The sequence below is a fragment of the Sturnira hondurensis genome, unplaced genomic scaffold, assembly GCF_014824575.4.
Source record: "Sturnira hondurensis isolate 20B ecotype Veracruz unplaced genomic scaffold, ASM1482457v3 Scaffold0008729, whole genome shotgun sequence".
NCBI lineage: Eukaryota > Metazoa > Chordata > Mammalia > Chiroptera > Phyllostomidae > Sturnira > Sturnira hondurensis.
This window is the reverse complement of record NW_028081360.1, coordinates 752,984-825,072: the sequence shown is the minus strand read 5'-3', so window position 1 is coordinate 825,072 and position 72,089 is coordinate 752,984. Positions and strand designations below refer to the sequence as shown.

Genomic DNA, 72,089 nt, shown 5'->3' with positions numbered 1-72,089 from the left:
TGTTGACACGTTTTCAGGTTGGATTGAGGCCTATCCCATGACAAGAGAAACAGCGGATATGGTAGCTGACTTCCTCCTCAACCACATCATCCCACAATTTGGGCTGCCCTCCTCTATCCAGTCAGACAACGGCCCAGGCTTCATCTCCCAAATCATCCAGCAGGTCTCCTCCTCCCTTGGCATCACCTGGAAGTTGCACATCCCTTATCATCCCCAGTCTTCCGGTAAAGTAGAACGGGCTAATAGTATCCTGAGAACCCACCTAACCAAACTTACCAACAGGACTTAGCCCTTTTGAACTACTGTACGGCCGCCCTTTCCTTATTAACCATAACTTGCCAATATATGCTCCTCCTCTGGCCTACTATCTGCCCTATCTCTCTCACCTCCGGCATCTTCTCCGTGAACATGCAGACAGAGTTCTTCCTTCTGTGGGGGGTGTCTGGAGACAGGCCCAGTCACTCTCCTACAGCCTGGAGACCAGGTATTACTCAAAGAGCTCCAACCTGAACCACTCCAGCCCAAGTGGATGGGGCCTCATACTGTTATTCTAACCACCCCCACAGCAGCGAAACTGGTAGGTCAGCCAGTGTGTGTCCACCTTTCCCACCTTAAGCCAGCCCCTGCCTCAGGAAAGTGGTCAGCGCAGCCCATAGGAGATACCCGAGTCCGCTTTACTAAATCACCAAGTTCTGCCAATAAAGTCTCTACAAAATCCTTCTTCTCCTTCTTGCTTACCCATCCCTGCAAAAAACCCCTCCTAACCTACAAACCAAGTACATCTAGAGATTCTTCGTACATGAAGTATATTGCAGAAATGGACAGGTAAATTCTCACTCTGTCACTTTTGTGGACTGCCCTCCCACTGGTTGCTCTACATCCATCCGACTCTCTGCTCCCAAAGTAGCTTTACAGGGCTAGACAGCTGGACTGCCTGGCATGGATTGCACATTCTCTGCTTCCTCTATGACCAGATAAAAAGTAAGTGCAAACTCTGGCCAGACACATATAGAGGCTGCCCCTTCCACTATTGCAGATACCATACATGGAATACTCTCCAGTAGTGGCATTTTACCATTTAGGATCCATGGGACTCCAGATGGGAACAAGGAGTGAAGGGAAAACTATATCAAAGCCTACCCACTCCCCTCAAGGTCACAAACTCCCTGACACCTTTTTCCCTAAAGGATGCACTTCTCTTTCAAAACTTAATGAACGGTCCCAAAGTATGTTACACTACTGCAGGCACTTCCTCATGCAACCAGGCTGTGCAGATATTGGGAACCACTACCAGCCCCCCAGGTACATTTTTCTGGTGCAGTGGAACACTGCTGCAGACCATTAACTCCTCCTCAGCCTTCCCCTGCTTCCCGACTGTGCTGACCCCACAGTTTACGCCAAGACCCCACCACTCTTGAAATAACCCTGTGGTGGCGTTCCCTATTTTTTACCACCCTGGCCCCAGTCCTAGGGCCAATCATAATAATCTGCATACCATTAAGGCTTGGCCCCTGTTTCCTGAGATTCCTCCAGGGAAGAATTTGTGAAGTTTCCAGGGTTACTTTTCACCAGATGTCGCTTCAGACACAAACCTACTTGCCCCTCCCTGGCCAACTAGAAAAAGCTGACCCCCAGGCCCTCCCCTCTATGCCCCTCCTGTCAGCAAGAAGCAGCCAGATGGAACACGATGCCCCTTATCCTATCAAAGAGGTTGGAATGTTAGGGTGGGCAGGGATAGGAGGAAGCTCCAGCTGGACTTTGCCAAAACCGATATCTTCACAGTACCCTGAGTCTGAGGGAAGAGACCATCAATGCTGTACTGCTGCTTTGTTCAGAGGGCACCAATCCCCAGCTCCCACGGGGAGCCAACAAAAAAAAACCCCACGACATTCCCTGCTTGGGTGCGACTTCTCCAACCTCATCCTGCAGACTGGGGAATCTTGCCCAGGTGCACAAACCCCAATAAAGCTCTTTATTGCCTACTTTATAGCTGATTGGCATTTCTTTCTCAGTGGAGCCTAAGAAAACCTCTCAAAAACCGTGTGTCTAGTCATTATCAATGGTGGAATTTCAAGTTAGTTATTTTTTCTTCCATTTTTTGGCCTTCTTTCTTTTTCTTTAGGGGAATGGAGGAAGTGAGAGAGAACACTGCTCCAATCACATATTGAGCTCTGAGTCTTTGTTGGGGCTTCTGTCTTAGTTTTCCCAATACCAATGATGTTGACTCTGCCTCCCAGGACCTCCAAGGATGAACAACTCTACTTCTGAACCCAGTGCTGATACCAACTGGGTGAGAATAATAACTGCCCTGGTTAGGGCAGATACCAACTCTTCCCTTTGGTAAAATGGGGACCTATAACCACGCATCACCCTCTTTATTTGAAGCTAATATTTGAGTACTTACTATGTGCTACTCACCACTCCAATCACTTCACACACATTGACTCATTTTACCCTCTTAACATCCCAATGAAGTAGGTATTAATATTTCTTCATTTACAGTTGACAAAACCGAGGCACAGCCAGGTATATAACTCACTCAAGCTTATAAAACTAGTAAATGGTAGGGCAGAGGTTTGAACCAGGCAGCACTTCAACCATGTCCCTCACTTGCCAGGACTTTCCATCATCACTGTCCCACAGGGGTCATCCCTGGCTGGGGTCACCACAGACTTTCAGACTCAGTCATCCCTTTTAAGGAAGCCTGAGAACTGGTGGTCATGTAAGTACATGAAGACCTTCTCAAAGTGCAAGCCCTGCACTCTAGCCTGTGCTGCAAAAGAGAGAGAGAGATCTGAAATGGAAAGGAAAGGCAGGATTGGAGTTCTGTAACCACAATTCAGAGGTCCAGCATATCCCCAGAGCCCAGGCCCAGCAGGCTGGTCTAGCCACCAGCTAGAGTGCTCAGAGGAGCCTCAATTTGATTTTGCAGTGGTCTCATCTTCAGAGTGATAGAAACATGAGATTAGATTCTGATCTCACTGGATGGATCCAAGTGACCAAATTTCAGTACCATGCTATTTTTAAGTGCAGGATGCATACAAAAAATAGAATGATTTGGGGGGTCCTTCACTGTCCCACTACTAAATAATGATGTGGACAATGGCCCACAGTGTCCGCATCATTATGGATGAAATGAGACATTCACACAGACTCCTGAGTCCTGTGGAGGAAAAGGACAGGCGTGGATTTTCTCTCAAGGGGAGCAAAACAGCTAAGGTTCTTGCTCAGCCTTTACTGGGGGCACTTTACATGATGGGTCCTCATTTACTATGCACAGGTTCGCTTTAGGTGGCTAACTTTTACAGAAAACAAAGGAGCCAATGCCGCCAATCACAGAAGAGGGATATTTGCAAATGAAAAGGGCAAAAGTGCTTGAACTGGTTACACTGGTCCTAGGAAGGTTTAGCATGGTTTTTAGGGAGTTACTTTGCAGTAAATGTTTGCTACAAATCCACGTGAGGGAATTTTTAGCAAAAAGCAAGACTCAAAGTTGCCTACGTACAAGGCAGGCCTGATCCCCCACAGGAGAACCTATCCATGGACGTGGGTCCTGTGCATCTCCCAGTGGGAGCTGGGCCCATGCCATGCAGAACAGTCTCCTAAAAATAACATTGAATCTTAGTAAAACAAAACAAGCTAAAGGATCTCATGAGTCAAGTGCAAATTCTGTCCATCTTTTCTACATCAAGGATACTAGCTGCTAATGTTTTTAATGCTGTGTAATTGTTAATTTTTCTTTTACAATGATAGAGCACAGACCTCAGGCTAAGTGTCTGTGGCATACATGATATCTGGGTGGATTTTTAAAAACATTTTTATGGAAATATTATAAAATGTTGCATTCGAAACCGCGAGAACAAATGTCGGAGACTTTCAGGGTTTCAAAGGTGTTACTTTATTGGCCAAGTTTAATCTGCGCAGGGGCGAACTCTCAAAGTGTCCAAGGACACGGTGCCTGCGAGGGCTGCAAACGGGAGTCGAGCCAAACGCTTACAGGCTTAGGGTTTTATGGAGGCGCGGAAGCAAGCTGGATACAGAAGCAGATGTGGTGGTTAGCGGTTGGCTCAGGGGCACAATAGGGTTACTTATTATTGGTGAGTTAACTCGTGCACTGGCTCGTGCTCCTTTACTTGATTGGTCAGTTGAGCTCGTGCACAGGGGTAAAATTTTTCCCCCTAGTGACTGTCCAGATGGCTATCTGCCTGACTGACCATTGCTCTGGCACACCCTGTTCTTTGGGTGTGTCCCGGAGCCTCTTTGCATTAGTTAGCAAAACAACTTTTACTTCCTTATAGCTACGCTCTGGCTAGTTCCCCCTTGCCCTCAACAAAAACTGTTGGGATTTAACAACTTTTTTCTTTGTGTTTATTTTTACTGTCACTTTCTACATAAAATACATGTTACTTGCTATACATAGGTGTAGTAATGATCATTAACAACCCAAGTTTACTTAGAAGAAGAAAGATTTAATCAATTTGAAGAAAAACAAGTGAATAATAAAAATCACAGTATAGATAGTACTTGGATAAAGCAAAATTATAAAGTTGATATGTAGTAACTTAAATCATGACTGAAGTTTGGGAACTATTATCTACTTCAATCATTGTGTATATAGGGAGGAGGCTTGAAGATGGTCAGGGTCTTGCTCACTATCCTGAGCTGATCAGGGGAGTGCTGGGCTCAAGAAACCACAGGCTGGTCACCAGTCCTGTGTTACATTCTGCAGTAATATGACAGGTAGCCTTTGGCCAACAGGTGACATTAGGAGTTTAAGAGAGAAGGCTGGGGGTGAGGTGAAGCTCTGGGAGTTTGTGGTCAACTAAGTGGAGATTCTGGAAGCCCAGAGAGCTTCTTGCTGGTTTTAATATATATTACTGAACTGGCACTTATGTATCTCCTATATCATCCACACACACACCTCAGCTTACACACAGGAATGTGCCCCTCCCCTAGTGTAACAGGGCACAGTCAGGAGGGGGGCTGTAAAAAAGGACTTCAAATGGGGTCCAGAACTCATGGTTTCCAGGACATATTAAGATGTCTTCACCTCCCCCCACCAGGGGTAAGGGACAAATGGAGCAGGGCCATTGAGAGCTGTTTTGCATAGCAACAGTTTCACAGCTAACCTCTGGAATGGTTATTTCACATATCTATACCTTTAACTGGTTTCATAGATATGTTAAATAGCTGTGGCCATTCTTTGAGCCAGGGAGAAGAAAGTGACTTCTACCCAGGATGTAACTGGGGGCTGGCCTCCTGAGTTACAGTGCCTGCGTGAGAGCCTGGAGTTGACTGGCAGTACACGATGGGGCCATACTTGCCCAGACTCACTATGGCAGCCCAGTAAAGCTGGGAGGGCATGGGAGTCCTGGCAGGTGTAAGTGATTGTAGGAGGAGTCAGAAATGGGGCTGCAAAGGAGGACTGGTGTGGGGATTTAAACCCAGACATGGCAGCCATTGGAGAGGGAGCCATGCAGTTTTGGGCAGAGTTAGGACCTCCTCTTGCCCAGGTGAAAGAGAGAAAGCCACACGGCTTTGCCAGAGTGGAGACCCCTGCATCCAGGTGAAGAAGAAAGCCACACGCTTTTTGGTCAGAGTGCTGACCCCTGCAGCTTTGGTAGAAGAGGCCCAGGTGGCTTTGGGGTGCTCCCCTTGGCTGCATGGCCTGGGAAGCAGGAGAGACTTTGCCTGGAAGAAGAGTGAAAGAACTCTTTGCCAGTGGACCATGAGAAGGTGCCACATGTCTTTGGAGTAATTAGAGATTCTGCCTGGATGGAGATCCACCGGATGATGGCAGCAACCTAAAACACAGACGTGTGCTTCTTTTCTGAGATACGGTACCCCGAATTAGGGCAGGGGGAGGAGGAAGTGCTATGGGTATCTGTGGTTATCTTAAAGGACTTTGATATTTTAATGGGAACATTGGGTCACTACTTTAAGTCTGTACAGCTTTAAATAAACCTTTCCTTTCCTTTTCACAAATCTCTGGCATTGAGAGATGTCTTTCCTCTGGTGGGGGACAAACAAGCCCAGTAGGTATTAGTATACAGTCCTTGGGAGGGGCCCCTGTTTTCTGTAACAGTTTTTGGCATCCCTGGGTGGGCCAAATATTGCCCCCCCTTAGACCTCTGTTCTGTAACACTAGTGCTGACATTTCTCAACACCTACCCCTTTTCCACTGTCCTCACTGGTGCCATTAAAGTGCTGCTTGCACTGGCAGCTCCAGCTGCCATTATCCAATATGCAGTCTTCTTCTGTACTGCACTCCTCGCAGGTCTCCTCCACAGAGCTGGGATCTGCAGGATTAGGGGCACACAGACAGTCAGTGAGGATGAACCCCAGTAATCCTTACTGTTCTTCAGAGATGCGGGTTGGAGCTAGGGGGAGGAGCCTGCTCACTTGTGTGGTAAGCTAGATGGCATGTGGGTGGGACAGGGTGCAGGGAGGTTGTGGAGGTAGTAGCCAATGGGCGAAGGCCTTCACTTGGACTGGCGTGTCCCACAGGCAGCAGTTGCTGTTCCAGTGAGCACAGGCCCTGTGGCTCATGATGCCCTTGTAGCTGGACAGGTGTGTGCCAACGAACCACAAGGGTGAAGACATGTTGCACAGCAAGACAGGCATGCAGGTCTCAGCCAGGTGTCCGCTTCCCTGCCCCCTGAAGCTGTACCAGCCACGCAGGTTTGTGTGGCAGATGTAGCCCTCATCGAGCTTGGCACCGCGCCAGTACTGGTCCAAAGTGCGGTGCATCCCACATGGATCAGAGCACAGGAGCACCTCTCCCTGGGCCATGCAGTCAAGCCCTTGCCTGCAGGTGCCTGAGGAGCACTCACAGTGCCGCCTGTCCCCTCAGTAATCCTTGGGGCTCATGCAGGAGTAGTTGCCCTGGCTGTTGACACAGGTGGCCAAGGCATAGCAGCCACTGAGCCCCGGCTCCACGGACTCATCCACAGCTGCACAACCAAGCCTGGGCCACAAGGCAGAAGCACAAATACACATGTAAGAGCCCAGCGTGTTTAAGCAGCTGCTGTTGACAGAGCAGTGTGGGCATCAGGGGTGGCACAATCGTCTAGGTCCACGCACTCGAGCCCATCACCAGTGAAGCCCACCTGATAGGAGCACGTCTTGGCAACCCCATCTTCCATGCAGGTGGCATTGCTGTGACATTCAGAGAAGCTTACAGCAAATAGAATAGGGTAGTTTGGGACACCTAACTACCAGAGTGGGGGCAGCTGGGCCAGCTGTCACCCAGAGATCCTCCCACTTCCTGGAGGGTACCCATGTTCTTTAACACTTAGTCCTGAGATGACTTTCTTCCAGAACAAATAAACAAAACCCCTGTGATGATGTCCATGCATTGCCTTTAAGCCATATCTTAAAATATCCACATTCCCACGTTCAGGAATAATGCAGGGTTCTTGACATTTCCTTATGATTTAAGTGACTGATGCCCCCCTTTGCCCACATTTGCTCATTTCGTGCCCTTTAGCCCAGTCTCCTTCATTTTCTGGTAAACCTTTATTAAGACTCTGCTCACTGTTGCCTCCTCTCTGGAGAGTCTCCCAACTTTTCCTGGCAGTGGCAGTCACACTTTGTGTTTCTCCATTACAAAAATAACAATAAAAAATGACGAGCTGTCATTTATTAAGCACTTACTAAATGCTAAACATTGGTATTTGCACTTTTCATTCATTATATGTTGAATCCTCCCCACAGTGGCCTGTGAGATCACTTTTGTATTCAGCCTTATTTTAAAGATGAAGAAACCTGGGTTCAAAAGGGTTGAACTATTTGTTGGTGAGCAGCAGAGCCAGGACACACCCAGGTAGCAGTATCACAGAGTTTGTGTGCTCTTAACTATGACATCACAGTGGTATTTACTATGCCCAAACTACCCCAGCTGCCTTCTCCAGGGAGAAGCTGAAAACAGAATGAGGACAATGCTCAACCTGATGGAATGACCTCATAAGTGAAAGGCAAGGTATTAGGGAGCCAGCTGGGTATTTTCAAATCTCTTGTGTGACCGAGCATGTTCCTGACCTTCCAGTAAAGTGCCAGGGGCTTTAGTGGTGTTCTAGACTCCCACCTCTCCATCTGTGGTCCAATGACCACAGCATCAGCATGACCCTAGGAGTGTACAGAGATGCAGAGTCTTAATCTCTACTATTTCTGGGTTAGTTGTGTGTACATTAAAGTATAAAAAAGTGCATGTATCATTAAGATTCTCTTTAACAAAGCCAAAGCTAATATATAGTTAAACATTTTAAAGTTACAGTATACAGTTGGCCTATAATTTCCCCTTCATATTAATAAAGCCCCTTCAAATATTTCTAATAATTTTTTAAATGTAAGTGTGGGTGACAGTTTTTACTAATGATTTAGCACCTTAGTACAGGTTAAAAACCTGAGTGTGCTGGTTTTGATGAAAATTGCAAGTTACAATAAATCTATTTTTAAGTGTAAAAAATACATTTAAAATAAAGGTTATTCGAATCCTAAGTGTAACAGGAGAAAGATAGAGAAACTTCTGCTAAGGGTGTCATTTCCCCCACCCCCGACATATACACACACATCACTTACTTGCTTCCAAGGAGTCAATAGTTTCAGTTATGATGACCACCCAAGAGATTACCACCACTGTCATTTGCATTGAAGTCAGGGCAAAAAGCCACCCCATCTTTTCTGGTCTTACTTCACAGCTACTTCTAGTTAAGAGAAGACATGTCCAAAGGCAAGAACAAGTCAACCCCTTGGGGTTTCCTTCCCTGATGACTGAAGTCCTGTGAATAGAGATGGATGAGATGAATGAATGTTCTGATTGCTCTCACCAGAGCCAGAGAATGCTTTAGATGTGCACTGTACAATTCCAGAAGATGTCATGTGTATGAGCTACAAAAATTGTGCAGTGCTGTAGCCCTTGCTTTGGTGGAGTTTTCCTCTCTGTAATCCCACTCTTACTCTCACCCACTTCCCAGCCTTAACTACCCCAGTCTTGGTTCATTTAAAAGAACTGAGTGTCACCCTGTCTGGTATGGCTTAGTGGATTGAGTGTCAGACTGCAAAGCAAAAGGTCTCTGGTTCAATTTCCAGTCAGGGTGCACACCTGGATTGCAGGCCAGGTCCCCAGAAGGGAGTATGCAAGAAGCAACTACACATTGATTTTTCCCTCTCCCCCTCCCCTCCCCTCTCTCTAAAAATAAATAAATAAAATCTTTAAAAAAGGAACTAAGTGTCTCCTTTGGAACAGGAAGCAGTGGAATGTATAGAATTCGTCACTTTATTGGAGGTAGCTTTGATTTTTAATACTCAATTCTTGATCTCCTGCTGAGAAACTTTCAAGATGTCCAGATTCATTAATTCATTTAGCAAACATTTATTGAGTAGCTGCTGTATGTAAAACACAGTAAGAAAAACAATGAACAGAACAGACAATGTCCCCGACCTCAAGTAACTCACATATTGTAAAGAAGTGACTTATGAAGTGATTAACCTTCACAAGCATTGTAATGTTTTCAGAGTTGTCCCTTATTTAATCCTACATGGGTACTACTATTACCATAATTTTTACAGCAGCAAAACTGGGTAGCATGGTGGTTATAAACGTGGGGCTTAGAGCCTGAACCAGGATTCAAATATCTGTTTTGTCAACCACTAGCAGTGCAACATTGGGCAACTCACTAAGACTCAGTTTTCTCATTTATGAAATAGGGATCATCGCTTCCACAAACCAAGTCACTATGATGAGCCAGGCTGTTTGAATAAGTCTTCAAAAAAAACTTATGTTCTAAATCAGTGTTTTCCAAGCTTTTATGACCATGATCTGCTATAGAGGAGGTATTTTATTCCATGTTCCAGTGCACCTGTTTGTGCATGTGCATGCATTAGCAAACACATGCACATGCAAGCATGCATGCCAAATAAAAGTTTCATAAAGCATTTCTTATCATTACTGTGCACATTGCTTGCTGGAATATTGTATTTATTTAAAAGAAAATTATGGATATAATAACAGATAATTTCATTACCTGCTAATGGTTTAATCTATAGTTTAAAAAATGCTATGTTGGGTAATAACTGAATACATATTGCTGTCACAGGTTTTAACTAAAATGATATATGCAAAGCAGGACCTGTTACAGTGCAACCACTCTTGTGCACCGCTGTATCATTCTCAGTGCCTGGTACACAGTAGGCACTTAATATTTGATGAAGGTGTGAAAACAGTAGTAGTCATTATAATTAGGAAAGTGTAAGATCAAAGAAAGGTAGATTGACTTACAAAGAATTGTGAAGCCAATAGTCAGCAGCGTGATGACTTAATCTAGACCTGACCCAGTTCCTAGCAAGGGATGCATGAGGGGCAACCATAAATTGATATTTCTCTCCCTCTCTCCTTCCCTTCCCCTCTAAAAATAAATAAATAAAATCTTTTAAAAAAACTGAACACAACAAATTTTTGTGAGACCAGTGTGTACTGGGAGAAGGCAGAGAGCCAGGGAAGAAGACCCTCCCGATTGAAGGGTATCACCTGGCCCACCTACATATTCTGCTCATATCAATCTGAGTCCCCATTTCCTGAGGCCCCTGTTACACCTGAGGGACCTGCAGGTAGCATACACTATCCAGCTTGTGACCAGTCAGACTCTGTTTCACATGATTTTGTCTTAGAAGTCCCTACGTATCCTTCCTTCAACCAGAAGCCACATAGCCTTAAGGCTGGAGCAAGTGAGCCTTGCATCATGTCACATGACTTTAAGGCTGAGGCAGGTAAGCTTTGTATCATGTCCTGAGTACTAACACCTGCTCCTGTCAGAACATCTGGCTCAGACAAGTTCCAACAATCCCAGGCTATGTCCTACCTCATCTGGATGTGAACAGGCCAGCTTTGGGATGGGAATGGTGTGGGAACTGGCCTTGGAAGTCTGAAAGAGCACAACCTTTGCCTTACACAACAGGTGAAAAGTGGAGAGACTTGAAAGGCTTGTATAAACTTTGGTTTCTAAAATAATATACCCCTCTGTTTTCCAGAAGATCTATTATCACCTGGCTGAAACAAATGTCACAAATGAGCAGCATGAGATTGTGTCAGCTGAATAAAGACACTCAAATATGTCTATATCCTAATCCCCAGAACCTGTGAAAGGAACTTTGAGGATATGAGTAAGTTCAGGATCTTGGGATGAAAAGGCTATCTGGGCAGGCCAAATGCAATCACAGTGGTGCTTACAAGGGAGATGGAGGAATTAGAGCCAGAAGAATTAGGAGATGTGAAGATGGAAACAAGAAGTCAGAGTGATTTGAGGAAGAAATCATGAGCCAATGCTGGGTGCCTCCAGAAGCTAGAAAAAAACACATCGTGGAACTCTGCCAGAGGGACCAGCTCTGATAACAGCTTTAGTTCAGCTGATTTCTGGCCCTCACAGCTGTAAAAGAATATATCTGTGTTATTGTGAGCCACTAAATTTGTGCTACTCTGTCAGGACAATATTAGGAAACTAATACAGAATCTAATTGGGATCTGAGGAAAACACCATCAGCACCTCTCCCTTTTTGGATGAGCAAAATCATGTATCCCAGAGATAGAGTGCTACTTTCTGTGGAATTTCATTTGGCCCATGGATACTTATTTATCAAACATCAGCTGTATCTAAGCAGAATTCTAGGCTGGGGAGCACAGTGAGGAAGAATATATAGGTCTGCTCTCCTGGGGCTTACACTCCAGTGTGTGATAGACTAGTGCTCAGCAAAATAATGAAGTATTTTCACATACTGGCATCTAGGAAGGCCTCTTGGAGGTGGTGATATTTGGACTGAGATTTAAAATATAAAAAGGACTCAGATGCATAAAGATCTGGGGAGGATAGTGTATTATGTGTGCATTTAGGCAAAAGAAATAACCATGAAGAGAGAGAAAGAGTTTGAATTTTTCAAAGAATAGGCTGAAGCCTAGAAAATGAGAGGGAGAGAGGAAGAAGGAGATCTGTAGAATCATAGCTTTCTGGGCCTTGGAGATATATAAGCAGACTGGGTTTTATTCTAACAGCAATGAAGATGCCATTAGAGGTTTAAAACAAGGCAGTATTGTAAGCTTTCCTGGCTATGGCTTTTTAAAAGATCACTTCATCAGTGTTATGAAGTATGGACATTGGAATAAGGGGGGAGGGGAAGGTACAGAGTGGGAGTAAAGTAACTGATTAGAGACTATTGCAGCTGATAATGGTGAGTGGAGATGGAGGGAAGTGGATTAGTTAAGGTACTCTTATGGTAGTAAAAGAAAAAAAGAGATTTGAGGATTATCCTAGGACATTACTGCTTAAGAGATTGGGTCATTTATTGAGATGTGGAATAATGAGTACACTTTTGGGGTTAGATCACTTTATTACTGTGCCAAAATGCAGTGTAAAATAAATAACTTCATTTATTTATCTCCACCTCATTTTAAAGTTTTAGCCAGATTCTGGAGACCTCAACCTGGTGTAGGTGATGTGTACATAGTGGTTAAATGCAGAGTTTGTGGAGTAAAATTGCCTGGGACCACATCTTAAGGCATGATCTTGGTTGATTGCTTAAGCTCTCTTAGTCTCAGTTTCCTCATCTGTAAAATAAGGATAATGAAACCTAGTTCCCAGTGATATTGTAAGTACTAGATAATGCTCAGCCTGTGTAATACTCATTAGAGTGTTGCTCTCATGGCTTCCCTTGCAGTCCCGTCTGAATTCCAGGCCATACAGCTCCTCCAAGGCTGCATCAACCAGGAAAAACAAGTAATGAGTAAATCAGAACAGAGGACATTCAGAGTCTTTTATTACTCAGACTCCACCTACCCATCACAATGAGACATATTTTATTGGAGTAGATCCACTTAGAAAACAATTCCAGGACCTGGAAAATGGCATCTCCCTTCCTGGTGTTGAAGAAGTTACAATTCTTCCTTCATTCCTGGTTTCTTCTCTTGTCTTGGTGGTCCCTTTGGCTTAACCACCTCCTCATCCTCCTCCTTAGCTGTTTCCTTCTGCCCAACTGGCTCTTTCAGCTTGGCCACATTCTTTTGCTCAAGAAACTTCTGTTCAGGTAACTCTTCTTTAGCTAATAACTCCTCTTCTATCACTTCATTTTGCTCAACAGACATTAACTACCCAAGAAAATAAAGGAGGGGAGGGAAGGAGATGCATGAAGAGGCAATAAATACGTAATAATTGTGATGGTAATTGCCAAATATTCTTTTTCTGGAATTATCCAAAGATCCATTTGCCTTGGATGGGGAAGTGCCCAACTGGTTTTGCTTCTCTAGTAAGAAGACCTTTGGGAATCACCCTTCTCCACTCTCACTACACATGTCTGGCTGTCTCATAATTAGCTCCAGGACTGGGTTTGTGACCCAGGCCTAGCTAATGAGATACTTGTCCAGGACAATTGCTACGTCTACTGAGAAGCAGGTACTTTCTAAGCTAGGAGGGTATTAGTTTGGAGCTATGGGGCTATCTTTGATGCTCCATGTGAAAGTGATTGCTTGGAAATGAAGCCAACATAGATGAATACAGTATAGTTACAGGGAGACAACCAAGTTTTACTTCTGGATCCATCTATGCCTGATGTTTTGTCAGTTATGTGGAAAAATTCACATTGTTGTTTAAGCCAAAGAATAGTGTTTCTAACATTTGTAACAGACAGGGTCCTAATACAGATGGCACCATCCAAGAGATAGCCTCACTGAAACCTGAATAAGATTAAGAGAGAATGGGAATTGTTATCTTATTCCTTGGGGGAATAATGTTGTCAGAGAGCAGGATTCCATCAAGACATCTGGTTACCTACTCAGGAACAGTGGACTCAGAGAAGCAGCCTTAGGGGTTGTGTGAGAACTAAGAGGCTTTGCTATTCTCAGTGTTTCTCAAGTGTTCCATTTCTGCTTCCTTGTAGAAAGTGCCCTTGAAGTAAAGTCATCAAAACTATATGACTGTTCATCCTCAATTATTTCCAGAGAGTACAAGATTATGGGACCCTTGGCACACACTTTCTTAGTCTATTGAGTTCTTAATTCTGTGTGGGACAGAATAATCCAGGGTTCTACTTTTTGCTTTACCTCATCTTCACTCTCAATCCTCCTCTTGACCTGACTTTCCAGGAAGTTAGAAAAGCCTTCCATGGTATATTCTCCCTTATAAAGCACAACCTAAGAAGAAAATGAAACAGAGTCAAAATGATAGCCCTTTCCTACAAAATACTCAGATATTGCTACACAGATAAATCCAGGGTCAAATTTTTAATAACCTGATTATAATGGGCAGGTTCCTTAACTTCCCTAAGCCTCCATGACCATAGCTCTATAATAAAGATAATAAACATTTCTAAGAGCAGGGACAATGAGGCCACATTGTCAGAGCTCAAACTCTGGCTTCATTACTTAGCAGTGTGGCCTGGTTGCTTAACCTCTCTCTGACTCAGTTTCCTTATCTATATTATAAAGATCACAACAGTACCTATTTGATAGTGTTATTAGAGGATTTAATGAGTTCCTGTATAAAAAGCATTTAAAACAGCACCTGACTCATAGTGAGTGCTATTTGTGTTTGCTATTATTATTTTTATAAGAAGAATAAGAATACTTATTTTACAAAGCATCTAGTATGTGTTTGTTGCTCAGCCATCACTACTGTCATTCTGCCCCTTTCTCTTGGTCTTTAAAAAGTTTGGAGATCTGCTTACTTCCCATTGTGGTTGTCTAAACCACATGTCAGATAACTGAAAATCTGTAACAGATCAACCTTCTCAATCTAGCCTCATTTTCCACAACTCTTCCCACATGCATCTTCTGTACCAGGAGGATGGCATGTCCTTCACAGGGCTGTGGCCACACTCCTGCCCAACTCTTTATTCTTGTTATACTTCCTTTCATAATCTAATTTATATCTTTACCACTTTTCAAAATGTCATGTTGCATGAAGATTTCCAGCATATCTGCCCTCCATAATCTGTCCTCTCTAATTCCAATTGCATTTGGAGACTGACCTACCTCATGACTCTACCCCAATACTCAGCCAGACTCTTCTGGGAAGCAGAGACCTTGGCTTATAATTCTTTTACTGACAGCCACCCCACTAACCCAAGCAGCATGGAGATTGTGTTCCTTGAACATTGATGACATTTGCTTATCATAGTGCCAAAGTGTCAAAGACATTGGATGTTTTTCTACCATGAGTTCTTTTTTTATTTCAGTAGCATACCATCCCCAGTATTCACATGGCAATTTCCCCCATACAGTCTGGGTATCAGAAGGAACCATGGAACCCATGACCGACCAATCCAATACCCAAAACCACCTGGCTACAGTGATTGGATTAGGTATAAGCAGTGAATTTAAGCTGGACCCAATGACGTACATCTTGGGACTTTTGTGAAATTCAATGGAAAACACTCTTTAAATTGAACAGGAGAGGATAATATGGCCTAGAGCTGAGCAAGAAGGCAGAACCAGCATGGGGAGAAATTACATTTGTGATAATAACAATCAGATTTCATTATAACAGTCCAGGAGCCCCTTACTTGTTGTGAGTTGGCAGGGAAGAACCTGAAGAAAGGATACTGGTCCAGATACATCAACTGAATATCGTTTGCAGTGATGTCAATTTTGGCAATTGTGACTGTGGAGTGGTGTTGATACTTTATGCCCAAATCTTCCAACACGGGGAACAGTGTCCTGCACTTGCTAGACCAGGGTGCATCTGCAAGAAAAGGGCCATGGCTTAGACTCACACTGATAGAGAGTACCCTATAAACACTGGCACTGTGTTCTACCAATGTTTCTACAGCTTTGAAATGTATACTCTCCTTTAATAGTGCGTCAGGTCATTTTACATTTCAAACATACAACCTGATCATTATTAAAGACATTAGGAAAAAGTTAACCTCATTCCTTTCACTGAGACACCAACACTTTTAAGCATATTGGAACACTTTCTTCTGCTCTTTGTTTTCTTTAACACAGATTTCCACTCCGTTTGAAGAAGAAAACCAAGAAAAATATTTATGTTAGATAATTTCCTGTATTCTTCCAGAAAGTGTGTGTGTGCGTGTGTGTGTAAGCACAAGAGATTCCCTAGTTCAAGGTCACCGAATTGATTAGGCAGAGTAAGCGTGATTTACAGAGGCTGCTTTTTTTGGTGACCATTATACCACACTCCCTTCCAGTACAGTGGAGGACACTGCCCGAGAAGTGAAGAGGAAATTGTAGTCAACAGGTCTACCTCTGAAAAGGGATACTGGACTTCCTCACAAACAATTCCTCAAGTTTTGAGTCTGGCCTAGTTACCTAGCCCTCTGGAGAGAAATCAGGGACCAGCTTCAACACAGAGAAGGAATCATACTTTGCCTTCTGTCACTCCATTAAAATTTCTTTACTATGTAAAGAGCGACCTCAATGGTCCCAGACACCCTACATCTGGATGATCGCCCCTCCATTTTCAAGCCAAGTGCCTGCAGGATCACCAGGACCAGCAGCCCCTCTGCAGTTCCTCTGGAGCCCACTGGGCCCTGGATTGGAACAGGAGAAGAAAGGAGCAGTATGATTGCAGTCCCAGGGTACCAAACGCACATCCTGTTTCTAATAAAACAAGGCTGTTTTTGACTTTTACTAGAACCAAATGAGCATTCTCATAACTCCAGCTTCAGATAAGTACAGAAAGTCTGCTTTAGACACTCATTTAAAGGCAGTAGATCATCTGTATGTCCTCCTTGGAGAAGTGTCTGTTCAAGTCCTTTCCCCATTTTTTAATTGGGTTAGTTGTCTTCTTGGAGTGAAGTCATGTGAGTTCTTTGTATATTTTGGAGATTAAATCTTTGTCTGAGGTATCATTGGCAAATATGTTTTCCCATACATTTGGTTGTCTTTTTATTTTAATGCTGTTTTCTTTAGCCGTGCAGAAGCTTTTTATTTTGATGAGATCCCATTTGTTTATTCTTTCCTTTATATCTCTTGCTCTAGGGAACATAACAGTAAAAATGTTGCTGCATGAAATATCTGAGATTTTCCTGCCAATGTTCTCCTCTTGAAAAATAATTAAATAAAAAACGATAAAAAATAATAAAGGCAGTATATCATAGTTATTCAGACGCGCAGACCTTAAAGACCTCACACTGTGGCTAAGAGTCCATTTCCACAAGATTTTAAAAGGCCTTCATGATAAACATCCAGCCCTTGTTTCACCCCCCAGGAAGTGACTGCATCCGAGCTTGCTTAAACTTCTTCCTTTGCAACTTACTGTATAAACTGGGATAAGGTATTTAAGTTCTCCAAGGCTAGGTTCCCTGATCTGTGTCTTGAGAATACCCACTGAACCTTCCTAAGAAGCTTGTTTTGAGGAGAAAATGACAATTGTGTGAATAGCAAACTCATGTCTGGCTCATTGTAAGTGCTCAGTAAATGGAAACTTCATCTGCTAAAGGAATGTATGAAGTACCTTTACTGTGTCTCAGTAAAGACAAGAGAGAAGGTCCCACCTTGGATATCACATTCAAGTCAGAAACAATGGGGAAAGGGCAATAGTTTTTAGATGACCACAGGAAATAATTATAACAAAAGGAATGATAACAGCAATAATAGCTGTAACTTATCAAGTGCTTATAATATGTTAGACATTTTCTAAGTTCTTTTCATGAGTTATCTGAGTCCCCAGATTGTCCACACCAACTCAAATAGGTTAAATATAGACCATTCAGTCAGCTAAAAATCAGAACTATTCTGAATATTGCAGTTACCAGTGTAGGCACTAGAGCCAGGCTACCTAGGTTCCAACTCCAGTTCTAGTACTTACTAGCTACCTAAACTGGAAAAGTTCTTCATCTCCCTGAGTTTCTGTTTAGTCATCTGTAAAGTGGGAATAATAACAGCAATTACTTTCAAATGTTTGCTGTGAGAATTAAATAAAATCATGTATAGAATGGCTCAGCACAAAGCCTGGTATACTGCAGCATTCAATCACTGTCAGCCATCAGCACTATTATTACTAAAAACCACCAAAAAGATGCTCAGTATCTGTAGCTATCAGGGAGATTCAAATTAAAACCACAATGAGATACCACCCCAAACCAGTCAGAATGGCCATCATAAACAAAGCAACAAACAAGTGTTGGAGAGGTGTGGAAAAAAGGGAACCCTAGTGCACTGTTGGTAGAAGTGCAGACTAGTGCAATCACTATGAGAAGCAGTATGAAATTTCCTCAGAAAACTAAACCTGAAACTGCCTTTTGACCCAGGAATTCCACTCCTGGGATTATATCCAAAGAGCCCTGAAACACCAATCCAAAAAAAAAAAACCCTATGCACCCCAATGTTCATAGAAGCACAATTTACAATAGCCAAGAGTTGGAAGCAATCTAGGTGCCCACTAGTAAATGAGTGGACATTGGTACATTGTCCATTGTCCAAAAAACTATGGTACATTTACACAATGGAATTCTATGCAGCAGAAAGAAAGAAGGAGCTCCTACCCTTTGTGACAGCATGGATGGAACTGGAAAGCATTATACTAAATGAAATAAGCCAGGTAGTGAAAGACAATGATCTCACCTTTAACATGAACCTAATCAACAAAACAAATAAACAAGCAAAATATAACCAAAGACCCTGAAATTGAGAACAGGCTGACAGTGACCAGAGGGGAGAGGGGAGGGAATTTCAGGGGAAAAGGGTGAAAGGTTTGCAGGAACAAGTATAAAGGACACATGGATAATAACAAATGGGGGGGGGGGGTTGGAAATGGGAGGGAGGTGAGGAGGGCTGGGGAGTGGGCTGGAGTGGGGGGAAAGGCATAAAACTGTACTTGAACAACAATTAAAATTAAAAAACTCTTAAAAATAGCCACTAGCATGGTGTTATGAGGAAGGTATTCCACACATTCCAAGAACTCAACTTGATGGCACAGTTTCATTGGAGCTGATATCACGTTGACTCAAACTCTAGTATGTCTGAAGACCATCCTTGCATCATGCTTAAATTTTGGAGACTTTGGTACCCAAGAATTTAGAAGCAACGCTTGAAAAGTAACACCAGGGCTATTGCCTCCTGTGGCCTCTGTGGAGATACTTACAGAACATTACAAAAACGTCTCTTTCCTTGTCAAAGACAATGAGGTTGAAGTTCTTCTTAACAAGCTCCTTAACTGGCCCCTGGTCCCAATATTTTGGGATCTCTTCACTGGATTGATGATTCTAAAATGAAAATTTGAGAGGTCTAATAGTCTCCAGAAGAGGGTTGGCAGCCCCATTTTTCCAGCCCCCCTGCCTCCTGTCCTGATTGTAAATAATAGGACATTTGCTCTTGTTTTTAAGAAAGCTTTGGGGAAGAGTATGTGATGATGATGTCAACCGTGAGCTTTATGTCAAACTCAATTGTCCAGGGCAAATGGGGATTAGAGGGCCAAGGAGGAGGCCAGGTTCCAAACTGGGATGGAGTCTATCATTTCAAATACACAATTCTTTTAATTCTTAGATGAAAGATGGGTTCACATCTTTGATATCTCGAGAGTTTGTTCCCCCCATAAAAAACAAGCTGTCCTCAATTACATCTAGAATCAACACTAAGATAATTTACATGACCTATCTTATCACACTTTGGTTTCTGCCAGCCTCTCCAAGATCATTGCCCTTTTTCTTTGCTTACTTCAGCCACACTGGTCTTATAGTCACCCAAAGGGTTAGTTTTCTCTCCCCTCAGGCCTTTGCTTACGATGCTCTTCTACTTGGAAAGCCTCCACCACTTCTTATTGCTCCCTTCTCTAGCTAGTTAATTCACGTTGATCCTTCATAATGACCTCAAGGAAAAAGTTCCCTGATTTTTCCTGAAACTAGCTCAGCTCATGCTATCATACATTCTAATAACACTTGGTACTGATCCTTTTATCCCTTATTCAACATTATCGTTTATGTTTCTTTTTCTGGTCATTTAATGTGTCTCCACCACACTGGACAGAATGTTACAAGGAACAGTTCTTCCCTCATCACTGAGGATCCACTGCTGGGTGTATAGTAGGAATGCAATAAATAGTTTGTGAGTGAATGTATTAAGGAACAAACCCAGCTATTGCTTATCTTTGAAGGAAGTGGTGTCAATCTCAGAACATATATATTTCTCTATAACCATTGTTTTTCTGAATATCCCTTGAATACACGCCCTTCTCATCATCTGCACTGCTACTACCCTAGTCCAGATAAGCCTCCATCTCTCACCTAAATCACTGTAATAGCCCCCTAGTGTTCTCTCACATCTCCTCCTCATCCTCTCCACACTTTTATTCTCCTACCAGCAGTGTTCTATGTTTGCCATGCAAGTCTGACTTCCCACTGCTATTGGGATATCAAATCCTTAATGTGCTAACAATTTTTTGCTATCCAGTTTTTGCCCTGCTTAGCAGCCTCATCTTTCACAATGCCCTCCTTCATCCCTACTCCAACCTCTGAAAGGGACTTGATGATTCTTCCCAAAGAATCATAAGTGATATGGGGGTTGGGCATGGAGATGAGAAATAGAAAAAATAATGGAGAATTAAGAATTGGCAAGATCAGGTAGATATCATAGGTCATATGAAGGATGTCCATCTCCAAAGGCATAAGATGACCTGTTGTCCTTTGACAGAGAGACAGACACCTCCTGAGATATAACTGGAGGGAATAGAGAGAGGATGGGTAGAGCTCTATGAAGGTTTGTAGATGTAATGATGAAAAATGAGGAGGCTCCAATCTAAAACCTTCTATTTTTTAAAGATATGAGCAGAGTGCTCAGTTGATACTGAAAGTGGAAAGGGAATAGGATAATTAAGCTCAGAGATTAAGCAAATGAACACACTAAAAATTTATATTGCGATGCCAGAAAGTTTCTAAGAGCCCGTGGAAGGTTTGGTTTTTGCTCCATGAAGCCAGCCTGCCTCACAGCAATGTTTATTTCTATGGCATTGGCCTGGGAAGAGTGGTAAAGTTAAGTAGCTTCAACCAAGGTTGTGTTTTTGCCTGGTAAATGCTACAGGGTGTAGAGAGGTACAAGGTGGAGGGGATAGAGAAGTTAAAAGAATCATCAACAGGGCAATGAGCCATGGAGTTCAAATTCACAAAAGAGGGCTTTGAGGAGATTGTGGAAGATTCCAAGATAGCTACAGAGTAGGTGGAATCTACAACCACCTGCTCCTGGCCACAAACCCTATTTACAGCTAAATTACAGAGCAATCAACCTACATAACCAACCGAAGGCTAGCTGAACTGAAATACAATAACCAAGAATTTACAGAAGAAGCCATAAAAAGACTGATAAGAGAAGCAGCCCTGGCTGATGTAGCTCAGTGGATTGAGTGCGGGCCTGCAAACCACACGATCGTAGTTCGATTCCCAGTCAGGGCACATGCCTGGGTTGCAGGCCAGTTCCCAGCAGGGGACTCACGAGAAGCAACCATACATTGATATTTCTCTCCTTCTCTCCTTCCCTTTCCCTCTAAAGAAAAATAAATAAAATCTTTTTAAAAAAGACTGATAAGAGCAGCAGAGATGGAAAAAGGATAGCACCTTTATTCAGGTGTGGTGGTGGCTGATAAGCCAGAGGAATATCACAGCTGCAAAACCCTTCTCCATAGGACTGTGGGGTCTCAATCCTACACAGATATTCACAACTCATGAATGGAAAAAATGAGCCCATGTAACATCTGATGGTGAAAATCAGTGGGATTCAATTCTCCTGGGGGACCTAGACCCTACCTTCCCAGACATGAGCACTCCCATTGTAATAACACAAGTCTGGGGAGTGCACTGCCTGGTCACCAACTGCTGATGAGGCCAACTCTGCCATACTTGGGTCCTGTAGAGGGGTCTTCTGTCCACACCCTGAAGTGACTTTTGGGTTCTTTTTCTGTGGACACTTTTGGCAGAGCCTCAGATAATGACTAAATTCTGCACCCAGTCTCCCTCACCTTTAGAGCAAAGTTGGAGCCCCTCTCCCAACCTATTGAATCACTTGATTAGCACCATCTTGTTGAGTCCAGCAGTGAAAAAGGAAAATAGTGCCACACAGAGGTGGAACTTTTGAACTGTGTCTTCCAGGGCAGCTTTTATCCAAAGCAGACAGGCAAGTGTGAGATGGGTAGCTACATTGCAGGGGTACCAATACAATCTTCCCTGTGAGTTCAGCATGTGCTAGCTTTGGAAGTGGAAGAAGTGCTCACAACTCCCCTACAGGCTTTCAGGAACCACCCCTAGTGAGAGACTATTTGTATCAGCCCTAACAAGTCCCAGACACCCCAAATCCAATGGGCTCAGTCGGGGTAGGAATGATGGCAATGGCTCAAAGCTGGGACATTCAAAGTTTGAGACCCTTGGAGATTATTGCCTGGGGCTGGGGTGAAATACTTAACCCACTTCATGTGGACTGGGCCAGCACCATCCCTGGTGGAATACTCTTGGATCTATCTCCCTGAGCCTGGGGCTGCTAAGCTTGCTCCTTGCAGAGGGTACATGTGGTGGAATACAACTGCACCTTCAGCAATCCCCTCTAGGGGGAAATAGAGTTGGAAACTCTGGCATAGACTGAGTGGTTTTGCTTTAAAGCAAGTGCCACATTCCCCAATTGAGTGCCTGTCTGTCTGTTTCCCAAGTATGGGAACCCGCTAGTCATATCCTCCCAATACTGGTTGCCCTGTGGAAAGGGCTACCTAACCTGCACTACCAAGCTCACAACCTATGGAAAGGACTGTGGACAGTGGATATACTGGGTTCATCCTATATTTTTTACTCAGAAGGTTCTGGAGGAACACCAGGCAACTCCAGGGGGAGGCAGACCTCAGGGAGCCTTGGTGTTTTTACAGTTCTTCCCTCAGCTCTAAGCTGGATGAAGCCAACCTTTACAGGCCCTTACAGATTGGCCCTTCCATGTACACCGAGGACCAGTGGATGCAGATACAAGCAGTGAACAGTGTAGTAGTTCCAGACAGGTAGCTTAAATCTGGTTACACACAATGTCTGACACCAACCTGTACCTGAACCCCACCCAAGTGGACACAGAACCAACACAACCAGTGGTTGGCTTCAGAAAGAAACAGAGCTCAACCCAACTAACCACACAAGACACTAACGGAAACAGCACTGACTCAGGGGTAGCCCCTACACAGAAGTCAAGATGTATCCTCATCATCACCCAGCCTGAGGGTTAAATTCACCACAAAAGGGCCAATAGCATTTAAGATTCAACTGAGACAGGAAGGTACCCTTAACCTATAAGAAATATTCTTAGACCACAGAGCTCAGGTTATCTGAAAGATTGTGCCACTGAACCAAGTAAGATACCTTCATCATGAAGCCATCAAAACAAGTTTGAGAGTCCTAGAAGATTTACCTAATACACAGGGACAAAATGGGGAGACAAAGAAATAGACCCCAAATGAAAGAACAAGAGAAATCCCCAGAAAAAAAGAATTAAATGAAATGGAAGCAATGAAAATACCAGATGAAGTTTTAAAAAAATACTTATAAAGATTATCAATAACTTTAGAGTAAGAATGGATTATTTCAGTGAGAACTTAAACAAAGAACTGGTAAGCATTACAAATACATAGCAACTGTAAAAAAATAGTCAGAAATGAGGAATACAACATCTGAGATGAGAGTACAACAAAAGGAATGAACATAAGGTTAAATGAAACACATGACCAAATCAGCTATTTAGAGGAAAACAGTAAGCATCCAAACAGAGTTTCGAAACAAAACACCCAAAGAATTTAAAAATAAGGAAAGTTTAAGAGACTGCTGGGGGAAAATCAGGTGTTATATAATCTGCATCACAGTCATACCAAAGCCAAAAGAGAGTGAGCAAGGGATAGAGAACGAGTTTGAAGAAATAATGGCTGAAAAAAACCTAACCTGGTGAAGGAAAAACTCACAGAAGTTCAGGAAGAACTGAGAGTCCCAAATAATATGAACCCAAGGAGACCCACATCAAGACACATCATAATAAAACAGGCAAAGGTTAAAGACGAAAAGAAAGTCTTAAAGGCAGCAAGAGAGAGAAAGTTGGTTACCTACATGAGAGTTTCAATATGGCTGTCAGCTGATTACTCAACAGAAATACTTCAGGCCAGTAAAGTTGGAATGAAGTATTTGAAGTGATAAAAACACTTGTATTGGTAATCATCCTGCCTGGTTTCAGGAGCTGTAACCTCACCAACAAGTGAAAGGCCCCATGGCTAGGGGACCTTGGGATCATAAGCCACTAAGGAGACAAAACTTATCCTCCCAGCAAGAGAACAGCCGCTTCCCCCTTTCCTTCACCCTTCTTGGTCCCTGGAGGATGCTGGATAGTCAGTTATGGGTAAGATTTCTCAAGGAAGGAACAACATAAGACAGGAACAGTGGCAAAGGGGCCCAACAAGGAAGGACTTAGGGGATTGTGGAAGAGGAGAAAAAGACCCTCATTCCTTGGCTTTGCCATAGCCTGAGTCCTCATTCTATCTGTAAAAAGTCTCCAAATCTCTTGACTGCCCCCACCATCCCCCTGAATCATGCCTGAAATAATGCTGAACGTGGGTGCAGCACTGTGCTGAAACTGGCAGTTACTGGAAGTGGGTGGGGCTATCAGGCCTGAGAAAGAATACATTAGATTCTGAGGGAGAGAGGGAAGATGGCGGCGGAGTAGGACAAAGNGCACCATCCCCCTGAATCATGCCTGAAATAATGCTGAACGTGGGTGCAGCACTGTGCTGAAACTGGCAGTTACTGGAAGTGGGTGGGGCTATCAGGCCTGAGAAAGAATACATTAAATCCTGTGAAAGCTGCTTTGCTAAGAATGTCCTCAAAAATGTAAAAGGTCCAAGTACAAAGTAAGATTGTTTCCCAAGGTTTCTTTTTTTTAATTTACAGATATAAATTGACTGCTTTATTAAAAGTCACTGATATAAGCAAAGCGCTAAAATGGCAACAGTTAAGCATTCAGATGAGTATATGATGGTCACGTTAACTCAGTTGGAAATAGATACACATTCCTATGTGTTTTTTCTAAATTATTTTGTTGTTTAAGTACAGTTGTCTGCATTTACCCACAACCGTACCACCCCACCCGAGTCATCCCCACCTCCCATCCCTGCCTCCACCCACCTTGGTTTTGTCCATGTGTCCTGTATAGTTGTTCCTGAAAATGCTTACCCCTCCCCCCCTAATTATTCCTTCCCACCTCCCATCTGGTTACTATCAGATTGATCTTAATTTCAATGTCTCTGGTTATATTCTGCTTGCTTCTTTGTTTTGTTGACTAGGTTCCACTTAGAGGTGGGATCATGTGGTTTTTGTCCCTCACAGCCTGGGTTATTTCACATAGCATAATGCTCTCCAGGTCCACCTATGCTGTCACTAAGGGTAGGAGCTCTTTCTTTCACTCTAATGCATAGAATTCCATTGCATAAATTTACCATAGTTTTTTTATCCAATCATTTACTGATGGGCACTTAGGTTCTTCCAGCACTTGGCTATTGTACATTGTGTTGCTATAAATATTGGGGAGCTAAGGGTCTTTTGGATTGGTGTTTCAAGGCTCTTAGGATAAAATCCCAGCAGTGAAATTGCTGGATCAAAAGACAGTTCCATTTTTAGTTTTCTGAGGAAATTCCATACTGTTTTCCACAGTGGCTGCACAAGTCTGCATTCCCACCAACAGTGCAGTAGTGTTCCCTTTTCTCCACATCCTGTCCAACAAGTTTTCTTTGTTGATTTGTTTATGGTGGCTATTCTCATCAGTTTGAAGTGGTATCTCATTGTGATTTTAATTTGTATCTCTCTGATGGCTAGCAATGCAGAACATCTTTTCATATGCCTCTGTGCCCTTTGTCTGTCCCCCTTGAGAAAGTGCCTGTTCAAGTCTTTTGCACATTTTTTATTGGGCTGTTTTTCTTCCTGCAGGAGTCATGTGAGTTCTTTATATATTTTGGAGATCAAACCTTTGAGACATCATTGGCAAATATGTTTTCCCATATACTTGATTCTCTTTTCATTTTAATAATGTTTTCTTTAATCATGCAGAAGATTTTTATTTTGATGAGATCACATTTGATCATTATTTATTTTTTATTTCTTGCTCTAGGGAACATACCAGTGGAATATTGCTGCATGGAATGTCTGAGATTTTCCTGACAATGATTTCCTCTAGGGATTTTATAGGACCATGGTTTATATTTAAGTCTTTTATCCACCTTGAATTTATTTTTCTGTATGGTGTAAGTTGGTGATTAATATTCATTTTTATGCATGTAACTGTCCAGATTTCCCAAACCCAATTTACTGAAGAGGCTGTTTTTACTACATTTTATGCTTCATTTCCCTTTGTTACATATTGATTGACCATAGAGACTTGGGTTTATTTCTGGGCTCTCTGTTCTGCTTCATTGTCTATGTGTCTGTTCTTATGCCATTCTCAGGCTGTCTGATTACAGTGGCCTTGTAATCAGTTTGATAACAGCTATTGTGATCCCTCCTACTTTGTTCTTATTTCTCAAAATTGCTGAAGTTATTTGGGGCTGTTGGTTCCATATAAATTTTTGAAATGTGTGAAATATGTCTGTGACATATTTCAATGACATATTTCACATATATCTGTGAAATATGTCATTGGTACTTGAAATGAATTGCTTTCAGTATGTAAATTGCTTTGGGTAGTATGGACATTTTAATGATGTTAATTCTTCCAAACCATGAAGATGGTATATGCTTTCATGTGTTTGAGTCTTCATTAATTTCTTTCTTTGGTGTTGTGTAGTTTCCTGAGTACAAGTCTTTTACCTATTCTTGATAAGGTTTATTTTTTGTTTCTTTATTTTTCTTGTTGCTATATCAAAAGGAATTTTTTCCTGATTTCTGTTTCTGATATTTTGTTGTTGGTGTACAAAAATTCCTTTGATTTATAAATATTGACTTTGCACCCTGCTGTTTTGCCAAATTCACTTATTAGATTGAGTAGTTTTTTGGTGGAGTCTACAGGATTTTCGTTTTTTTTTTTTAAGGATGGTTTTTTAAATTTTTATTTATTTATTTATCTTTAGAGGGGAAGGAGAGGGAGAGAAACATCAATGTATGGTTGCCTTTTGTGCGTCCCCTGCTGGGAGTTGGCCTGCAGGGAACTGGCCTGCAACCCAGGCATGTGCACTGACTGGGAATTGAACCGCAATCATCTCGTTCGCAGGCCCGTGCTCAATCCACTGAGCTACACCAGCCAGGGCTGGATTTTCTATGCATATTATCATGTCATCTCCAAACAATGACAGTGTTAATTCCTCCTTTCCAATTTGAATGCTTTTCTTTTCTTTTCTTGTCTGATTGCTGTGGCTAGGACTTCTGATACTATGTTGAATAGGAATGGTGAAAGTGATTATATTTGTCTTGTTCCTTATCTTATTGGGAAAAGCTTTAAGTGTTTGCCCATTTGACTATGTTGTTGGTTGAAGGTCTCTCATATGGTGTTTATTATGTTAAGGAATGTTCCCTCAATTCCCACTTGCTGAGTGTTTGTATCATAAATGGGTGGCTTTTCTGCATCTATGATATCATCATGTGATTTTTGTCCTCCCTTTTGTTTACGTGAAGTACTACACTTATTGATTTGTGAATATGGTGCCATCCTTGCATCCCTGGAATAAATCCCAGTTGATCAAGGTGTATTATCTTTTTAACATAGAGCCAGATGTAGTTCGCAATCATCTTATTGAAGATTTTAGCACCTAGGTTCACCAGTGATATTGGCCTATAGTTTTTTTTGTTGTTTTTGTTATGTATTTATCTAGTTTTGGAATTAGAATGATGATGGCTTCATAAAAAGAGTTTGGGAGTCTTCCATCATCTTGGGTTTTTTGGAATAGTCTGTGAGGGATAGGGGTTAGCTCTTCCTTAAATGATTTGTAGAATTCTCCTCTGAATCCATTTGGTCCAGGACTTTTGTGTGATGGGAGTTTTTGATTACTGCTTCAATTTCCTCTGCTGTTACTGGTCTATTCAGACCTTGAGTTACTTCATTGAGTTTTGGAAGATTATATTTTTCTAGAAATTTGTCCATTTCGCCTAGGTTTACAAATTTCTTGGCATGTAGTTCTTTATAGTAATTTTCTACAATCCTTTGTATTTCTGTGGTATCAGTTGTAATCTCTCCTTTCATTTCTAATTGTGTTTATTTGGATTGTCTCTTTTTTTTATGAGTCTGCTTAAAGGTTTGTCGATTTTGTTTGTCTTTTCAAAGAACCAGCTCCTGAATTTATTGATCTATACATCTGTGCTTGTAGTCTTTATGTCATTTAACTCTGCTCTGATCTTGGCTATTCCCTTCCTTCTACTTGCTCTGGGCTGTCTTTCTTGTTGCTCCTCAACTTCTTGTAGGTTTAGGGTTAGGTTGTTTATTTGAAATGTTTCTGTCTTTTTAAGGTAGGACTGTATTGCTATGAATTCTGTCTCAGGACTGCCTTTACTGTGTCCCAGAAGTTTTGGGTTTTTGTCAGTTCCTTTTCATTTGTTCCCATAAAGTTTTTGATTTTTCCCTTAATCTCATTTGACCCATCCATTGTTTAATAGCATGCTATTCAATCTCCATGAGTTTGAGTGTTTGGGGTTTTTTTTCTTCAGGTTGATTTCTAGTTTCAGTCTCTTGTGTTCAGAGAAAATACTTGGTATGATTTCAACTTTCTTTAATTTGCTGAGGCTTCTTTTGTCCCCCATCATGTGGTCTATCTTTGAAAATGTTCCATGTGCAATTGAAAAGAATGTGGATTTTGTTTATTGGGGATGAAAGGCTCTCTCTCTATATATGTATCAGTTAAGTCCAGTTGGTCCAGGGCATTGTTCAAAGTCATGATATCTTTGTTCACTTTTTGCTTGGAAGATCTATCCATTTTCAATAGTGGGGTGTTAAAATCCCCTACAATAATTGTGTTGCTGTCCATATCTTTGTTGAAATCATCTCAAATTTTCTTCATGCATTTGGGTGCTCCTATGTTAGGTGCACATGTATGTACAATGTTTATGTCTTCTTGATGGATTCTTCACTGGAGTATTATGAAGTGATCTTCTGGGTCTCTTTTAAACCCCTTTTTGAAGTCTATTTTTGTCAGCTATTAGTATTGTTACCCAGGCTTTTTTCCCCCTGTCCATTTTCTGGGAATGTTTGTTTCCAGCCCTTCACTTTCAGTCTGTGTAGGTGTTTTCTTCTGAGGTGGGTCTCTTGTAGTCAGCATATGTATGGGTCATGATTTCTTATACAGCTGGCTATTCTATATCTTTGATTTAAGCCATTTATATTTTAGAGTATTATTCATAAGTATTTATTATTTGCCCTTTTTGGGGGAATGAAAGGCTTTATGTATATATCAGTTAAGTCTATTTGATCAAGGAGATTGTTCAATGTCACAATATCTTTGTTGATATTTTGTTTGGAAGATCCATTTATTTTTTTACAATGTTGAGTTAAAATCCCCTACCTTAATTGTGTTGCTGTCAATATCTTTTTTGAAGTTCTCCAAGATTTACTTTATGTATTTGGGTCCTGGTATATTGTGTTCTTCTGTCTTTTTGTTCTTTCTTTTGTTAAAGCTGAACCTTGCCCTGGCCGGTGTAGCTCAGTGGATTGAGCTCTGGCCTACGAATCACACGATCGCGGTTCGATTCCCAGTCAGGGCACATGCCTGGGTTGCAGGCCAGTTCCCAGCAGGGGACCCACGGGAGGCAACCATACATTGTTATTTATCTCCTTCTCTCCTTTCCTTCCCCTCTAAAGGTAAATAAATAAAATCTTTTTTAAAAAGCTGAACCTTTAGCATCTTTTGCAGAGATGGTTTGGAGGAAGTATATTCTTTGAGGCATCTTTTGTGTGAGGAGCTCCTTATTTGAACTTTTCTTTTAATTGGGAGGCTTGCTGGAGAAAGGCTTTTGTTTTTCATTACTTCGAATATTCTTTGGTAATCTCTTCTGGCTTGGAGCATTTCCAGTAAGAATTCAGCTGCTAGACTTATTGGGGCTCCCTTATATGTTATTTCCTGTTTCTCCCATGCTGCCTTTAAGATTCTCTCTTTGCCTTGGAATTTTGCCATTTTAATTATGTCTTGAAGTGTGTCTTGAAGTAGGCCTCTTTGGGTTCCTCTTGATTTGAACTCTCCGTGTTTCCTGGATTTGTATCTCTTTGTCTCACCAAATGAAGGACGTTTTCTACGATTACTTTTTTCAAACAGATTTTCTATTTCTTACTCTTCTTCTCCTTCTGGTATTTTTATTACATGGATATTATTACATTTCATGTTTTCTTGCAGTTTTCTTACCACTTCTTCTTTCTTTGAGTCTCTCTTTTTTTTTCTGGGTGTTTTTTTCTAACTCGTTCTGCAGCTCACTGATTCAATCCTCTGCTTTATCCAGCCTGCTTATAATTCCTTCACTCTGTCCTTTTTAAAAATATATTGTATTGATTATGCTATTACAGCTGTCTCATTCCCCCCTTCATTCCCCTCCACCTTACACTCCCTCTCCCACACACATTCCCCCCTTCAGTTCATAGCCATGTGTCATAAGTTCTTTAGCTTCTACATTTCCCACACTATTCTTGCCTTCCCCCTGTCTATTTTCTACCTACAATCTATGCTACTTAGTCTCTGTACCTTTCCCCATCCCCTCCTCCTCCCGCTTCCCTGTTGCTAACCTGCCATGTGATCTTCATTTCTGTGCTTCTTTTTCTGTTCTGGTTGTTTACTTAATTTATTTTTTTTAAGATTTCATTTATTTTACTTTTAGAGAGAGGGGAAGGGAAGGAGAAAGAGAGTTAGAGAAACATCAATGTGTGGTTGCCTCTCACATGGCCCCCACTGGGAACCTGGCCTGCAACCTAGGCATGTGCTCTGACCGGGAATCGAACCAGCAACACTTTGGTTCCCAGCCCATGCTCAATCCACTGAGCTACACCAGCCAGGGCATATTTTTGCTTTTGTTTGAGCTGTGGTTGTTAATAATTGTGAGTTTGCTGTCATTTTACTATACATATTTTATCTTATTTTTTGTAGATAAGTCCTTTTAACATTTCATATAATAAGGGCTTGGTGATGATGAACTCCTTGAACTTGACCTTATCTGAAAAGCACTTTATCTGCCCTTCCATTCTAAATTGAAGCTTTGCTGGACAGAGCAAAATCTTGGATGCAAGCCCTTGCCTTTTATGACTTGGAATACTTCTAGCTCCTTCTTGCCTGTAAGGTCTCCTTTGAGAAATCAGCTGACAGTCTGATGGGAACTTCTTTGTAGGTGACTGTCCCCTCATCTCTTGCTGCTTCTAGGACTCTCTGCTTCATTTTAATCTTGGCTAATGTAATTATGATGTGCTAATGTAATTATTGGTGTGTTTCTTCTTGGGTCCAACTTCTTTGGGAATTCTCTGAGCTTCCTGGATTTCCTGGAAGTCTATTTCCTTTGCCAGACTGGGGAAGTTCTCCTTTATTAGTTGTTCAAATAAGTTTTCCACTTGTTGCTCTTTCTCTTCCCCTTCTGGTACCCCTATAATTCAGAGGGTAGAACATTTAAAGATGTCCTGGAGGTTCCTAAGCCTCTCCTCACTTTTCTGAATCCTTGTTTTTCTTCTTTTCTGTTTGGTTGTTTCTTTCTTCCTTCTGTTCCACTCCATTGATTTGAGTACCAGTTTTCTTCCTTTTCATCACTATTGGTTCCCTGTGCATTTTTCTTCATTTCACTTAGTGTAGCCTTCATTTTTAAATTTAATTTGCAGCCAAAGTCAACCAATGCTGTGAGCATCTTGATCACCACTTAGTAGTATTTTCTCTGGAGCTTTGATATGTTCTTCCAGTTGGGCCTGTTTTTTTTTGTCCTGTTGATCCTATTACACAGGTGGGGTGGAACCTTAGGTGTTCACCAGGGAAGGGCACCAAGTGGCTGTGTTGTGATGCTGTATTTCACTCTGTGTTCAATTCAGAAATTGTGTTCTTCACTTCCTCTTGGTCCTTATTGATAGCTTGTTTTCTTTTTCATGTTGATATAGTTTGCAGTAAGCTCATTGTAGTTTCCCTGTAGTTTTTGGTAATTCTCAATTATCTCATTAAGCTTCCTTTTACCCATTGCTTTGAATTCAATATCTAATAGTTGACTTTCCTCTATTTCATTTCTGAGGCTTCCTCCCTTTCTTTCATTTGGGGATTGTCTCTTTGTCTTCCCATTGTTTGTGAGACTCTTCTTGTTAGCCTATGCTTCTCAAATTTATGTGTTCTGACTCCCTGGGTTTATGGTGTGAAGTTCTATAGTAGGAGACCTTTGAGAGTCAGTAGTGCAATCTCCTTGATCTCCTGAGCTTACTGGTCTTGGCTTGTCACTTATGTTGGCTCTCTGTATGTCTTGGGTTTTAATTGTTGTTGGGTCTTTCTTTTACTTGTTCTCTCCAACTGGTTAACTGAGGGTTACTTTGTCCACCACATCTTGTATGCTATTGTGCAGGTGTGGATAGGTTGAGTTGAAGCTTGTTCCTCTGTCTGTCCAATATTTTGAGGACTTTTCTCGCTCACCTTCAGTTGTTTGTCTTGGGTAATTTCTCCACCATTTAGTTGTAATTCCAGATTTGTTCTGGATGAAAGTTAGTTTGGCTTCCACTCACTCCTTCACCTTCTCCCATTATTATGTTTTGATGGTTCCTTTGTTGCTGGGTTCTCTCTTCCAGTAGGTATACTGGTGTTCCCAGCTCCCACCCACTCTTTTATGTTATCAGTTGGAGGTAGAAGGCAAAATGGATTAAGACAATAGAAGTGTATTCTATAGTATTTAATGTACCAACCCATAGAAAAGAAATGGGAGAACTTCTGCATATGTATAGTGTTAACCATTATATTTCACCCACTTGGCTGCTTTTTAGGAAGGGTATAAAAAGATAAGACTCTTGTTACAGGGGAGGAGGAGTATCATTTGGATCCAGAAAACAGTGAGCTTGTGGCAAATCATATTATGAGATATAGTGAGAGTAAATATAGGAGACCATTCTGCATGGTGTGGGCCCAGCTTTCACTCAGAGATGCACAGGACCCATGCCCATGGATAGGTTCTCTCATGGGAATCAGGCCTGCATTGTACTTAGGTTGCTTTGAGACTTGCTTTTTGCTAAAACTCCTTCACCCTGAATTGAGACAGCAAGTGCTTACTGTAACTTCTCAAAGTCTGTGCTAAACCTTCCAAGGATGAGTGTAACCAGTTCAACCATTTTTCCGTTTGCATTTGCAAATATCCTTCTTCTCTGATGTGATTCGTGGCACCCTCTCCTTTGTTTTCTTTAAAAGATAACCACCTGAAGTGAACCTGTGCGTTAGTAAATGAGGACCATCATGTAATGTGTTCAGAAAAGCAATAAAGCTTGTCAAGGGAAGGGCAGAGGCTTTTCTCCTCTTGAGAGAGAAGCACACCATCCCCTTTCCTCCACAGGACTCAGTACAGGACTCAGTAGTCTGCATCAATTTGTATCATCTCTTTCATAATGCTGCAGACCCCATCAGCCAGGGTCCACATCATCTGGCACCCAGAAACAGGGTCCCAGGTCTGTGAGCTGTCATTGTGGACAACACAGCAACTTGGTTGGAGTACGCACGCATTAGCCAAGGTAAGGGCCAACAACACTGAGTGCTTTTCAGTTAGGTCATAGGGTTTGTTGGATTTCAGAAGAAAAGGATTTTCTTCCTAGGTCACCCTCTCTTGTGACCATTTTGCAACTGTACCTTCTTTAGTCTGCAGGAGCTTTGCTCCCTCTCCCAAGTATTTGCCTCAGCCTCTTGGGCATGGGTTGAGCAGTTAGGAGCCACAAGACACACTGTAAAATCACCCAAAAGCTGATCCCCATGGCACAACCCCCAACTAGGTCTAGGCTTGGGAGAAAGAGCAAAGATTTTCCCTTTAATCAGCTTTAAAAACACAGTAAATTCTTTCTTTTAAGCTGCCTCTGTGGTCCCTTCAGTTTTGCCTTTTCCCTCTGTCCACCAGCATAAGGATTTAAAGGTGCAGGTGGAGGAAGAGCAAACTTGAGACTGGTTTTGTAGTTGCAGTACTTGTAGTAGAAGGAATTTCAGGAAAAAAAGTTTCTTTTATTTGTTAAAAAATTTCCTTAAACATTTCTGCGAATCCTCAACCATGGGGAATGGGCTCTCTGGGGAACAAGAGCAATGTTTTAAGCTAATTCAGCAGCTTTTTAGGGCTGCTGAATGTCTCCCTGATAAGGAATCCTCAGACTTATTTATTTAGGGAAAAGTTGGGCAGAAGTTGAAATAACACCAGGTGGTATGAGATAAGATTCTAGGTTAGTGTCTCACTTCTTCCTTTAGAAGATTTAATTAGAAGATACTGGTTTGCTTGAATTTTGTTTTTGTTTTTGTTTTGAAAAGGATGGCTCAGTCTCAAAGTATTTTGCTAAACCTCTGGTATATAGAATAAGATCTCTAATGCTGTTACATCATAAGGATTCTACTCAGAAAGAATTTAAATCTATTGTTTAAAGAAGGAAAAAGATCTCATTTCCTTCTCACAATAAAAAGTATGGGGAAAAAAACAATGGCAAAATGTGCATTTTAACCACTCTGAATCTTCCTTCTGAAGGCCCAGGGACTGCTTCTGTCCTGGGAACAAGCTGTGTGGAGCTTATCATTCTCCCTCTCTCTTCTCCAGCCTCCCTAAAGTTGTCAAGGGCACTAGATAATTAGCTCACTTTTGAGCACACTCAAGGAATGCCGTAATTAACAAGAATTAACAAAAAAGTAAATCTTTTTGCCAGTGAAGAAAAAACTGTTTCTGAAAGTTATGAATGTATTCATAAATTTGTCAATCTAAAGCGTGCTATAGGTGGGATGGGGGTGTGATGTGTTAAAGAATATTAAGAATCTTCCTTGTTTATGCTGTAGCCATGATCCCTTATTGTAAAAGTGAAATATAGGTGTACTGTCTCATAGGGAGGACTAGTCCTTCTCCATGGAAGACTAAGTACCATTTTTTAACTTGGTACCTGTAAACACTGATCATTTCCTTGGGGAAGAACTGGCTATTCTCCTGGAGGGAATGGTTAGTCAATCGAGTCACAAAAAGCCCTTGGTGCATAATCATTTTTATCTAACACATATTTAAGCAGAGCATTCCTACCTCATCTTTCCCACTTTTTTTGAAAACTCTGAACCTAGGAGCTACCAGAACAACAGAGCAATTAACTTGCTGCTCAAACTCCTTGTAGCTGGCAGAAACAGCATGGGGTCTGTCTTTCTAAGCTAAGCAAATGTTAAAGAATGTCCTGATTGCCAAGCCCATAGAGAGGCACCCCCATCTACAGGAATTAATCCTTGAGGACTAAGTTCTCAAATAATTTGGCAAACAGATGTCACTCATTACACTCCCTTTGGAAAAGTTAAATACATTCATATTTCTATTGATACTCTGATACCCTACATACATCTACTTTAACAGGAAAATCTGCTAAAAATATACAAGCCTGGTGGCTTGAGGCCTTTAGTCATTTACGACAGCCTCAGCAAATTAAAACTGATAATGGCCCTGGATACCTTGCCCATTCTACTCAGGTTTTTCTTCAGTGTTGGAATATCCAAAATAGAACAGGAATACCTTACAATACAACCAGTCAGGCAATTGTAGAATGGGCTGGCTCATCATACTTTTAGAAATCTTCTTAAAAAACAGAAGAAGGGGGAGTCATGAGTCCTTCCCCCCAAATTTGATTATGTTAGCCATGTTTACATACAATTTTCTAAATTGTGATGAATCACTCTATACTCCAATTGAGAAACATTTTCAGAAGAAAGAGCCAAAGTCATCTTATCCTCAGGTTTTATATAGAGATTCTAAGGTAAATGGCTCTTGGCAGGGCCCTGTCGACTTCCTACCTTGGGGAAGAGGGTATGTCTATCCACCCCTACAGGTCCTATCTGGCTACCAGCCAAAAGAATAAAGCCTTGTCATGAGTGGGATAGACACCAAACTCTGCTTCCTGGAGCTGAGAACTGATCGACTAAAAGTCCAGATGGCCCAGCAGACCCTGAACAACCAGAAGGAAAACAAACACCCACACTCTCACTCATGGGCCTGGGTCCACCAACAGAGGAGGATGGCGCCTACCCCGATGACAGGGGCAGAGGCTAAAGTGCCTCTTGCAGAGTGCAGCAACCCCTTGGTTCTCCATAATGTTCCCCATAGGTGTGTCCCCGTCACATGGGGGGACATCAAGGCTCTTAATGCTGGAGCCAAGGCCTTATCCAACAAAAAGTGTTTCAGACCCTCTACAATAATCTACAATGGCTGAACCCTAAAAACTGGTTCAATGGACTGAATTTATGAGTCTGAGTCATGGGAACCCTTGGATGCTTCCTCGTCTTAATCCTTATTTGTGCTGTATGATGTATATGGTGGTTGTTTTCTTGAGATCCAATTTGGAAACAGCAAATAGTAGGTTTCACAGGCTTAACAAATACAATTGTATTCACAAGCAAAAAAGGGGGAGATTAGATGTTGGGAACCACCCTGCCTGGTTTCAGAAGCTGTAATTCCCCATGTCTAAGGCTGAGTGAGAGACCTTGGGACCCTAAGCCACTGAGGAGATGAAGCTTATCTCCCTGGCAGGAGCACTGCCTCTGCCCACTTTACTTCACCCTGCCTGGCCCCCAGGGCATAATTGGTTAATCAACGACAGGTAAGATTCCTCAAGGGAGGGATGATGTAAGATAGGCATGATCACAAGGGAGCCCTCAGGGAAGGACTTGGGGGGCTACAGAAAAAAGTGGGGATGAAACCTCACCCCTTGGCTTTGGCATAGCCCAAGTCATCATTCTGTCTGCAAGAAGTTTCCTATCTCTTGGCTGCCTTACTTCCCCTGCTCAACCTAAGCCTGAAACAATGCCAGTGGTGGGTGCAGTCCTGTTCTGGAAAGAGCCGGTTCCCAGGGTGACCAGGCCTAAGAAACAATTAATAAAATCCCATGAGGCCTACTTTGCTAATACCCTCGATTTAAATGATAAGAGTCCAAGCCCAAAATGAGTTTGTTTCCCAAAGTTTTATGGTCCTTTAGCTATCTGACCCCGACTTAAAATAGGCCCTCAGAATTCTTTGAATGTTATTTATTTGGTCGTTACTGCCTGACAGTGATTGATGAGCTGAATCTGAGAATGTGGGTCTTTGGAACTGCTGGAGTGCCACAGCAGCTGCTGAGCAGGGTATTGGTTGCAGCTCTCCTGCAGTGGTCTTGGGCATGCACAGCTGTGGCAGCAGCCCTGGGTTCGAAGCCTCTGATGCTGTGCAGCCATGTGACAGCAGGCTCTGTGAGGCCAGGAAGGTGCCTTTCACCTCTGGGTTAAGGGGGAGTGCAGGGGCACTGCCCTTTCTGTGGCATCAGAGGTGGGCCTGCTGCAAGGCTGCAGTGGCTGTGGGATCACAGCTGGGAAGGAGCGGGGCAGCCACTGTGGGAGAACTCCCTAAACTTCAATGGAAAGCCTGCCTTTTATTTTTTTTTCTCTGAACAAATTCCTTCTGTTCAAGTTGCAGCTCCAAACAAGTGCCCGGCCTCTCTCACAGCCCAACTTTCCAACCGGTCTGGAGACTATCTGGTTCAGGCTCTGTCACAACCCAACTCCACTCCCTTCTCTAGATGTCACCTGGCTCCCCAATTTCTCTGGCAATGTCCCAGCTGGCATCTACAGTCTCAGTGGGTGCACACCACCACTGTGTGTTTTCCACTTCATCTTTATTCCCCCCAGTGACTTCAAGCATCCAGGTCCATCCTGGTGCCACTCTCCTCCTTATTTGGCAGGGGAGGGAGCTGTTGACCTGGCTCTTTTCCATGAATCCTGCAGCAGGCCCAGCAGGCACTGGATCTAGGGCTGCAGCCACCACCCTGGTCTCTGCACTGGTTCCAGGGACCTTATTTTCCCAAAGAAATCTCCTTATCATCTGATTTTCAATGTCCTCTACAATTTTTTGGCCTCCAACCTCCATAGATGCTGGGATACCATTGGCTGTTCAGTGTGTTCCTCGGAAGATTGGCTAGGTGTTCCACCTGCATGCAGGGAGAAGTGGACCTGCTTCTCAAACTTTTAAAGCCAATTGGCATCACCCTGTTTATCAGACCCTGACTCAAAAGGACCCCCATGATCCTAGAAATGCTATCTGTAAACCATACCTCCTTTCTTTGATGCATATCCCCATGCAAGCTAAACTCAATGAAAGCCCATTGAGAGAGACTCGATACCTTTCTCCTCTGAGAGACTGATAAGCCTTTCCTTCCCGAGCAGATCATGTCTTGGTAGATTTATTCTCATCCAAAGTGGCCAGGAAAGCTGTGCTTGACACAGCTCCCCCACAGAACTGCAACCAGTGATACTCTATCCAGCAAGGTTATCATTTAAAAATGAAATTGAAATAAATCACATACCAGGAAAAAAAAAAAGCTAAAGGAGTTCAATGCCACCAAACTAGTATTGCAAGAAATGTGAAAGGCCCTGCTTTAAGAAAAATATAAAATATAGACAGGGGCATACGTATTTTAAAATGGCAATAAATAACTACCTATAAATAATAACATTAAATGCAAATGGGTTAAATGCTCCATTAAAAAAACACAGGACAGCTGAATGGATAAGAAAATGCCACCCATATATATGTGTACAAGAGACCCACCTAAAAAAGGAGGTATGCCTGGCGGCTGTGGCTCAGTGGATTGAGTGCCAGCCTGCAAGTCAAAGAGTCACCAGTTTGATTCCCAGTCAGGGCACATGCCTCTGTTGTGGGCAAGGTCCTCAGTATGGGATGTGCAAAGAGGCAACCACACATTGACATTTCTCTCCCTCTCTCTCTCCCTTCCCCTCTCTCCAGAAAAAAAAATTTTTTTAAAGAGTTATACACAGACTAAGAATGAAGGGATGGAAAAAATACTCTGTGTGAATGAAAGCATAAAAAAAGCTGAATAGCAATACTTGTATCTGACAAAATAAACTTCAGACAAAGGCCATAACAAAAGACAAAGAAGGCCACTACATAATTCAAATGGGATTAATCCAACAAAAGGATATAACCCTCATAAACATATATGCACCCTACATAGGAGCACCTAAATATATAAAGAAAATCTTAGTAAAGTTCAAGGGAGATCAACAGCAATATAGTCACTGTAGGGGATTCTAACACCCCACTGTTATCAATGGGTAGATCTTCCAAACAAAAATAATGAACAAGGCAACAACAACCTTAACATGACACACTGTATTGAAAGAAGTTAATTGATATTTATAGAACATTTTATTCCAAAACAGCAGAATATACATTCTTTTCAAGTCCACGTAAAACACTCACAAATATAAACATGTTAAGATGCAAATAAGTCTTAACAAATTCAAAAACTTGAAACCATATCAAGCATCTTCTCAGATCACAAAGGTATGAAACCAGAAATAAACTACAATTAAAAAGCTAAAAAACATTCAAACACTTGAAGGTTAAATGCCATGTTATTAAACAATGAATGGATTACCAATGAGATCAAGGAAGAAATAAAAAAATATCTGGAAGCAAAACAAAATGAACACACAACAATATAAAAAAACTAAGGAACATTGTGAAAGCAGTTCTGAGAGAAAGGTTCATAGCATTCCTGGTATACTTCAAGAAGCAAGAAAAACTCGAACAATCTAAATGCCTCATATAAACACCAAAAACAGTTAAGAAAGGAATGAAAACAAAGTCAGAGTAAGTAGAAGGAAGGAATAACAACTGATGTCACAGAAATATTGGGCTGGCCAAAAAAGTTGTTTTTTTCTAAAGGATGGCTCTAGTAGTACTTAGCTGTCTTTAATTTTATTTGAAACAGTTTTGTAAGATTGCATTTTGACAGCTTTCATACCAGGTGCATTTTAAAAAACTCATCAATATTGGTGAATTTTTGTGTATCCATTTTAATATTGAAGATGGAAGAAAATATACATTTTTGGCATATTATACTTTTTTATCCAAGATATGCAAAAATGTGAGGGGGATCCCAAAAGGCAGAGGAGTAGGTGAAAGATACATTAACCTCCTCCCAGGACCAGTTTGGATTTATAACTAAATTGTAGAGAAATCATCTGTAATAAACAATGGAACAATAGCTGGAGAGAATCCCTATAACTATGGACAGACAGAAGAAATCATTTCACCACATGTGACTGGTACAGAGTTCAGAGGAGATGCAAGAGGGTTGGCTGGGCTCCCATGGGTGACAGCTGAAGTGCAGGAGAGAAATATTGGTGGCTGGGGGTTCCCCTTGAGAAGTGTGGCCTCCTCAGCCTACAGCACCAGAGCCACTAAGAAACACAGAAAATGTATGGCTATTAAAAGCAGCGGGGTTTCTGTCTGCCAGGCAGAGATGGCTGGAGACACAGACAGACTCTTAAAGGGCCAATGCATAAAATTTCATTTGCAGCCCTTACCCTGGGTTTTGTCATAGGGGTGGCAGAATGGACTAGACACACTTGAGGGGAGTCTAGGGTGGCAGAATGGACTAGGGACACTGGAGAGAGATTTTGGGAGAGAACTGATGAAGGAGCCTTTAGGCTCCCTGCACTGGGTCATTCCCCTTACTGGAGGAGCCATCTTGCTCATGCAGAGAAGTCCCCTCCAAGGGCATCAACCTGAGAAGTAATAGCCCCACCCACAGGAATTACTCTGCCCCACCCTGTGGTGTTTAAGCCTGACTGCTCATTACAGAGTGAACTGGTTAATAACTGGTGGAGACAGCCACAGACTGTGGATGGTGGTAGTCTAGAAAAGGCTGCTTAGGGCCAGACTGAGACACCACCTGACATAGTCAGGCAGATACAGAAAGAGAAAACAGTGAGATGAATTTCATCATGGTCTTCTTATGATTTGAATTATTTTCTCTCCTGCATAGCCAACATTCATTTCTTGTCCTTCAAGTTTGTGTCTATTAAGTAACTAGTTTTTATATTATAGTTTATTTCAAATATGATATTTTGCTCATCCTTCACTTACTCCATTTGCCTTTTAATTTCCTTTTCTTATTTTTGCTTTATATTTTATTTTCCAGCATACTATGATTCCATCCACACTCTTACCATTTAGCTACCTTTCAGATTCTCAAATCCATTTTTTGTCCTTAGTCGTTTCACATTCTTTACCCCATTCTTAAAATACCCTTAGTCTCTCTTAAAATACCCTTTGACATATTCTATCAGTCACAAGACTTTCTCCATACATGTCACAAATCTTTTTTTTTTTGTTTCAGCTGCATGTTTACCTTTTTCTCTTTTTTTAAAGATTTTATTTATTTATCGTTAGAGAGGAAGGAAAGGAGAGAAGGAGAGAAACATCAATGTACGGCTGCCTCTCGTGAGTCCCCTGCCGGGAACCGGCCTGCAGCCCAGGCACGTGCCCCGACTGGGAATTGAACCGCGATCGTGTGGTTCGCAGGCCCGAGCTCAATCCACTGAGCTACACCAGCCAGGGCGCATTTTTACCTTCCTTAAAATAATAAAATATAATATGCCAAAAACTGTTGCATATTTTCTTCCATTTTCAATATTAAAATACCTACACAAAATTTCACCAATTTTCATCATTTTTAAGTGAATGCTGATACGCCATGTGTCACAACACAATCTAACAAAATTATTCCAAATGAAATTAACTAAGCACAACTAGGCCCATCTTAGAGAAACAGCAAATGAACTTTTTAGCGAACCCAATACAGTCTTCCAAACCTGAATACACTGATTACAGCTAATGAAATTGAAAGAGTAGACAAAAAAATTCCAGCAAACAGAAGTCCTGGACTGGGTGCCTGTAAAGGCAATTTTTACCTAATATTCAAAGAAGAACTAACACTTATTCTTCTCAAACTATTTCAAAAATTTCAACAGAAGGAAACACTTCCAATCCTTTTGGCAAGGCCAAAATTATCTTAATACCAAAACTGGATAAAGGCACTACAAAGAAAGAAAATTGTAGGCCAATGTCCCTGATGAAAGTAGATGCTAAAACCCTAAAGAAAGTATTAGCAAACTAGATCCAGCAATACGTTAAAAAGTATTATTCACCATGGTCAAGAGGGACTTATTCTAGGAATGAAAGTTTGGTACAATATTTGCAAATCAATAAATGTGATACATCACATGAACAAAATGAAGGATAAAAATCACATGATCATATCAATAGATGCAGAAAAGTGTTAGGTAAAATCCAAGACCCACTTATGATAAAAACTCTCAGCACAGTGGAAATAGAGGGAACATAACTCAGTGCAATAAGTCCATATATAACAAACCCACAGTTAACATCACACTCAATAGGGGAAAAGTAAATATGTTTAACTCAAGATCAGGAAAAAGACAGAGAGTGCCAGAAGTTCTAGCTAAAATAGTCAGAAAAGAAGAATTACGAGGCATTCAAATTCAAATAGAAGAAATAAAACTGTAATTTTCAGATGACATGATACTCCTTAGAGAACCTAAAAGATTCCACCAAAAAACTACTAGAATTGGATAAATTAATTCAATAAAATGGCAGGATATAAAGTTAATATTTAGAAATAGTTGAAATTTTTATAAACTAATAATGAACTGTCAGAAAGATAAACTAAAAAAATTTACTATTGCAACAACAAAAAGAAAAAAAACAGGTACACAGAAATAAATTTATGAATATGGGGACATATTCAATACTATAGGACATTGAAGAAAGAAATTGGGAAAGATACAAATAAGTTGAAGCACATACTGTATTCATGGATTGAAAGAATTATCATCATTAAACTGTCCACACTTCCCAAAGCATTCTATAGATTCAGTGCAATTCCTATTAAAATACCAATGGCATATATCACAGATCTAGAACAAATATTCCAAAAAATTGTATGGAACCAAAAAAAGACCCCAAATAACATCAGAAATCTTAAGAACAAAGTTAAAGGTATTGTGCAACCTTATATCAAACTATACTACAAAACTATTGTAATCAAAACAGCCTAATATAGGCATAAGAATGGGCATATAGATCAATGGAACAAAAGAAAAGATCCCAGAAATCAAGCCACGCCTATATGTTCAATTGTTACTTGACAAAGGAGGAAAGAGTCTAAAATGGAGTAAAGATAAATGATGTAGGAAATAAATGGTGTAGGAAAATTGGACAGGTACATGCAAAAAAATGAAACTAGACATTGAATTACACCATACAGAAGAATATACTCAAAAAAAGATAAAAAAATTTATTGTGTGAATATACCACAGTTTTTTGACCCACTTATTTTTGCTTCCAGCACTTGGCTGTTGTAAATTGTGCTGCTATGAACCAGAAAGAAAGAAGGAGCTCCTGCCCTTCATGATAGCATGGATGAAACTTTAAAGCATTATGCTAAGTAAAATAAGTCAGGTGGTGAAAGAGAAATACCATACTATCTCACCTATAAGTGGAACATAACAAAACAAACAAACAAGCAAAATACAACCAGAGACTTTGAAATAAAGAACAAACTGACTAACCAGAGAGGAGCAGGGTGAGGGATAATGGAGGACAATAGGTAAAAGGCCATCAAGGAACATGTATAAAGGACATGTGGACAAAGCCAAAAAGGGTAGATTTGAGGATTGGAGGTGAGGAAGGGTGGGGCTGTTGGACATAGTGGGGTGAAAATGGAGACAAGTGTAGTTAAACAACAAGAAAAAAAGATAAATATTCAGTGTAAGTTATAAAACCATAAAAATCCTAGAAGAAAACATAAGCAGCAAAACCTCAGACAAGTCTTGTTGCAATATTTTTTACCAGTATACATCCTGAGGCAATGGAAACAAAAGAAAGAATAAACAAATAAGACTACATCAAACTAAAAACATTTTGCACAGCAAAAAAATGCATCAACAAAATGAAAATAGAGCCCACTATATGGGAGAACGTATTTGCCAATGATACATCTGATAAGGGGTTAATATCTAAAATATGTAAAAAATGTATACAACTTAACACCAGGAAGACAAACAATCCAATTTAAAAATGGGCAAAAGATCTGAATAAACACTCCTCCAGAGAGGACATACAGATGGCCAATAGGCATATGAAAAAATGCTCAATGTCATCAATCATCAGAGACATGCTAATTAAAACCACAATGAGATATCACTTGAAAACTTCCAGAATGGTTACCATCAATAAATCAACAATCAACAAGTGCTAGCAAGGATGTGAAGAAGACAATATCTTAGTGCACCATTGGTGGGAATGCAGACTGGTATAGCCACTGTGGAAAACAGTGTGGAGTTTCCTCAAAAAATTAAAAATAGAACTAATAAAATAGAAAATTAAAAATATTCACAAGAGTGAATAAAAAAACTGTGGTACATTTGCATAATGGAATACTACATAGCCATAAAAACAAAGGAAAGCATACATTTTGCAATGGCATGAATGGACTCAGAGGTTATTAGGCTAAGCAAAATAAGCTGGTTAGAGAAAGACTAATAGCATCTTTCTCTGTGTATCTCCTTTGTATGTGAAATCTAATAGACAAAATAAACTAATGAACAAAATGGAAATAGGGACATGGATACATGGAACAGACTGCCAGCTGTCAGAGGAGGGGGTTAGGGGGGACTAGATGAAATAAGGTGAAGGGATTACCCAAAGAACATATATGCATAGATACAGATAAGAGTGTGATGATGGCCAGAGGAAGGGGGATTGGGGACTGTGTGGAGGTAACCAAAGAGGGGGGAATGAGTGGGAACATCTGTAATAATGTCAGGAATAAAAATAAAGTTTAAAAAAGAGAGAAATTGTGAAATGGGATCAGGAGATGTGAGACCATGAAAAAAGAGATTATAGCAAAGTGGGTACTAGAGAAAGGAACTAAGTGAATGGGAAGCTTGAACCAGGCTTTCAGAAGGGTTGCCATCTAGGGTGTGGCCATGAAAACATGGCTGTGGCATTGACACACCAATTATGAGAGAAGAGAGACCAGGGGTTGGGATATTGATATCCCTGGAAATGCTGGCAGAACAGGGGTGGAGGGCAACCTTTAATGAGGTGCTGAAGTCCTCAGAGAATGAAAGGCAGATGATCAGAGAATAATTGTAATGGAGGGCAGGAGCAGGTGAAGTCCAAAGCATGGGATCCAAAGGATATGGGGAGTGGGGCACTCTTGAAGGTAAGGAAGGAGAAATGGATTGGAAGTAGCATGGGGACACTGATATCACCAATTGGTGGGGAGTAATAATGCATAAGAGAAATTACAGCTTTCATTTGAGAAGTCTGCAGGGAAAGTACTATCTGGGAATATGGACAGAAGACCATGAACAGAAGCCCTCAAAGGAAAGGTCACTGTACATTCTGGCTTGACTGGAGAGTCCCAAATTATTCTTATTGTTCCAGAATACTTTTAAAGAATATCCCCCATAATCTGAAAAGTGCCCCCATTTAGAAAATAAAAAGTATGGTCACTTAATTCAGCATGATGATTTAGGATATACCAGTGCTAAACAAACAACATGTGAAGTTGCAGCAGGTGATTCAGCCATCCTTTTGCAGCCTCTCTTCCCTCTTAACAAACTAGACTCACAGTCCTCCAAACAAAAGGTCCCTGAAGCCTTTGAGGTTGAATCCTGATTACTTAATATATTCCACTCTATCCCTGTACCCCAAGGAAGCATCTAACCTTAGGCCAGTTAAATCTTTCACTCACATTAGAGTCTGAAAAGGTGTTAGCCTCGGGAGTGTCTGCATTTCAATTGGAAATTTCTGCAAAGAAAATGCCTTTACTTTAAGAATAAAGAATTAATAGTGGAATTACATGATTGGGAAAGATCAAAAGTTGAGTAGATCAGAAGTGAAGATGTGGGAATATTTTCCCACATTGAACCTTGTGGTTGACCCTTATTTTTCACCTCATTCAGATGACCAAAGCCAGCAGAATTACTAAAAAGAAGTGACATTGAGGTTGTGAATAAACCTTTTTCAAGAACAAACTTACCTTGGCACTTCTAGTCAGGAAGCTGTGGCCAAATTTCTTGAGGTTTTGGAAGGTTATGTTCTCGAAAGGCATTTTGTACCTTGCATCAGAGCTTAAGTTTAGAATTTGGACAGATGGGATATTGACTTCTGTGATCTGGAAGTATTCAAAGATACGTCCATTTCTGGGTTCATCTGAATCGACAAAGATGAACAGGATCTGTCAAATCAAATGAAACCTGTGGGTTTTTTTTTTATTGGAGGTCATCAATCAAGTTAAAAAAATTGGAATTGGGTAAGGAATACCTTACAGAGGGAGAGAAAATGTTGGGAAACTGGGTGAGGGCACTAATGGAGTACAAACAACAGGGTCTAGGGAGTGCCACTGAAAGACTTAACAACAGCTCCCTTTCATTAGACTGGTGCAGCCTTGCACCCTGGTGCATAGACAGCCATCAGCCAGCCTGGCATCACCATCCACATACTGCAGGAAGCCAAGAGGTCCTGAGCTTTCATCCCAGTTCCTTGGGCAAAGCAGTCACTTCCCCTCTCTGCCTGTTTTCTTATCTGCAAAATGATGATAGCTCCTATCTTATACGGTTGCTATGAAAATTGAACAGGACTATGTATATAAAGGTTGATTTCAGTGACAGGGAGAAAGAAAATGCTCTACACACACTCATTCATTATGATTCTAAATGATTCCTCTATTGAGAAAATTCATGACTTCACTCATTCATTTCACAAATATTCATTGAGAGCCTACCAGGCATTTTGCTAAGCCTGAGGCTATGCTGCTGCCCAAGGCAGACAAAATCCTCACTCTCAAAGAGCTTATGTTTTAGTGCAGAAGTCAGACAACAAATGAGTAAACAAATTAATACATTTGGAAGGGAAGCAATTGAATTGTGATCAATTTAATCACACCAAAATAGTGAAGTTTAAAATGAAATAAATTAGGAAATACACCTATAAGTTGTATTGCTGTGATTAGAGCATTATTCCTGGAGAATATTGTGGAATGAGCATGAACAATGAAATATGTTTGTGACCTAGAGGCTTTATGACATGTTTATTTTGGGTTACAAGATTTTCTCGTTGTATTTTTTTAATATTTCAGTCATTTTCTTTAAAAGATAAAACTTACCATTATTGTATTTCTTGTAAAAATAAAGAGAAAAACGAGGTAAATAGCCCTCATAGATCAGGTGGTGGTAACTGCTGAAATATAGGTACAGTGCTTAGGAAAACTGAATTGATTTCTAATGATGACAATAACCACAATGATTATTAGCACTGTTTATTATACATTTGTTCATTGCTTTACATAAAACACCTCTAGTTCTTACCACAAATCTTCATTTTACACCTGAGGTGACTGAGGCTGAGAGATTAGGAAACTTACCTAAGAAAAAACCCACTTCTAAGAAGATAATTTGAACCCAATTCTGTTTAATGGTAAAGCCTGGAAGCTTAATTAGTTGCCAGTCTATGCTGTTTTGCACTTCTAGACCTTTCACACCCCTGACCTAAGGCAGGACTGGTCTGGTCTCCTTGTCATTTCCAGGTCAAATGCTACCCACACAGCAGTTCGCATTCTTACTGAAGCATGGCCCATCAAAAAAGAGGCCAAACCATCATATTCCCATAGTAGACATATCAAAGATGAGAGAAGAAGGAGCATAGAATTGGCAAGAGAGGGAGAGACACTAGACAGGAATAGAGGAGGTTGATTTAAAGGTAAATAGTTAATAATGTGTATCATTGATATGCAAATAAGTAAACTAGTATGTAAATTAATATAAAATTATTCCTGGCTTGATTTATAATCAGCAAGACAGGCAGATGGGGTGAGGGTTTTCAAGTCTAGGATCCCCAAAGAGAAATGACACTTCACAAACCTTGTTTTGGAATTCCTCAGATGCCAACTTATAGTGCTGCATTATCATACCAAATGACTTGGAGCTTTTGGAGGCAAAAAGCAGCATGTGATTCAGGATGTGCAGTTCATAAATCAGATCCTTATTCTGAAATGAAAAGAAAAACAGATCACCCCACCCACACAGGTGTCCCAGCAACCCTTCTCCAGGGGAGATTTTGCTCACTGACCTCAGTGTTGTATTCAATAACAAAACCTGTGAGGTGCTGTTTTATGACTTGGTTGAGGACATGTTTGTTGGTACTATCATTAATAAGCTCTTGGCGGTTCACAATGTTTCCCTTGAACAAAAGAAGAAAAATATTGGAGGGCAGTATGTTCCACAATGTAGGCACTAAATATAAATAACACAACTTTCCCATTGTATACAAAGAAAATACTGTGGTAACAATGTAATACATAATTTAGGCACTTGATAAGTATGGACAGCTGGACAGATTGGTCTGTGTGCCCATGAGTATGTGGCAGCCATGAAAATCTCTGATCTACAAAGTTGGAGAGTGTAATATGTTGGGAACCATCCCGCCTGGTTTCAGGAGCTATAACCTTGCCAACAGACAAAAAGGCCCCACGGCTAGGGGACCTTGGGACCATAAGCCACTAAGGAGACAAAACAGCCTCCCAGCAGGGGCACAGCCTCTGCCCCCTTTACTTCACCCTGCTTGGCCCCTGGTAGATGGCTGGATAGTCTATTATGGGTACGATTCAAGGAAGGAACAATGTAAAACAGGCAAAGTGGTGAAGGGGCCCATCAGGGAAGGATTCAGGGGATTATGGAGGAGGGACAAAAGACCCTCACCCCTTGGCCTTGGCATAGCCTGGGTCCTCATTCTATCTGTAAAGAGTCTCCTAATCTCTTGGCTACCTTGCTTCCCCCACCTGATTCGGGCCTGGAACGATGCCAAAGGGAGATATAGGCCTGTTCCAGAACCAGCAGTTTCTGGCAAGGAGGGGGCAATCAGTTCTGAGAAAGAATGCATAAATCCCTGTGAAACCTGCTGTTAAGAATGCCCTCAATTTAAATGTTAAGGGTCCAAACACAAAATGAGTTTGTTTCCGAAGGTTTTACAGACAATTGGCATCACTCTGTCTAGAAGACCCTAACTCAGAAAAGACCCTTGTGATCCTATGAATGTTATCTGTTAACCTATCTCCTTTCTTTGGTCACAACTGTGGAAATGTCCTAACTCATTTAATCCTCAAAACATCTTATCAAGCCATGCAGTATTGTTTCTCCCATTTTACAGTTGAGGAAATTAAGGCACAGAGAAGTGAAGTGACTTGCCCAAGGCTTCTAAGCTAGTAAGAGGTATGGCCTAGATTCCAACCCAGGCAGTCTGACTCCAGTGCCCATACCCTTAAACATTAAAATAGACCAACTCTTTCTCAAATGGATTTTCCAAGTTTTCCTTGGCTTTTTTTCATGAGGTTTGTTCTGCAGAATAAATTTTTATGTATTTCAAATTTATCAATATTTATTTTCCTTGTTTCTATAGTTTCTGTCATGTTTTAAAGTGGGGTTTTCCAACTTTAAGAATACAAAGAAAACTCTCCTGCAGCATCTTCTTGTCTTCCCATGGTCTCATTGTTATATTTTTAAATCAGAGGTCAAAATGATATTTAATTTGGTGAAAGAGGTGATACATGTATTTAGCTTTAGTATTTGGTTTTCAATGGCTACCCAATTCCCTCAACCCTAGTCATTGAATAAAATATACTTTTTCTATTGATTTAAAATAGCATATACTACATTTCCATACATATTTGAATCTCTGTCTTGACTCTGCACTGTCCCATTCAGAAACACAAATCAATTTATTTTACTATCCAAAATAAAGTTTTTCAGTGACTTCCATGGGCCTCTGTAAAAATTCTTCGTGTTTACAGTCTTCTCTAAAAGGCAGGCAGTTCTGGGTATCACTCTATCTACCTCCTGTGTGTTCTTGGGCAAGTAACCTAACCTCTCTGAGCCATATCTATAAGTAACATGGTTATTGTAAGGATTTAGCTTTTTGTAGGGAAGGAGTAAAGCGTGTTCCAGCCAAGCCACAGTCTAGAGTGACACTGTTCAATAGAACTTTGTGTGATGATAGAAATGCTCTATGAATCTATGCTGTTCAATAGAATAGTCACTACCCACACGAAGCTAGTTTGATTGAGGAACTAAGTTTTTAATTTAAACAGTCACAGGTAACCAGAAGTTGCCATATTGGATAGCTCAGATCTAGATCCCAGAGAAGGGGTGGCGGGGCGGGGGGCGGGGGGAAGATGTGTAATAGAGGCTAGACTGTGGAAAGCCCTGTGGGTTTCACTAAGAACTTGGATTTTATCTTGTAATAATAGGATTAATAGTAGGAAACCATAGAAAGACTTTCAGTGGGAAGGAGGAAAGTTACCAATGTGTCTGAATTCTGAAAAGATTGATCATTAGAAGACAAAAGAATGTAGTAGATCAGTTGGGTGGATATTGTATTAGATTGTGGGAGATGATGGTTACTTGATCTAGGAATGAACCAATAAAGAAAAATGGATAAATGCAAGGGATCTTTTGAATTTAAAGTCAATATGATTGGAGTTATGGGGTTGTTGTAAGGGGTGGAGGAGAGAGGTGTTAGAATGATGCCTGTGAGTTCTGGATTTGCTCAAATGGGAAATGGGAGAGATGATGGTATCAGTCATTCAGAGAGAAAAAAACACTGGAAAACAATTTGGAGAGATTAAAACTTGGCCATGTTGAGACATCTGCTGATAGATACAAAGGTCTAGAGATAAGTGAAGTCTGGCTGGAGGTGGAGATTTATAAGCCATTGGGTGTCTGGACAGTAATTGTTGATAGAAGGTGGATGGAGGAGCATGGACCAGAAGAAAACACAAGACACAAAATTGAGATTTAATGACACTTACTAGTTAACAAATAAGGATGAGCTTATAGGAGAATGACTAGAAACACCAGAAAACAGGAGGAAACTGATTTTGCAAAAGCCAACTATTCCAATGCCATTTAGCTCACAAGTGGCAGAACCAGAATTTGTACCAAAAGCCAAGACATACACTCACAGTCCTCAGTTTTGAACTAGAAACACTTCAGTAGCAATAGGATCAAAGACCTACCTTTTTGAACACCAGAACACTGTCAAGGGTAACATGGAAGCGGCCAATGGCATTACTAATCGATATCACTCCAAATGTTAGCTCTGGGAAGTCTTTGATCACATCATAGAACAATTCTGCTACTTCTTCCTCTAAATCCTATTTGGGGAAGAATGTTTGGTAAGGTTTTGACAGAAGGCAAAATGCTTGGCAAGGTAGAAATAGTAACCAATTTGTCTCCTTATCTTTACAACTTCTGAAGTTTTGCTGAGTCACCTAAATTTTATGGTGACTCAGCAAAACCTCAAGCCATTTCATTTAGAACCATGAAATTCTAAATTTCATAGAATGTTTCATACCAAGGCTACTTCTATGGCTAAGGCCAAAATAGGCAAGTCTACAGAGACTAGTGGAAAGAATTGAAAATCTTGACCTTGTCCAAGTATTAGAGTGGGATGAGACTATTTAACATTTATTCCTTAATTGCTTTCAAAAGAAGCAATTTATTTGACCACATGTATTAATAGCATCAAATATAAATTTGGGCCCTGACTGGTGTGGCTAAGTTTGTTGAACATCATTCTGCAAAGTGAAAAGCTGCTGGTTCAATTTCTGGTCAGGGCATATGCATGGGTACGGTTCCTAACTGGGATGTGTAAAAAAAGAGACAGATTGATGTTTCTCTCCTATATTGATATTTCTCTCCCTTTCTTTCTCCCTTCCTTCCCCTTTTTCTAAAATATGTATAGTTGGTATCAAGACATGGCTGTAGTTTTAGCCTCAAAAGAAAATCAGGGCCAAAAACACTGTTAAAAAGTGGAATGGAAGAGAAAAAGATATATCCTCTCCCCAGATATAAATTTAATGCCAAAATTCTGATTTCATTGGGAGGAGGAAAGGAGTCATTAGAGTTACAGAAAATGAGTTAAGATATACAAGTCATTCATTTTCCAAAAGGAAAAACAATTTGCAATTTATGATTTGGTGCTGTTCCAAACAGACCCCAAGATCATCAGTTATACTATCAGAACTAAATCTCTTTCCTCCACTCCTGTCCTCCAGTCTAATTAGCTTGTCCTACCACATTCAGTTTCCCTTTTTCCTTTCTTCAGTTTAGCAGTTCCCCCAGAAAACCAGCTCATTGGAAAATGAGGAATATGTGTGGAATTATCCCAAGTGTAGGACCCCTCCTTACCCCACTCCCCTCCCAGACATGGGACTTCTCATCAATTGAAAAGCCACCTCCCACCTCTTGAACTCAGTACCTGGAAGAAGCCAATAATGACCAAGGGCCTGCCTTTTACAAATTCTACCACCTGTTGAGTGTCAGTGAACAAAAATGCTTTCTGACTAATTTGTCTTCTCAACCAAACAACCAAGGCAGCAGATTCAATCACTCCTGGAGAGAGAGAGGGACGGAGGGAGGGAGGGAGGGAGAGAGAGAGAGAGAGAGAGAATTAAATGGGTCCCACAGAAGTTTTCTTTTGAACTGCAGCAAGGTCTGTCTTTCCTGAGTGTAATGTATAGAAGCTTTTCATCTTAGGCTCCCATTTCTTGAAGGCTATAGTCAGCTCTCCAATTTCTCTTATCCACCCCCAAAGCATGAGCATTAACAGCAGGTAAACTATTTAGCACTAGTACTAAGGACCAGGCACTGTGCTGAGCACTGAGTGTTTCACATATATTACATCCCCACAACAACCCTGCCCTAAGGGATAGATATTAACATTACTACTCTCCCCTTTTTGTAAATGAGGAAATTGAGATTCAACTCACCAATGGCCACTCCACTAGCAAACCTGGGAGTCAAACCCAGGAGGAAACAAGCCCAGCCTTTATTATTCACTCTCCAAACGGACAGTAAGGTACATATTTAAAGTATAAATAGGTGAAATACAAATCAAAAGATCAGCTAGCTCTGACCTTGGGAAAATTTGATCATATCCTTGTATCTCCAATACCTCAGCTGAGACACAAATGTTTGCTAAAGTTATAGATCCTGACTTCCACTTCTCAGCTATTCTGTGGGAGGTGCCAAGCACACAAAAAATCTTAGCTTCTAAAATTCTAAGATATATACCATATCTGGAGAGATGTAATGGCATCTCTGATCCCTGGTTGAGGGTAATACTGAGAAAGGAGGGGGATAGGTAGTCCCAGTAAAAACATGGTTGGCTTTTTACCCTAAGCTTGCCTATAGCAGACTCTTGCAATTCCATCCCATTCAAACTCCAAAATGACTCTTTCAGGGGTGTCAAACTCATTTTCACTGGGGGCCACATCAGCCTTGTGGTTGCCTTCCAAGGGCCAAATGTAATTTCAACTCCTTAACAGTAGTTAAGGAGTAGTTACATTTATACAGTCCTAAAATCATTTTGAGCCTTTGAAGGCAACCACGAAGCTGATGTGGCCCCAGTGAAAATAAGTTTGACACCCCTGATCTAAGTGTGCCAGGCACTGGACTAGGGTCAGGACACTAATAGGTTAATGATAATCCTACCTGCCACTCACTTAGAGAGAAACACAGCATGCAGCAGGGCTCAGTCAGCTGCAGCTTGTGGCCAAATCTGGCCTGCCAGTTGATTTTATAAATAATTCTTAGTTGGCACACAGCCAGATCTATTTGCTCATGCAGTATTGCTTTCCCACTGCATCAACAATTAAGCAGTTGTGGAAGAGGTTGTCTGGCCCATAAGGTTTACATTTATTTACTTAATAAGTAATATTTAATATTTGCCTTGTATAGAAAATAGTTGTGGATTCCACGGAGACTTGAAGAAGCTATTCCACCTAGCTATACCTCAGTTTCCTCATCTGTGATACTGGGTCGATGTGACATATGAGAATGGACAAGAATAATGCCTTGGATCCAGTAAATGCTTCAGATATGTGGCACAACTTGTGCCTTGCAAAGTTATTCCATCTTCCTAGTAACCTCAGGAGATAAATATACTCATTGTCCTTGTTTGACAAACAAGAAAATCAAAATTCAACAAAAATTGAATGTTCCTCAGGCACATAATGAGAATCTGAAGCCAGGGTTGCCTGTGTTGACCCCTGACTTCTTGTGCTTAGTAGAGAAGACAATGAGGAACAGATACAATTCTGTGAAGTGAGAGGTTGAGGAGGAATCACAGATGCTGTGGAACCCCACAAGAGGGGCAGATGCCCTGACCCTACCACACAGTCAGGGAGGAGTGCCAGGGAGAGGTGATGATGAAGTTTCCTGCAAGGCAGGGGAGGTCCCCAGCACAAGCTTCCACCATAATGGGACTCAGGCAGTGTAGAAGTTGCCACATTATTGCTGCTAAGTGGAGTCAGGTCTTTGACAATGTAACTTGGGACTTCTCAGTTCTTGCCCCACAAAGAGCTGCTCGCTTGTGATCAATGAGTCACATTGTTGAGGGTTGTCATGTAGTCAGTATCCACAGGAAGCAGCTCTATCTGTCCTCACTCTGCACCTGCCCTCTTGCTCATCTATTCTTTTTCCCCATTCACGCACCATCTCCCACAAGCCGGCAGAACCAGTGCGACAGATCCACTGCCAGATCCCTTGTGTAACCAGTCAGAAGACTAGTGCTTTCCTTGCACCCTCCTCTGGCCTGTGTGTCTTGTGACCTCTTGTGTCCATCCTGAGAACTGCATGGCATCCGCATCCAGCAGCCCTTGAAGCTGCTGGCACTCCCTGAGTCTCTTGGTTTTTCTAACAATACTCAAACAGGCTTATTGCAGAACACCAGNTCTCCCACAAGCCGGCAGAACCAGTGCGACAGATCCACTGCCAGATCCCTTGTGTAACCAGTCAGAAGACTAGTGCTTTCCTTGCACCCTCCTCTGGCCTGTGTGTCTTGTGACCTCTTGTGTCCATCCTGAGAACTGCATAGCATCCGCATCCAGCAGCCCCTGAAGCTGCTGGCACTCCCTGAGTCTCTTGGTTTTTCTAACAATACTCAAACAGGCTTATTGCAGAACACCAGGCCCTGTAAAAGACAACCTCGGTTTTCTGAGATACAGCCGTTCCACACACAAATAATGGGAATGTTCTACCAGCATAGTACAGGCTGTGCTAGGCTCATCTGTGCTTTTTAGTGTTTTTCCATCCATTCACCCATTATGCGTACATTAATGTATTCATATAGTTAACATCTTTTTTAATTAGAGCCTATGCCATGGCTGCTGTAGCTCAGTGACTTGAGCATGGGCCTGGGAAGCAAAGGGTTGTGGGTTCGATTCCCAATCAGGGCACATGCCTGGGTTGCAAGCCAGGTATCTTCTGGGGGCACATGAGAGGTAACCACATATTGATGTCTCTCTCTCCCTTACCCTCTCTCTAAAAGTAACTAAATAAATTTAAAAATAAAATTAAATTAAATTAGAGCCTATCATGTGCCACACCAAGACACTTAATTCTTCAAGCATTTTCTTTTAAAATTTATTTTATTGTTGTTCAAGTGCAGTTGTCTGCATTTACCCCTCACAACTCCCCCATACCCCAGCCATCCCCACCTCCCTCCCCTGCTTCCATTCCCCCTTGGTTTTCTCCATGTGTCCTTTATAGTTATTCCTGAAAACCCTTCCCCTCTTTCCCCCTGCATTATACCCTCTCACCTCCCTCTGGTTACTGTCAGATTGTTCTTAATTTCAATGTCTCTGGTTATATTTTGCTTGCTTCTTCAAGCATTTTCAACATCAAGATAGGGTTTGACACATGTTAAGTTCTCAATAAAAGAGCATTAAATAAGTGAATTAATGAGTTAATGAATAAAATGTATCATGATAGAAACAAGAGTTCGGTAGTCACTATGAACCAGATCTGTTTTGTTCTATCATCTCTCAGTATACCTTTTAGAAAGCAGTACTTCATTAATCTGGTACCAAAATTATTCTAAAGTTATTCTAGAGAGAAGATTGGGGTGGAAAGCATTAAGGTAAGGTTAGGAACTTACTCTCTAGTCTCTGGTGGTTAATAAACCATACAACTCACTAACCTATCGGTTGGTGCTTCCAAGACTCACCAAAAGAGATGCAAGCTATAGAGAGATATAGCTTGCATGCTTACCAAAATCTCTCTTTTTTTTCTTATGGCCTTCTCAGCCTGTTGATGAGTGAAATTATATAACAGAATCTTCGTCAATGGAATAAAAATAGAAGTGATGCCACTTCCTGACCTAGATCATGAATACATCCAGTGGTGGTTTTCTGCCTCCTTGCCCCAGTTGCTGACAGGATACAGAGGAAAGAACAGGTGGCTCAGAGGCCATAAGGCAAGAGAGAGCCACAACCTGGAAGGAGCCTAGGCATTTGAAAGACTGTGTGGTACACCTTCTCTACTGTCTGGCTGCCAACTGAGTTTTACATGGTTATAATTTAATTCATAATTCTGTTAAGCCATTAAAATGCTGGTGTTTATGTGTTTCCATAGCTAATGTTATTTTGACTGACATTCAGGCACCATTACCTTCACAGCTGATGGGATCCAACCTGTTGCCCTCAAAAAACAGCTTCAACTCTGGGGCCTTCTGAATGTCAAACTCCTTCCGAAGTTCCATCTCAACTGTAATGTCCACTTTGCCAAAGCTGACCCCGTTCTTGCCTTTGCCCATCATCTCCACGGCTTTGCCCAGTTCCTCAGCTAGGTTCCAAGATTGCTTTGAGGATGAGTTGTCTGCAAGAATCAGTGCGAAGCAGAATGTGCTAGAGCCTCTCCCCCTCCTATCTGTCAAGGAGGAAGCTTGGTTTGGCTACTTAGCTCCTGAGCCTTTCTCATATTCACAATACTGGGTGAATTTTCAGAAATGTGACACACGGTTCATGAATTTGGCCACTTTGAAAGACACACGTTAGGGTCTTTTGCAGGGAAAAGTCTTCAGCATTGCTGGAAACTATGCAGCTTTAGGCAACTTAATCTTTCCGAGCTCTAATGCCCTCAGAGTGAAGGGAGAAAATGGTGGCACCTCATGGAATTTTAACAATCAAAGGATTTACTTAATAATCAGTTATATAGTGCTTATTATTTTAAGAGATTTACATGGAGTAAGCCATATAATCCTCCTAGTACTTCTACAGGGTATTATATCTCAGTTGTATAGATGAGGAAACTGATGTACAACAAAATGACCTATTCACCCAAGGCCATGTGGCAGGCAGAGATGGAGCCAGGATCTCAACCCACATCATTGGTTCTCTAACCTCCACCTGGCCTGTCAAACCTGTAGCACATTCTGTTATTATATATTAACACATTAATATTATATATAACTATATAAAAATTATAATATATAAAATATAACATATAAATATACATTATACATACAATATAAAATTTAATATGTTATATATTATAATACAGATATATAATGACTACTGTTATTATTGTGAAATTTCCATGGTGAGAAATTACAGGGGACTGAGAGGGAGACAGAACGAGAGAGTATAATCCATCTGGTGGAAAGTCCTGGAGCTAACAGGACAAATTTGGCCCCAGCAGCCCTGCAGCTCCATAAAATATGGCAGGGGACTCTCAGGTAAGGAAGGCCATGAGTGGGAATTGTGGGTATAGGGAGAGGTTATGATGCTCTTCTACCTTCTCTTGGAGGGGGGTCAAAGAGATTTCACACTCTAGATTAAGATTTGTACAGTGACAAATGGTTACTAGACTAGTGATCACACCATAACATATATAAATAGAGAATCTCTATGCTGTACACCTTAAACTAATAAAATATTTTATGTCAACTATACTTTGATTAAAAATTTAAATTAAATTTCATTATCTCTCACATTATTAGGCAGTGGGTGGAGGTAGGAGTGGGAGTCCTTCTTTGGAAACAGCCTCAGGGAGCTGGCACAGGATCCTGGAAGCAGATGATGTATTCCTGGCCTAAAGGATGAGGACTAAACAGCAGTCACGTTTGCCTTTCTACCTCCTGATAACATTGTGGGTTCCTCATCTGGCCCCCTCACTACCTGATGTCTGAGGCAGGTGGGCTGAGTCAAGGCACCTTTTCCAGCCAGAACTCTTTTTAAAACACCCTTGTTCATCTACAGAACTGAGAGAAATAGCAAATTACTTCCACTGCTGTGGACAAGGTCCAAATTCAACAAAGCCCAGAAAAGCCAGACCTGGGACAGCTGGCATGTGCCCCATTGCCAATCAGCACACCTGCTCCTGCAACGGAAACTGAAAGTGAATGATTATATTTATTAGACACCCAATCAATGAATAAAAAGTAGGACCTTTCATTTCTTGATAGATACTTGGATCAATACTTGTTGCTACCTGCTTTGTCACTACCATTGCCATCAATACCCCTATCAGTCACCACCTGCTGATACTGGCCTGTTTGCCAGCTTCTCTGTCCTGTAGGCCTCTGCCCTGGCTTTCTTATAGATTTAGTGGTACCTGACTCAGGATTGTTGGTTGACATAGCCTCCAAATCTGAGTTTCTAAGGGAAGGAGATCAGGGTAAGAGAAACCCATGGAATGATTATATAAATCTCCAAAGATGAAGTTTTAGAGGTTCCACACAAAGCTCAGTGCTCTCAAGTGTCCAAAATGAAAGTGATAGAAAGAGATTGTGACAGCTTGACTGCCAGGAGCTAAGAGGAAAGACCTACCAATAATGGTAATGGGTATTCTTCCATCTATCTATCCAACCAGCCAACCAGCAAATCTATGTTATGACCTGCAATGTGCAAAGGACAGTTCTAGGCTTTTGGGATTTAACAAATAACAGATAAAAATCCCTGCTGTCATTGGAGAACACAGAAAATAAATAAAATAAAATAGGACGGGTTCTATATTAGAGGCTAAGTGCTATAGGAAAAAAAATAAGCAAAGCTAGAGATCCAGGGTGTCCAGAGAATTGAGTTTAAGTAGGGGAGCTAAAAGAGGCCTCACTGAGAAGGGGAATTTTAATAAAGCCTGAAGGAAGTAAAAGAGAAGGCTATGTGGATATCTGAAGGGACATATTCTAGGCAGAGGAACAATAAGTACAAAGGCCCTGAGGTAGGAACATGAAGGCAACTGAATAGACTATGACCTTTTCCCTGAGAGTTGTAGAAGGTACTGGACAGTTATGGGCAGAGTGAAATGTGACCTGACTTACTGTTTGACTGAATTTTTCTGCATGTTAAATGGAAAGTAGCCCAAAGTGGAAAGGGAGTGGATTCAGTGAGACAAATTGGAAACCACTGCAATAATACAGGTAAGAGATGGAAATGGCTTAAACTAAGGTAGTGGCAATGGAGGGGATGAGAAGTTATGGGCGAGCAAAGTTATAGACAAGGAAGCAAAAGCCCAGACATCTTAGTGCTAGTAAGTACTATGCTGAGTTTCAGCTCCAATAACCACGCTCTGACTGACCTTATAGTTAAGCTGGTCTGAAAAATCTTCCTTCTTCCTCAAGGAAAGTTTCTGGGTGCATTTTTCACATCCTCTGCTTTGGGTGGTTCCCATCAGAGTGAATAGATTCTTTAGAGCCTATTTTCTGGAAGCCTTCTGGAGCCAGGCTCTGGAAGCTTGAGTTCTGAGTTTGTAAAGGTGAGATGAATGCATACACCCCTCAGGTCTCAGAGCCTATATCCTGCCATGGCCAACTGAAAATTCTGGTTTGGGTAGGTCATGGAGACACTTACATATCAACTGCTGCTTGAGAACAGATTTTATTAGGTCCTGAGTTCCACCTAGATAACTGTCTAGCACATACTTAGTACTCAGTGAATGTGAATTCTTTAGGTTAACTCATAAAACAGTTATGGTGATTAACAAGCACTTGAGGCCCAGATAAGGTGGTTTTAAAAATATCTCCATGTCTTGGTTTCTTTGTCTATATAATGGGGATATTAATAGATCCTATACCAGAGGATTATCCAACATAGTAGGAGAAGGTATGCAAAACTCTGAAATGCCAATAAACATGAACCATTATGATGACACAGGTGGGCAATCTTTGGCCTTGTTCTTACAAAATTACATCTGGGAATGGAGGGTCCTATGGACATGTCAGGATCCTCAGCAGATCTGGTTTTGGGGGAAATGAAGACAGGGGCGACTAGCATCAAGTCACCCAAATCAAGGCTTCAGTGTACCATGTGGCTGTCATGTGGATTTTGGGTAAGCAAATGGGAATAGGTTGTGGTTCTCTGACTGCCTGCATGAAGTTCAGACATGTTCATGGGCAATGGATCTAGAATCAATATTTTTCTGGGTCCTTAGTATTCAGATAATCCTGGGTTCCCTTTTCTGAGCAGCCAGTATGAGTCAGAATGGAGGCTGATCAATCAGGGAGATGTGAGTACAGGAACTGGAGATTAGCTTTCAGCACAGGGAGCTGAAATCTGCCTTTTTTAGATTGTGGGTCTCAATGAGGAACACCATCTCTGGAGACATTTCTGGTTGTCACTACTGGAGTGCTACTGGTCTCTAGTGTGCAAAGACTGTGAATGCTGCAGAACATTCTACAATGAACAGGACTCTAACCCCATCTCCCAATATGCTCAACAAAGAATGGTCCAGCAAAAATGTCAATACTGCTGAGGATGTGAAACCCTATTTTAGACCAAACTGCAGATCGAGTATGAAAAACTGTTCTTAAAATAAGCCTCTTTCCCATTCCATAGGGCCATTTATAGAGCACGAAAGTGCTCACTGGTGGTGAGGACTTCAGCATGGTCATCAACCCTTTCTAGTTCCTTAGGGGCCAGCCAAAGAACTCCTCTGACCATTGTAATGGCCTACAAAGCTCCAATGGTTCTGCTGTTAATCCTTATAGTCTCATTTTCTGCTACTCTTCTCTTTAGTAACTCAGTTCCAGACACTCTGGCACATTTCTGCCTCAAGACTTTTGCACTTACTGTTTCTGCTGCCTAAAATGCTCTACTCCAAGATAACTACAGGGTTTGCTGCCTTACTGCCTTCACTGACACCTTCTCAGGAACATTATAGGCTAAAGGAACACTCATTCACTAATTCATTTGTGTGGGGTTTTTTTCAGTATCTCTACAGGCTTACCACGGTCCAAGCATCATGATAGATGTTAAGAATCAAAAGATGAATAAGATTTGGTCCCTATCTCCTCTAGAGCACACACTCTTAAAAATTGTTTCAATACAGTGTCACAAATCCTATGAAAGGTGGGTGCAAGGGCTATGTGAGCACACAGGATATAAGAGTAGCCCTTCCAGGTAAGAGTGAGGTGAGTACAGCCTCATGACACGGTGATTTTATGAGCTTAACTCTCCCAAACCAGATGAAAAAGTGCACAAGAACACTACAAGCAAAGGCAAATGTGAATGCAAAGTCCCCAAAGCCTGAGTCAGTGTGACCTATCTGTAAATAATTCAGGGTCTAGAATACAGTTTTCAAAAGGAGTGGGGAGGTTGGCTTAGGCTAGATCAATCAAAGGACATTATAGCCATGTTAAGAAGTGTAGGGTCTTATAGAATTCTTTGGGTTTTTTAATCAGGGAATAACACCATCAGATTTGCATTTTAGAAAAATATCTCTGGGTTTATTGTAGAGACAGGATATAAAGGAGAAGGGAGAACATCTAGGAAGATGCTGCAGTGGTTCAGGTGAGGAATGATGAGGCTAGAACTAGGGCATTGCCAAAGGAGATAGAAAAACCTGAAGATTGCAGAGGGCTTTGGGGGTGGTATCAACAGGACTTGGTGATGGGTAAGAGGTAAAAAATAGACAGGAGCCAAGAATGACCTTGAGATTTCTGACTTTGACATTGGGTGTATCGTGGTGTAGTCAGTTAAAGCAGGATGTGAGAAGAGGTGGCTGAGAGAATATCAAAAATGTTGGGGTCTATTTTCAGACACACATAGCATTTAAGATCTGTGAAGGACATCCAGGAGCAAAGATCCCCCTGACCAGTGGCTTTTGGACTCCTTGGGGAGAGGAGAAAGTGGAGAGCCACTAAGGATTTAAGAGTTACCAAATAAGTATTTCTCTGGGAAAATATTGGAAATACCATTTTTGTAAGAAGTCCATTTACTCATGGAAAAAAGCTTTTAAACTGCTTTTACCAGGTGACTAGTTTTTCCAAAGGTCACTTTAGAAGGACTATGAGTGTTGGAGAACTCACTTTTAGTTCAAACCATATATTAGAAGGAATTAAATATTCAAATATAGTGAGTTTGAATGTCTCTTTTATTTATTTTATTTTTAGCTTTTAAAAAATTGTTGTTCAAGTATAGTTGTCTCCATTTTCCCTGAATCTCTTTTAGATAAGAATTTCTGCTGGTGTTCACTGCTTGGAAATACCCAGTGGTGGGAATGCTTTAAGTTTAAAGTGTTCAAATTGGTTGTTATCAAAAGTAATTAAAGAATTTAAAATTGATTTTCTCTCTGTATAGCCCCAGATTCAGCGTCAATCTCTAAGTGATAGAAAGTCAGTTAAAATCTCCAAGAGTCATGAACTTGCCCTTCTGCTCTGCTTAAATCAGAGTACTCTTGCATTTTCACATGGACCAGATGTGTTCCCTAGTCTTGTCCACCTGTGGTACCATTTTGGAAGAGTAAATGTGTGTTGATATGTGTGTAGTGTCATGCAAAAATGTGTGGCTCTAAATTCTTCAACAATTCCACTGGGGATCTAGGATTCAGCAATTAGAATCACAGCAAAAAAAAAAAAAAAAAAGGGCTTGGATGTCTGACCTGTATGAACCATTATCTCACAATTAATTCCACAGGAAGCAGAGTAGGGTATGGCATGGCTGCACAAGACCATTGAGGATGCACTGGGACAAGGGCAACTGAGTTGATGATACTGTAACATACCTAGACTCCATCATGGAAGTGGCATCACTCAGAGAGATTGTATCAGATAAGGAGGCAGAGATTGAGGAAAAACTGGAAGGCCTGAATTTCAGATAGAAGATTCAAACTCAAAGTTGAGATAAGGGTATGATTTGTGGAGTTGGCTGGCTAGGGATGTGGCAAACTGACAGGTGAGTTTTCTGATCAACAGGGGAAATCATTAGTCAGTTCCAGAAAATTGTCAAAGTGCAAAAGTAGTGCTTTCAGATCTTCTGCTTTTTTCAAGAGCAAATATAAATTCAATTTTAATTGTGAATCTTCCATTTTTTAAAACACTGTGTGGGCTAAACATAACCCACCTGCTGGTTATCTTCAGTCCATGATCTGCCTGTTACAGCTTTGATTTCAGGCTTATGGGAAAGAAGAGTAGACATAAAGAAGAATTACGAAAGTGAGCCAGAGAGATCAGAGGGAACCAAAAGATAATGGGCTCATGGGCACCAAGGGGCACAGGATCTCAGCATGGAACTGCAAAGAGGTCAAGGAAGGTGAGGAGCAGAAGTGCCCCATGGATTTGGGGGCCACATGTCCTTAGAATATTTGTTAGCTTGAGCCAAACAGGGTCTAAAATTGATCCTGAAATTTCTGTCCATAAGATAACCTTTTCCTGGTAGTTCACAGTCTGGAAGACCTTATACTACTAAGGGTATTTCTCAGCCATTTCAAGTTATTTGACCAAAGGCTACTCAAGTTTTCTACATCAAAAGTAGGCACAATTAGATTAAGGAAGACAATGTCATGTGCGGCCCAAACCCTGATTTTTCCCTCTTCATTTATATAGCTAGACTACATCTCCCCAGACTCCCATTCAAACAACGGGAGGTACAGCCAATGGCAGAGATATGGCCAATGGAATGTGGGTAGAAATTATGTATAACAGTGTTTCTCATGCTTTTCAGTATATGTGAATCACCTGGGATCTCATTAAAGTGCAGATTCAGATTTAGTAGGTCTGAGGTGAGGCCTGAGATTCTGCATTTCCAGTGAGCTCATCAGTGATGCTGACACTGCTGGCCCATGTACCACACTTTGAGTAGCACTGGTGTGCACCATTTTCAGGGCTGGCCTGGCTCAGAAACATGTGCTCTCTCCCCCTCCCTTTTTGCTGCCTGGAGACAGAGGATTCAGTGGAGTGCTCCAGGCCCCAAATCATGCTTGAGTCACTTGACGGGAGGACCCAGGGTGCCTGAATGACTATGTGGAGTACAGCTCCTCTGCAAACCTGCATGGAACTAAGACATAAGCATGAAATGACACTTTATGAACAAGGATTTGAGGGGTTATAAAGTTTAGCTTTCTCTGATAGTACAGTGATCTTTAAAACAGCTAATCAGAATCAGAGGAAGAAATTTGAGTGTAAAAGTGGGCAATCAATTTTAGAATTCATTTTTTAAAAGATTTCACTAGCATTATAAACCCACAATACACAAAGTGCTAATAAGACAATTGCATATTCAAGTTAGCTTACTACCTTGGATGTTGTGGCAAATATTGTGAATCAGCCATTCACAGCCCTCTTTTCCTCTTGTTTTCTCAACCATAGAGGTTAGAAACCTAAACCATTCACCATTCCAGCCACCTCAGTAAGGAACAGCCATAGGCCCTAACCGATAAGGTATAACCAGAGTCAGTGGTGGGGATCTAGAAAAGGTTTTTTAAGGACCACATTTGGCTGGTACATATCTGTCCATTTTCTGTTTGCCTATCCCTTTTTTTCCTAGCTAGATGTGCAATGCAATGCAGGGCACGCCACAGCCATCTTGTGGCCCTGACATAAAACATGTCAAGGGTAAAAGAGCAAGAAGGTACAAGGAGCCTGAGTCCTTGACACTGTGGAGCTGCTATGCTAGTCATTGACCACCTATCTTATATCTCATATAGGATATGAGATAAACTCTTGAATTTAAGCCATTAGCAGATTCTTTGTTACTTGCAGCTGAACCCAGTCCTTACTGACAGGAAGTTGATGAGTTGCATCTGTTCAGGTGCCACAGGGTCAGGGGAGAATGGGAACTCATGTTTGCTGAGTGCCTTCCATGTTCCAGGTCCTTCCAGACACTCTCAGTTGATCCCTATAATGACTCTACCAGTTTCATTGTTTCCACCTTACAGATGAAGAAAGTGAGATGCAGATATGTATCCAAGGACACATATTAATATCTAGTTCTTGACAGAATAGAGCTTCACACTCAGGCTGGCTTGATTCTTTTTTTTAATTTTTAAAAAATATTTTATTTATTTATCTTTAGAGGGGAAGGAAAGGGGAGAGGGAGAGAAACATCAGTGTGTGGTTGCCTTTCGTGCACCCCCTGCTGGGAACCTGCCTGCAACCCAGGCATGTGCCCGAACCGGGATCGTGTGGTTCTCAGGCCCGCGCTCAATCCACTGAGCTACACCAGCCAGAGCTGGCTTGATTCTTAAACACATGTCCTTTATGCCAAACCTTGATGTCACTTAAGGACCAAGTATGTGCACAACTCAGTTTAAGAGAAACTCTTTGGGTTTTCCAGTTCTTTGGAAAAGAATCTTTGATAAATTTGGGCATCAGCAACCACAGATTCCAAAGACTTCTGCTGACTCCACAGCTCTGGCTGAAGATCCCTCATCACTGGTCATAACTGGGGATCCAAAAATCAAGGATTTATCTTACTTGAAGCCAAACTTCAAGCTTCAGAATGCATTTGCATTAGCCTGGGAAGCCCTTGTGTATGTGAAGACTCGAGGGTTCAGGAACCAAGCTGCAGAAAACTTCTTAGTGGATTTGCAGATAGAAGAACCATTTCAAGGACATGTCCAAGCTGTCACTTCTCCTTGGGGCCCCCAAGGAACAGAGTTTAGACTACTCTAATGGCACGAATAATATTTTAAAGAGTTTCTCATGCCTGTGATATTTCTAGCTTAAACTATACAATCTCTGAGAGCAGAAACCAAGGCTCTTTTTCTCAGGTGCCGCAACTGGGCCCATGCAGGGCCTGGAATGGAGCAGGATTGTGTAAAAGTGGGGTAAATCAGAATTCAACAGTAATAGCTCTGCCCAATGAGTGATCACTAAGAGCTAATGGCTGCATATCTGAATCCATTTCCATTACCCCAACTACCTTGAAGGGAGAAATTACTGACCCTTTTGTACAGACAAGGAAGCCAGTAGTGAGAATGAAGTGAATAGTGGGCAATTTATTCTTAAGCTCTTATTGTGCACCAGGCACAGTGATAAACACTGTAGGAATTATATTACATTATTAATGCTTCTATTTTGCATCTAGATAAATAAAGTTTCACAGAATAATCAGTCACTTGTCCAAGGTCACCTCATTAATAAATGGTAGAGCCCGGTACTTAAGCATATGACTGTGACCCTCTAGAGCCAACTTCTTCCCTTGCACTGGTCAGACTGGAGATAGTACAGAATCTTTAAAGGGCTATGGTTAGAGGAGGGCAAACAAGGATGGAGGGAATAGCTACATATACACAGCAGCCAAGATAAGGGAGGAAGGGAAATGTGTGGGGGGGGGTGCTGCATGGGAAGAGGTAGAAACGAAGAAGTGAAAGGCACCTGTCCTGCATAGCCCTGCTTAGTACTGGAAACTTGGGTACTGACTGGCCTCTGGGAACTTGAGTGGGTACTTGTAAGTCTGGCACATCCTGGAAGTAGATCTTGGGGATTAAAATGGAGCCAATGGAGTCACTTTTCAGGAGTGACTGTGAAGACAGGATTCTGGAATCAAGTATTTACATCTACTTTCTGTATCATTCCAATATTTGCACATGGAAGGTACTGGAACCCAGGGTTTTTGTTCCTCACTAGGAGGAACTGTGTGACATCAGGCAAATTGTTTGACCTCTCTGAATTTCTGTTTCCTCAGCTATAAAACAAAATGTATAGTTCCACCACACTGGGTTGCTGTGAGGATTAAATCACTTAACATTTATTGAGGCACTAAGGACAGTGCCTGACACAAAGGAAGTGCTCACTATGCAAGAGCTGTCATGAAAATACCTTGTCCCCAGGCACAGCCTTGTGCCAGTGCCTCAAGAAAAGGACTACCTGTTCTTTCCCCCAGAATATCTGCTCATGCAAAGGACAAAAGTCCAAAGAGTAAGCCTGGCTAGCTGTTCAGATGATAAAGATAATGGTCTAAACTCTCTTCTTGAGAGCTTTCCCATTGCTGCCATCACTTATTGCTCTCTGGCTGTGTTCCATATTACCTAACATATTAACATATTACCTAATTTAATCTAAATGACAATCCTGTATGGTCATTATCTTCATGCAAATATTACAGAAGAAAAAATGACTGAGGTTCAGAATGCTAAGGACAACTGAAGGTAAAGCCTGGCTCCTTGTCTTCAGTGGGAAAGAGAAGCCACAAATAAATCAAAACCATAGTGGCAAGATTGTACAATATCTTTCAAATTGTTTAACCTCCCTGGATTTGTATTCTCACTTGGAAATTGGGAATGATGTTACTTATACATTATTTTTTGTAAATAATAATGTGTTCTCATATGTTTAGCAATATATAAAAATATCTGTCCTCCAGGAGCCAGGATGCAGGTCTCACCCAACACATCATTCTTTCCTCAAGGACTGGGGAACACTCACAAAAAAGCACCATGAGAAAGCGGGTCTGGTTGAGCATCTGTGTCAGGCTGGGGGGTGTCAGCACTATCAGGTTGCCTTCCTCCATGATGTGCAAGGGCTGGGACATGTTGACATTGATGTTCTCCTTGATATCATCTTCTGGTGAGCCCTGGACTGCAGATACACATAAGGACACCACCAGCAACAATATCCAAAGTAGTTCCATGGCTGTCCTACAGGGCAAGAGGAAAAACAACACAGGTGGCAGACCCCATGTCATGACTCCTTCCCCTTCTTCTTTCCTGCCCAATAATTCCTTTATGGACAATATGGCATGATCACAGCCCACTATTTCCCTAGCAGTGTCCACAGTTTGGTAGTGGTCTTGGAGGAGAGGCAAAACATCAGGTTAACTTCAGGTCTCATTTCAACTGTACAGGGATAGCTCAGAGACCCAGGGCCCCACTCAGAGCAGCAAGAAGCCTAATCACATACCAGCCACTGAGGCCACTGTTTGCCCAGTCACTAGACAAAATTTTTGAAGAGATGAGTCACAGGTTGAGCCTCTGGATCTCAGAGACAACCAGCCCAACCCCCCTTCACAGCCTCTGTTTCATGCTCTTTGAGCTCCTGCTTGAATGCCCCTTATCCCAAAAAGCTTACTACCTCACAATGTACCCCATTTGATTTTAGAACAAATGTTCTCCTTAAGTGTAATTATGTCTTTTAAGTCATGACTAGGAGTTCCAGCCAAGATGGAGGTGTAGGTGGAAACGATTCTCTTTCTCGCACAACCAAAAGAAGAATAACACCCAATCTAAAAATAACAAACAGCCAGAAATGCCAGAAAATCAAACTGTATGGGAAATCTGACAACCAAGGAGTTAAAGAGAAACATTCATCCAGATCTATAGGAGACAGGCAGCTGAGCTGAGAGGATGCAGGGCAAGGCAGAGGACCACAGGGACAAGGCAGGGCTAGGTAAATGGGAAAAAAAGACTCAAAACTAGCTGTAAATTACTGCAGGGGTTGTCACGGCAGGAGAAACTCCTAGTCTCACATGGGAGAATTCATTAGAAAGTGGGGCTAGAGCAGAGTAAGCAAGCTGCATTGTTACAGAGCTAATACTGTCATTATATGTGGCATCTCTAGATGGCAAGTACATCAGTGGGAGATTAGGAAAACTTGTAAAATAAATTATAATTGCAGGTAAAATTAAACTTGGAAGTAGAATCATTAATATGTTGAATATACATCTGGTTACAATTCTTTGAACCATTTAAGAACATTTCTATTCTATTCTAACTCACGAGCTTTTTGCATATTGTAATTGCTAAGCCTCCTCTGTCTGAATTAAGACCGTATGTGAAGTTTAGGCTTATCCCCAAGGAGTATTTTTGTAAATTTTTAATGGTCAGGATGATGGTCTGGTCAGAAGTTGCCTCTCTCCCTAATAACATATATCATCCCTAACAATTTAGCATTTAGGATCAGATTTTCTCTCATCCTCCTCAAGCAACCAGCGATTTCTCTGTGTAGTGTACAAAATTCACTACCAGAACTTAGCACCCGCTTCTATGGAATGAGTGAACAGCCCCTTTGTATGATAAAAAATTTGTGGTTTATCTTATTTCATTTATAATTTCATCCTCTCCCTGCCCTGGATTAGTTTGAAGCCAGTCCCAGGAATCACATCATTTCATCCATAAATATTTCACCATACAACTCTAAAATATAAAGATTTTAGAAAGTTGGAAGATGGTGATGGAGTAGGAGGGAGCAGATTCCACTTCCCCCTACACACAGGAGAAAAACCTGGCTGATCTGCAGAGGAACAGAGCAAACAGCCAAAAGAACCCCGGCATATATGAAAATAAGAGATCAGAAAGTGTAGCAGACACTGAAAAACCAGAAGGTAAGGAGATGGCTGCAGGACAATAAGGTCCCAGAGACCAGCATAGGACCTGTCTGTAGTCCCAGGCCCAGCGCCTGGTGCTTGGTCTACCACAGACTCTTTGGGAGCTTTGGGCCTGCCACAGAGTCCTCAGGAGAGAGCTGGGTAAACTGCTCCCTCCCTTCCTGGCTAAGCAAAGTTTGAGCAGCACCAGGAGAAACATTGTTGCTTGAAGTGGCAGAGAAGAAAATGAAGACAAAGAGGCAAACACACAGGGGGCTTCGATCACCCTCAGAGTCTGTGGTCTCCAGATTGGGGAAGTTGAGAGCCCCGTAGTGATGCTCACTGACCCAGATAGTCACTGGTCTGGCTGAAGAATTGGGATGTACTGAGCAGCAGGCTTGAGTAGGAGGAATTTCTCAAAAAGTAAAACTGTTTGGGGGATTCTCCTGCGACAGCCACTGGGCTTATTCCCCACCCAGTCAGCCAGCAATCCTGAGTTTGCGAAGAACTCCCTGCATTGCCCCATAGCACTGGGAAGGGTTTGCACCCAAGCCCACAGAACCCAGGTGGCCTGGCCAGCTCATGCGCCCACCTGCACCCCAACCCCCAGCCATGACACCTGGGGAAAGAGCACTCTAAAGAAAACCTGGATCCCCTGACTGGGGCGCTGGGGAGAGGTGCCTAACTAGCTCTTGGGAGAGTGCTTGGAAGACTGGCTGAGTATACAAGAAAGGCCATACCAATGCCCCTCAGCCTGCTGCAGACAGCAAGACCAGAAAAACCGGTTTGCCTAGTTTGAAACCAACAAGAGGTGTTTTTTTAAGTAATCTTTTATTTTTTCTAATTTTTATTATTGTTTTATCTTTCAATACCTTTTACCTCTCTTTCCTTCTTTCTTGTTCTATTCCCCCTTCTTTTCTTTCCATTTTATCTCTTCTTCCTCCCTTCTCCTGCTGTTACTTTTTATACCTACAAGTGAAAAAAACCTGGAACTGCAAAAGTCCAACCGACCCAAAGAGGTCCAACAGTTGAGACAATGAGACAAATTTCACTTTGCTATTGCAGAGAAACTACAAACTACTGTGCATTTTTAGTATTATTTTTTCATTTTCCTTACATCTTTTATTTTAATAGTATTTTTGTATTACTCTGCTTTCTGTATAGTCTTCTTTGCTTGGTTGGCTATATTGTATGATTGGACAGGTTTCCCTACTCTCTCTTCCACATTGTATTGCTAAATTACCATCCTTCAGGTCACTTGTTTTCCTTTAGCACACTACTCAAAGTTCTATACTCCCTATTTATATTATCCAGATCACATAGATTCTGTCATATGATTGTTGCTCTAATATTATTGTAAATAATAGCTGTTCCATACCATTGTAAATACTTCACATCACCCCTCCTGGATCTTAGCTCACTTCACAGTTTTCTGAACTCTATTACTGTAGTGGTTAACTGTATTCTTTCACACACTGCACCTATTTACTATCCTTTACTCTCACCTTACCTCAGAATCTGACCTCCCACAACCTCACTGCTTTCTAGATCCAACTTACAATCCTTCCCTCCCCAATATGAGACTCATCTTCTTTCCATTCTTCCTTAAAAGTGGCTATTGGGTTGAAGACCACAGTTAACACTATACATAATCAAAGGATCTCCTATCTCTTCTCTACTGGCTGCTACACAAATATCACAGAATATTTTCCTGCTTTCATAAATTATTTTGCCCTCTCCAACTGATCACAAAAGAAAGAAGGGTAAGTGAAAGCAGTGAACACCAGGATGCCCACTAGAAATGGAAACCCAACAACAAAGGAACCACCAGCAGATAATAACAGAAGAAGGTGAAGGAGAGAGTGGAAACCACACAAACCTCAATCCAGGACCTATCTGGAAATACAATTAAACAGTGGAGAAACTATCCAGGACAGACAACTGAACAAAAGAGCAAAATAGAATCCTCAAAAACTTGTATACATGGAAGAACTAGCTTCAACGCAACCTGCTCTTACCAGCAAAACAAATTACAAGAGGAGGTAGACAGAGTGACCCTCAGTTAACCAACTGGTGGGAAGATCCCACAAAAGAAAAATCACAAAATGATTAATACACAAAGAAAAACACAGAGCCAACTTAAAGGAGAGCCCAAGACCAGTGAGCTTGGGAGATCAAGAATACACCACTAAATTTCACAGGTATTCTACCACAGAAGTTCACACCATAAACCCAGGAAGCCAGAACAGATCAATTTAAGAAGCTGAAGCTGACAAGAAGAGTCTCACAAACAATGGGAAGACAAAGAAACAATCCCCAAATGAAAGAAAAGGAGGAAGCCTCAGAAAGAATGCTAGATAAAATAGAAGCAAGCCAACTATCAGATATTGAATTCAAAGCACTGGTTATCAGGAAGTTCAAAGAGCTCACAATGAGCTACCAGAAACTGCAGGGGAGCTACAATGAACTCACTGCAAACTATATCAACATGAAAAAGGAAATAGAAATTATCAGCAAGGGCCAAGAGGAAATGAAGAATACAATTTCTGAACTGAAGAACACAGTGGAAGGAATCAAAAGCAGAATCGATGAAATCAGCAAGTTGGAGGGCAAAGTAGAAAAAAGTACCCAGAAATAGCAAGAAAATAAAAACAGGCCCAAGAAGAATGAAGAGGAATTAAGAGAAATGCAAGACGATATGAAATATAATAATGTCTGAAAAATAGGAATACCAGAAGTAGAAGAGGAAGAAGAAGGGATAGAAAAC

General features: G+C 41.4%; 2 protein-coding genes across 2 annotated transcripts in view; both read right to left on the bottom strand.

Moving 5' to 3' along the window:
- UMOD (uromodulin) overlaps positions 1–8,677 on the bottom strand; it is a gene marked incomplete at its 3' end in the record, with an annotated part of 15,366 nt that extends 6,689 nt beyond the window's left edge. Inside the window, 7 exon segments of the mRNA XM_037055784.1 lie at positions 2,634–2,773; positions 6,192–6,299; positions 6,403–6,439; positions 6,441–6,467; positions 6,469–7,043; positions 7,046–7,176; positions 8,577–8,677. Of these exon segments, the coding sequence (XP_036911679.1) occupies positions 2,634–2,773; positions 6,192–6,299; positions 6,403–6,439; positions 6,441–6,467; positions 6,469–7,043; positions 7,046–7,176; positions 8,577–8,677 (1,119 nt within the window).
- Positions 8,678–12,919: 4,242 nt separating this feature from the next.
- On the bottom strand, positions 12,920–67,651 carry PDILT (protein disulfide isomerase like, testis expressed). The gene is made up of 11 exons (XM_037055787.1): positions 67,447–67,651; positions 56,475–56,681; positions 52,282–52,415; positions 51,038–51,175; positions 48,097–48,207; positions 47,889–48,014; positions 46,010–46,207; positions 19,086–19,206; positions 15,544–15,722; positions 14,084–14,173; positions 12,920–13,132 (listed from the first exon to the last, which is right to left on the bottom strand). The coding sequence occupies exons 1-11, from the start codon at positions 67,649–67,651 to the stop codon at positions 12,920–12,922; spliced, it is 1,722 nt and encodes a 573-aa protein (XP_036911682.1).
- Between the last annotated feature and the right edge of the window lie 4,438 nt (positions 67,652–72,089).

What these genes read in the sequence shown, in the direction of transcription:
- PDILT (XM_037055787.1), bottom strand. Translation starts at nt 67,651, where the DNA reads ATGGAACTACTTTGGATATTGTTGCTGGTGGTGTCCTTATGTGTATCT. An exon ending in GTGTTCTGGTGTTCAAAAAG is followed by an intron (nt 48,208 to 51,037) that starts GTAGGTCTTTGA and finishes CTTTTGTTCAAG; the next exon opens with GGAAACATTGTGAACCGCCA. An exon ending in GGATTGAGAGTGAAGATGAG is followed by an intron (nt 13,133 to 14,083) that starts GTAAAGCAAAAA and finishes TTTCTTGGGTAG; the next exon opens with TTAATGTCTGTTGAGCAAAA.